The sequence below is a fragment of the Miscanthus floridulus genome, chromosome 2, assembly GCF_019320115.1.
Source record: "Miscanthus floridulus cultivar M001 chromosome 2, ASM1932011v1, whole genome shotgun sequence".
In the NCBI taxonomy this organism is placed as follows: domain Eukaryota; kingdom Viridiplantae; phylum Streptophyta; class Magnoliopsida; order Poales; family Poaceae; genus Miscanthus; species Miscanthus floridulus.
In genome coordinates, this window is record NC_089581.1 from 159490406 (window position 1) to 159543303 (window position 52898).

The following is a 52898-nucleotide window of genomic DNA, read 5'->3' on the forward strand; positions in this document are numbered from 1 at the left end:
ACACCACACCTAACCCACTAGACTCACCTAGGTTAGGCTACCCGTCCATACCCCCCTTAATAGTACGGTCAAAGGAAAAACAAAGTCCTAAACTACTCTAAGTGTCTGCTCAACACCAAACGGCACTTAGAACTAGTCCATCCTTAACCTTGTCGTCCATCATTTGAAAACCAAAACAATTTCCATCATAGGGGCATGACAACCATGATTGCCCAATCAATTTCCATTATCGTGGCCTAACTTAATTACCTCTGCGAAACACACGTTAGTCACAATAATCACATATTGTCATTAATCACCGAAACCTAATTAGGGGCCTAGATGCTTTTAAAGTTGTAGGAGCCTTTTCGTTTCGGTGATCAAGACACTTAGCGAGTGTGATCACATTTAGGTTCGATAGTCGTACTATTAAGAGGGGTGAAACTCATATCGAAATATGGTTATCAAAGTACCACTAGATGCTCTAACTCATTATATATGCATTTAGTATCTAGTGGAGTACTAACACCCTTGAAAATATTTGTGAAAATACGCTAACACAGTTGCACAAAGGTGATACACATTGTGTTTAGCACTTGAGAGCAAGGGTTTGAAACTTCACCAGTGGAGTGTGCGGACAGTCCGATGGTGCCACTGGCGCCCTATACAGAAAAGACAGGGTTTCACAGAGTGCACCGGACGCTAGTCATGTAGTGATCGGACTCTGGAGAGCAGCGTTCGATCAATTATAAAAGAAAGTGGTACTCTCGGCCTGAGACCGGACGTAGGCGATCGGACTCTGGCTGAACATTGTTCAATGTCCGGTCCTGCTAATGTGGCGGCGCATAGTAAAGACCGTGAGTGACTGAACGTTGAGTGAGTCTGGTCGGGCTTGACCGGACACGTCCGGTCGTGAATTTCCTTCTCTGAAACCTTACTGGAAGTGACCGGATGCTAGGATCCTGTGTCTGGTCCAACACTGTAGTGCGTCCGGTCACAACTTAAGTGTACTGATGATCGTTGAGATCAGACGATCAGCGTTTGAAGCAGGAGATATATGGCGAAAATCTGAGGACCAGACACTGGGGTCCTGCGTTTGATCAATTCGACCGACGCATCCGGTCGCCCCGATTTCTCACTGAACCGAGAGCCAACAGCTTTATTCATGGGGGCTCTCTATTTAAGCCCCATGGCCGACTCAAAGCTCACTCTCTTGACCATTTGCATTGACATAGCAACCTAGTGCGTGTCGGTGTTTTGGAACCGGGGTCCCTCAACCAACGAGTGAATTTGTGCTGCGTGCCCCTAATCCCGGATGGTGATGCAAAGAGACACAAGGTTTATACTGGTTCAGGCAATCGAGGCCCTACGTCCAGTCTGCGAGATCGATCTTGTATTCCTTGCACCGGAGTGCTCGTAGTAGGGGATTACAAGCTAGGTGAGAGAGGGAGCTAGCCCCAGGTCTCGGCGAGGGTGGTGCGAACTGCTTGGGACGTTGCTCCCAAGCAGCGTGGAAGTGTGTGGTTCTATCGGTGTGTTCCTCTTCTTCCTCCTTCTCCCCCTAGAAATGGTACCGGCTACCTCCTTTTATACCCACAAGGAGGAAGCCAGAAGTACATGAGGAGGCTACTATTTGCTGACGTATTCTGCTCCCGGAGCAGCGCGGCGTCGTGGGAGTTCCCGTCGGTGTCTAGTCGGTATGGTCTCCAGGCCGGCGACATGCTGCGCTCCTGTTCATTTGTTGACTTGGTGAAGTGCCGAGACCTGGCGGCTGCTGTAGTCGGTTGTGCCGAGACCCGCCGCGCTGAGGCCGAGACCCGCTGTGCCGAGGCCGAGACCCGCTGTGCCGAGGCCTGCTGTGCCGAGGCCTTTGCAGGCGGCAATGCGGGGTCTTGGCGGTCATCGTCGTTGTTGATTTAGGCGGAACAGTGCGGAACGTGCGTCTACAGGATATGGTACCCTGTATTGTCAGTAAGGGATGGTAAAAAGGCGATTTGACCGTTGTCCCGTCGCTCCTGTCGCGGCGTACTGCCGATCGTGGCTTACGTAGTGGGTGCAGCCGGGCGCATTAATTGGATGCGACGAGCGACTTTTGAGGCGGAGGCGACGAGGTTGCGGGGCGAGCCCAGCCTCGGACGAGGCGGAGCATGGCCAGCTCGCCCGAGGCCCTACCGGGAGTCTCGGGCGAGGCGGAACTCGGTCGGTTCGCTGGTCCCGAGGTCACAGGAACCCAGCTCTGACTCCCCACGTCGTGTTTGTCCTTGGTGCAGGAGTTTAGGCAGCACAGTAGCCGGTAACCCCTGCACGATCCCGTCGTGGGTGGCAGGGCGCTGACGTGCTGGCCTGCTACTTCGCTGTACTGTGCCGTCGTGTGGTTGTCGGGGTGGTTGAGTGCCTTGATTAGATGTGATGTCCAGCTGGAATAGTCTAGCCAAAGCGGTGGTCGCGGGGCTGGTGGCGAGCCGGCCTCGCGCGAATCGGAGAACCGCAGACCTCGGCGAGGAGGCCTCGGGCGAATCGGAGAATCGGTACTTCTTCTGAGGCCTCAGCGAGGAGGCCTCGAGCGAAGGGCCTCGGCGAAGGGGCCTCGGGCGAATCGGGGATTTTTGGCTGGGACCTCGTCTGCCTTATTGGATCTCGTTTTAGGGTCTAAGCAGTTTTTTGGATCTTGCTTAGGGTACCCCTCCTCACGGTATCCGACAGTGCGCTTAGCCAAAGTCCTCACACTCATCTCCATCATTGATTCATCATTTTTGTGAGATTGAGAATGAATCCAAGTGCATTGCTTGAGTGTCTGTATCTAAAGGCACTTGGTGCTCGTGTTTCGCTGTGGGATTCGCTTGTTACTTTTGTGGTTGTCGCCACCTAGACGGCTTGGAGCAGCGATGATCGTCGAGCGGAGGTTGATGATTGTCTTTGGCTCCGATCGTGATGATTGTGAGGGGTTCTTGATCTTTCCCCGACGGAGAGCCAAAATGTACTCTAGTAAATTGCTCGTGACTTATGTGATCCTCATCTTGTATTAGTTGTGCGGCACCCTATTAAGGGTTTGGTGTGTGATGCCAATTAGCGCGTAAAGCTCTAAGTGAGTGAATCGCCACAATGAGGACTAACTTGTCGGCAAGCAAGTGAACCTCGGTAAAAAATCATTGTCATCATTTGATTCCGAGGTGATTGGTCTTTATTGGTATTCATTCTTATGATTGATTGGTTAATTCCTCGACTCGGCGGTATAACCATCTTGCTCTCTCTCTTTTCATTACCGGAAACTAGTTGTCAAAGCTCTTTAGTGTAGCTAGTCGTAAGGCTTGTTAGTTTGGTTAGTGTGTCTCTTTAATTAGCCTTTGAGAGTACACTAACTTAGTGTAGTGACATAGTCATTATGTGGATAGAGACTATATAAACTAGAATTGTGGTAGGTGGCTTGTATTTTTTAGTATGTTAGCGCAACACTCGCTTCGTCTCATATTTGTTTAACCGGTTTACTAAGTGTTGTTATAGAAATTTTTTGTAAGCTATTCACCCCCTCTAGCCATTAGGACTTTTTATGAGGGTTGGGGCTCAAGACACGAGGTTCACCGTAGCCGTCAGCCCCACCATGATTCCTAGCCCTAGTCCGATCTAGAAAAACGTGCGGTAAGCGATGATAAACACCATCGCCTTTGCCACCGCCACCCGACCAGGTCTACACTGCTGCTATTTCGTCGCTCACGTCATGGGTGCGACTAAAAACTCGAGGCGAGATATATCAGTGAGTTCTTTATCTAAACTAAATACAGTAGTACTATCCTCTACTGGAGCAGTAGGTCTCATGATCGCGGATGCGGACGTGGCTTCGAAGGATACACGGCACGCTACGATTGTCGGCGCACTTGGAGCCGGGTACTAGCCCAGCTTAACACGTGTCCTTAACAAGATCATGCGATGTGCATGTTACATCACCGTGTCAATCCTGTGTTGGAGAGTCCAGTGGACTAGCACCACTTTCTATTCATGTGTTAAGTGCCGCGCCATGAGCTGTTAGAAATTTATAGAGTTCGTCCCATGAGATTTGCCAACGGAGGTCACATTTATGCATCCACAGCCTGGCATTCCGCAGCCAGTCCCCCATGGAAAATCAAACAAAAAAACGAACCAAACTGGAAGCCGAAATCAAGGGGTCTTTGGTGCCTCCATCGGATGTTTGGCATATGTATGGAGTATTAAATATAGATTAATTACTAAACTAATTGTATAGTTTACGACTAATTTACAAGACGAATCTTTTAAATCTAATTAGTCCATGATTTAATAATGTGGTGCTACCGTAAACATGTGCTAATGACGGATTAATTATGCTTAATAAATTTATCTCGTAGAGTATTGACGGATTCTATAATTTATTTTTTTATTAGTATCCGAACACCCTAGTCCGTACATGTGGAACCTGTCCCTCCTGAGTCCTGACTCCAAAGTCCAGAAGCAGAGAAGCCCCGCCCCGGCGCCCAGATGCGCTGAGCGTCCATCCCGAGGCCGACAGGATTAGGCTGAGTTTGATTCTTTAGTTGCTATTAAAATTCATGTCTAATAAAGAATATTAAAAATAGATTAATTATAAAACTAATTGCATAGATGGAGGCTAATTTGCGAGATGATTTTTTAAGCTTAGTTAATCTGTCATTAACACATGTTTACTGTAGCACGACGTTGTCAAATCATTAACTAATTATGCTTCAAAGATTCGTTTCACAAATTAGTCGTAAGTTATGTAATTAGTTTCGTAATTAGTCTATATTTAATACTCCATACATGTGTCCAAACACTCGATGTGATAGGAATTTTAGGAGCGCCTAAAGAACCAAACAGAGCCTTAATGGCGCTGCAGTGGGTTAGGGTCTTGATTAAATTCACGATGTAAAGTTTTAGAGTATCACATCGAGTGTTATATGGGGATGTCGTATGTGCTATTCGGATACTAATAAAAAAATAAATTACAAAATCCGTCAGTAATCCGTGAGACAAATTTATTAAGCCTAGCTAATCCGGCATTATCACATGTGTTACTATAGCGTCGTATTGTCAAATCATGGACTAATTAGGTTTAAAAGATTCATCTCATAAACTAATCGTAAACTATATAATTAGTTATTTTTTAGTTTATATTTAATACTTTGTACATATATTTAAATATTCAATGAGATAGGAAGCTCCATGGACGAAGGCCGGGTCCCCCGTGCGCCTCCTCACTGACGTACTACTCCAGTGACATCAGGTCACAAACGAGTTGGTTTGGCGGGCCACCGCAGTCGGTGCTGTCGTGCCACTCTCGCACTGCCGCGACCGCATTCCCTGCGCCTGCGCGTGCGCGGGCGGCCGGGCAGGCGACGGGGTCACGGCGACGCGCGTCGATCCGGCCGCCGTCCCTGCCAAAGTGCCAAGCAATCGGGGAAGACCGACCATCCAGTGATGGCCTGATGGGCGATCTCAAATCTCACCTCTCGCCCGCTCTCTCGCTTTCCTTCCAGTTGCCACGGGTGGGAGACCGCGACCTGCCTGCCGCTCGCGTCGGCGTCACCGCTCGCCACCCGCCCTCTCCTAGTCCCAAAACGACAGCGTCGTCGTGTTCGGCCGCTCGCCACAGCCCACATGGCCCGCGCCGCGCGTGCGTGACACGGCAGCGCACGGTCGGCGTCCGGCGAGAATTGGCTGATCCGCCGGATCCCCTCGCCGGTTTGCTGCCGGAAAACGCCCCGGCGCGCGGCTGGCCGGCTGCTCCGGAAGTGGAAGTAGAAGTAAGTAGGAGTACAACAGAAGCACCTGCAAATTTGTAAACAAACGTTTATGAGTCTGATGGTTGGGTCTCCTACGTAGGACAAGCTGGTCATGCACGCAAGGATATTTTTTCTACCATCAGGTTATTCAGGTCAGCAGACAAGAGTGCTGCTGTACGATCGAGACGGAGATATTTTTATATACCGTTACAGGTAGCGCTACTAGGAATTGACAAGCATTTGTTGGGCTGAAATCGTCCTGCGTAGCCTCAGCCTGCACGACACACACCGGTCAGCGTCGTCAGCTGCATACAAATCGAACCAACACGATCGACGTCCTTGATACTATACTCGTCAGTGTCTATCCTCGTCTTATCCTTTCGGTAACTATGTCTGCCGAAAGCACTGTTTTATAGCAGTTGGACATTTAGGAATTCTACCCCCTCCGTCTAAAAAAGTGCTCTGTTAGATTCTAATCAAAATCAAACTATTTTACCGTTTAATCAAATTATAGAAAACAGTGTCAACAATTATGATTAAAAACAGTAATATAATAAAAAGAATATATTTTAGGATAAATCTATTCTAATAGAACTTAATTGATATAATAAATAATAGTATGACTTAGCACTTTTTTTTTGCGATCGTGCCTTAGCACGTTTTTCATTAAGCAGAAGTAGAGTTTGTTACACCCTAAGCTGGCCCCGATACTCCCATAATTACCAAGACCAGCGACTAGAAAACACGTGTGGTTGTGATTTACACCGTAGTATTTTGCGACACGTATGACTTAGCACTGTAAGGCCTTATTTAGATCCCACCTGAATTATAGTCATCCATGGTATGAATGAGATTATAATAGATTGTGGATTGTAATTAGCTTGTTCGGCTGCCACTGCAGCTCCATAACTACGGACTACTGTAGCATGAACTAGAGAAGCCATAGCCACAGCCCGAAGAAGCTGCAGCGAGCACACCCAATTGTTCTTTTTGGGTGGGGGTGTTCTTATTCGTTGGAGTACAAATAACCAATAGTGTCCTTGCAACGTCGAGGGACGAGTTGGCCTTTTTAGCATCCATAATGTCCAATATGCAGGTGTCAAGTGGATTACATGATTATTACAATCCGATGCTTGAATTATAAAAGTAAACTACTCAATAACCTCTCTTATTTTGATCACTATTAGATTATTTTAGCTGATTATTGTAATCTAACTATGATCCAAATAAGGCCTAAAAGTGATTTTTTGGGACAGAGGGAGGTCGTGGTACGGTTGTACTATTTTTGAAAATTTTAGTGATTATTACTACGACTAATTAACTGTAGGTAATAGTACCGAGGGCACTTCTCACCGTAACTATCAGATTTCCACTATTAGGAGCTGCTTATATGAACATCCTATAATACTAGGGAACAAGAAACAATACGAAGTACTTACAATATGAAAGGTTTATGAAGCATTAGAGAAAAAATATAGGATTTTTTGAGTTAATTGTTCATCAGCAAGAGAGAGAGAGAGAGAGAGAGAGAGAGAGAGAGAGGGAGAGAAGGAAAAAATGCTTTAGAACTATCAATAACTTCTTGCTACATTTCTCCATAATGTGCATGTAAACTAGTATTTGACTATATAGGCCACATGCTATGTATGTGCACCTTTTCTTTTTGCCAATGTACAAGTACTATAGGCCATGTTTAGTTACTCTCAAATTCTAAAATTTGATATTATGTAAAAAGAAGATTACTCGTCACATTAAATTTGCGGTACATGCATGGAGTACTAAATGTTGACGAAATCAAAAACTAATTGCACAGTTTGGTTGTACTTTACGAGACGAACGTTTTAAGCCTAATTAGTCAACGATTGGACAATTATTACCAAATAAAAACAAAACGACATTGTAGCGCTACAGTGTCCGAGAAACCCGGCGGCGCTGAATCGGTGCGCATCTAAACATGGCCACAATTGATATTCGGAAAAGAAAAAAAAAACTATTCCAATTGATGATACCGTCATAGAAAACCTGCCAGACTCGCCATCAACTCAGATCGAATGAAACTTAAATAAAAAGGACTCTTATCATAGACGACTATCCTGCACCTGTCCCAGTGCGCGCATTGAATTCGTGATTCGATTGGCAGCACGCAATACAATTCAGAAGTACGGCAACTAATAGTAACACACGCTTTTTATTTCCCCCATTTGACCTTGAGAGAATACAGTCCAGCAGCAGTATTTTTATCTTTCGCGCAGGCCATCTAATCCCCCGTTGAAACCCACGTAATAACCACGTGCAATCCTCATGGATCCCAACGAAGCACTTCCCTTTTACTTTCGCAGTGAGTAGAGCACACTCGATTTCTCTTTCCACTTCTGGGGCTATTTTCGTCCTTTTTGCGGCCTTTTGCGATGTGAATGGGAGTTACGGACCCATCGGCCATCGCCGATGGCACCCTGTCCTGCCTCTCCAATCGCTCGCTTTTCACCCTTTGCCTCTCCAACCTCCACCAAGGAATTCTTCGCCCAATGCGTTTAGAGAGAATTCCTTATTTAATACTAGAAAAATGAGTCGTTCCTTTCTTGGCCTAAATTTTCTTCGTTTCCTATTTGACACTCACTTCAACTTTCATCCCTAATTTGACACTACCGTCAAATCCGTTAGCTAACGGTGTTAACTGGCTGTTAAAAAGACGTTTTTGCCCCTAGAAAAAAAAGCGGCGAAGCAAATTTGAGAGAGAAAAAACCTGCGCCCGCCTCTGATGCATGCGCCCAGCTGAAAAAAAGGCGCAGGTTTTTTTTCCTCTCAAATTTGCTTCGCCATTTTTTTTTCTAGGGGCAAAAACGTCTTTTTAATAGCCAGTTAACACCGTTAGCTAACGAATTTGACGGTAGTGTCAAATTAGGGATGAAAGTTGAAGTGAGTGTCAAATAGGGAACGAAGAAAATTTCAGGGCCAAAAAAGGAACGACTCATTTTCCCAGTGTCAAATAAGGAATTCTCTCATGCGGTTATCGTCCCCGTCACCCCGCCCCATCGCACCACGTCACCGAATCTCGACCTGTTCGCTGGATTGTATTTGGTTTATAAGCTAGGACTTATTAGTTAATGAACAGTATTTTTTTTCTCATACCGAACCAGTCAATAGCACTTTCAGGCATAGCTTATCAATCAACAAACAATGTTTTTTCTCTTATACCAAACCAGCCGATAATATTTTAGTCATGGCTTATAAATCAAATAAGCCCAAACCAACAGGGACCACATTTCCCATTCCTCCCACGTAGGCCACAGCATCGCGTCATCTGCGCTCCGCCTCCTTCTCGCCGGCTTCCTGTGATCCTGTCGCTGTCACCGTCTCGTTGTTTGCTACCGCCGCTGCCGCACCGGCTGGCCTGGCTTCGCTAAAACAGCAGCCGCGCCCGCGATACGCTGACCGGCGACGGCGGCCGGCAAGACTGGCCGTTCGTCCGGTCCTCCCCCCTCCACCTCCGCGCAACGGCGCAAGGGACGGGACGGGGCCGGCCTCGGCCTCGTGCTTTTTGTGCGTGGTTGGAGTGGTTGAGCCGATGGCGACGATCCCGCGCGGCGTGGCGCCATGACGGCAGCCATTTTAATACGCGCTCCAGCTGAAGAAACCTGACAAGCTAACCAGATTTTAGGTGGTTACCCGTGTCGCCTCCCACCCCTCGCCCTTCGCCGCGACGCCTCTTTTTCCGCCCGCCCAGGTCCGGCCCGGCCCCGACCTGGCCCCAGGATATAGTTCCCGCTCTCGTCGCTTGCGCTTGTATCTTCCTCCTCGTCTCAGGCCTCCCCCGCCGCGCCCGCGCCTTTCGGTTCGGGTTCAGCGAATCAGCCACAAAGCCAGTGGGTGGCCGGAGAGGCCTTACCCAGCAGCGAGTTCCTGGTAACGGAACTCGCTCGCGCGCTCGCTTTCCAGTTTCCAGTCCAGGGCTCAGGCGACGACCGCCGCCTCGGCAGTTTTCTATTCCAGCGTCGCGGTTCAAGGTCAGACATTGGTTGCAGGCTCGCAGCCAGTTGCCCGGCGCCGGATCGTCTTGTGACAGCAGCAAGTCCACGGCGGTTAGTGGTTGAGCAAACCAGTGGCCTGGCTTGGCTACTTACCAGCTTGCTGTGCCATGGACAACTGCGGTTCCTGCTGATCTCGGGAGCTCCGAGCCGGCTCTCGGCCATCGGTTGTGGGCGCGTCATGGCGGCGGACCACGGGGAGGGCGTCGGCCGCTGCATACTGGTGGGGCTGCACATGGACGCCGTCGGCAGGGACCTGCTCCGGTGGGCGCTCCACCACGAGTCCAGGCGGGGCGACCGCATCGTCGCCGTGCACATTTACCGCAAGTCCGGTTGGTATCTGCCATGAACAAACTTGGCAGATCGTTTCAGTTCCAATCCCGGTGAAGTGGTTGGGAATTATTAGCGTTTTTTCTTCTCTTGATTGACATTTTCTTGTTTCTCGTTGCAGACAAGACGAACACACTGAAGCTGATCAGGACGCTGGACGACTACCTGGCGGAGTACGAGGCCCTCTGCAACCAGAAACAGGTGAGCAAGGATGGGCAGGAATGAGAGCAGTGGGCCGGTGCCGACTGCTACGGGAGTTGTGTGCCATGTTGCTGCCGATTCAATTCACATGCTGCCATTGCATGATCTGTGTCAGGTCGTTCTCGTCGGCCGGGTGACGCCGGGGATCTCGATCCAGAAGGAGCTCGTGAAGGAGGCCAAGCTCTGCGCCGCCATGGTCGTTGTGCTTGGCGCCAATAAGAAGTACTCCTTCGGGTAAGCACGCTGGCAGCAACCTTTGTATGATCTAACTGTTTGTTTCGTCACCATTCCTTAGCAGCTCCTTTTTTTTCATTTTGGTTGCGGTTGCGCAGAGGGTCGTCCTGCCTGGCCAAGTACTGCGCCAAGAAGCTGCCGCCGACAACCACCGTCGTCGCCATCCAGGACGGCAAGGCCGTCTTCGTCCGGGAGGCGCCCAAGCCGCCACTTGGTAATCAAGTCCCCTTAACTAAGTGTGGTTATTAGTTATGGAGGCTTTGGTTAGCGAGTCGCTAATCGTTTGGTGGCGAGCTGGTGTGCAGGAGCAGAGCCCAAGCCGGTGCTCCGCACGGTGCTGCACCCGAGCGTGGGGCTGGAGCCCAAGGTGATCATCCCGAACCCGAACCGGAGCGCGCAGTTCATGGACTTCGACGCCCGGAGCTGCGGCCACGGCGCCGCGGCCGCGGCGGCAACCAAGTCCTTCGACGACGCCACCGAAGGCGACGGCAGCGTGACGCTCGAGCAGAGGCTCGGGTGGCCGCTGCTCCGCCGCGCGCACGCCGCCGCCGCCGCAGCTGCCCCTGTACAAACGCCCAGCGCCAAGAATCAGGAGCCGCGGAAGCAGTCGGTGGTGCACTGGGTGATGAGCCTGCCCCGGCGATCCGCGCCGTCGGAGTCCGACGAGCCGCATGCCGGGGCGGGACTCGAGTCGGAGCTCAAGGCAATGCTTGCTGGCAGTGGCGCCCGGTGCCGGTGGTTCCGCTACGAGGAGCTCTACGACTCCACCAACCACTTCTCCGCAGGTTCTTTCTTCGTTTCCTGATCGTCAATCTCGCGCCTTTCAGGTTTCAGCTCACACGATTCGTCGTCACCAAGACACCAACCCCTTTCTTGGCTTGTCGCAGAGAACCTGATTGGGAACGGAGGGAACAGCAGGGTGTACAGGGGCAGCCTCGCCTGCGGGCAGCAGGTGGCGATCAAGCTGTCCAAGGCGTCGGCGCAGGCGTCCAAGGACTTCCTCCGGGAGGTGGACATCATCACCAAGCTGCAGGACCACCGGATCGTCCCCTTGATCGGCGTGTGCGTGGAAGGCCGCAACCTCATCTCCGTCTACAGCTACCTCCCCAGGGGCAGCCTCGAGGACAACCTACACGGTACCAGCACATGTCGACAGTTACATGTTCAGTTGTGTTCATGCGAAGTCACCGAACCCAATTCGCCCCAGTACGGTGGATTTGCTTCTAAGGAACCGGGAATTCTGCAGACAACGATTCGTACAAGAGACTTGAGAGGTGTGGGAGCAGTTGAGTTCTTCACTCTGACGTCTGATGATGCTGTGGTCTGCAGGAGAAAGGTCAAAGCCAGCGCTGTCATGGGAGAACCGGTACAGGGCGGCTCTGGGGATCGCGGAGGCCCTGAGCTACCTGCACTCCGGCAGCTCGCGGCCGGTGATCCACCGGGACGTCAAGTCGTCCAACATCCTCCTCGCGGAAGAGTTCGAGCCTCAGGTAGTTACGAACGCACCACCATGGATCCTAGTCGTAGCGAAGCTTTTCGTTTGGACTTGAACTCTGAACTCCCCGTTGCGGCAGCTATCCGATTTCGGGCTGGCCATCTGGGCGCCGACGAATCCAACCTCCCTGACGCACAGCGACGTCGTCGGCACATTCGGGTACCGCCTCCCTCCAAGCCTGTTTCTCGGCGGCGTTGTATTTGTACCCAAGCGTTCTGTGGTTCGTCCACACCAATTGATGTTTTTTTTTACTGCGCGATTGCAGGTATCTGGCGCCGGAGTACTTCATGTACGGGAAGGTGACCGACAGGGTGGACGTGTACGCGTTCGGCGTCGTCCTGTTGGAGCTCCTGTCCGGCCGGAAGCCCATCAGCAGGGACGGGTCGTCACCCAAGGGCCAAGAGAGTCTGGTCATGTGGGTAAGAGCGCCATCCTATCCTACCGATCAACCATCTCATGTCTAGTAAGTGGTAATTCAGCACGCAGAGGAGAGAGTAACAATTGTCTTGGCGTGACAGGCAACTCCGGTGCTAAGCAGCGGCGACATCTCTGACCTGCTGGACCCGAGGCTGGACGTGAAGCACGACGAGGTGGAGGTGAGGCGGATGGCCTCTGCGGCATCGCTCTGTCTCCGGAGGTCGGCTCGACTCAGGCCGCCGATATCGCAGGTCAGCCAGCTTCCAACCAGCTTTAGCTCGTGCAATCTGCATTTCACTGAGCAGTTTATTGTGCCGTGCAGATACTGAGCATACTACGAGGAGAAAGCACGGCGAGCATCGCCGACCAGGGCGCAACGGAGCCGGACTGCCTGGACGACGAGGCTTACCCGGCGGCGAACGTGAGGTCCCACCTGGACCTCGCGCTTCTTGACGTGGAAGACTCCGAGTCCATCTCTAGCACGGAGCACAGCAGCGGCCTCAGCCCGTTGGAGGAGTACCTGCGAGAACGTTGGAGCCGATCGTCCAGCTTCGACTGATTCGCGCCTGCGATTTTGTGGTCATGTATTTTCATTTTTTTTTCTTTCTTCACCCTCCCCCCGGTACTTCACATGTCTGTTGTATGGTTTGGTTACCGGGACCGTGTACAGTATACAATCAAAAATCACCAGAGACACATTTTCGGCGGCAAAAGGCCTCTTGACAAAGTTTCGACAGGGAAAAGGGTACTTTTCGAGCCCCACTAACAAAAAAAATGGTGAACACTTGTCAGTTGCTGCAATTAATCCATATATATTGCTGATAAGGGAGATTATGGATAGAACAAATACTGCGTGTCATACAACAATAACAAAGTGAAAACAAACTTTTGCAGTTCAACTGCTTACATGGGCAGACCCGGTGCCGGAGGCTACCACATGAGTGGGGTCAGCCTTTCCTCCGCAAAATCTGCGGAGAGACTGCTTTGAAACCACGACCTGGTGACTCAGTGAGACAGCTCTCACCACTGCACCAGGCCTGCCCTTCCAGTTCAACTACTTACATAAATGAGAGAAATAATTAACCAACATTACATTAAAGTTTAGCCAGAACTCTATTGGCCTCAAAAAAACACTATTGGAACAAAGCTGGAAAACTGCGGCAGGGAGCCATTATCTCCCACATCCACATAGCTCTCTCCCAACATCTCATCTAATTCTCTTTATCTACCTCAACAGATGTTTAAAATGGTGCGACATATGGCAGTTGGTAGATATGAAGGTCCGGCAAAAAAGTCGCCCTGGGTTGCAAAGAAGGCCGCTGCACCATTGGATGGATCGGCTCTACACCATCAGTTGCTTTGCATTGAGCCATGCTAGCATCAGTTTTCCTTGTACTGCTGGACAGCCAATCTTTATCACCAAGTTCTGAACCTTCATTCTCTATCAATACTGGATTCCAGGTGACAAACAGATCTCTGAATTTTTTTTCTTTCTTCTCAGCTTTTCGAATTTTCTTCCGATCTGACCGGGAGAGCTTAGTATCCTGCACTTGAACTGCTTCCGCATTCCTACCGGAGAAGCAAGGCTCTTCTTTTGGCGAAGAGGTGATGGGCTCCTGCTGCTTGAGAACAGGCAAGTCCTTGGGCTTTTGCAGAACAGGAGGCTGCGGAGCTTCTGGCAGGCAAACAGCAGATCCCGTTTCCTTCTGTAACACCTTTGCTAACTGAGGATAAACTTTCTGCGACACCATGGAAGCTGGATGAACTCTCTGGCCCACACTTCCCAAAAACTTCGGAGGTAGGTCCGATCTTCCAACTGGCGCCTTAACAGATACCGCAGGATCAACCGGATGTGTGACCTTCCCTGCAGGCTGTGGGACAACTCTCCGCATGGTCTGTGATGGGGTTTCTGTAATCAAACATTTTTGTACTGCTTGGGAGTCACCATTTACCCTCTGCTGAGCAGAGGTAGATCTCACATTCACCTTATGATGGATTGAATTTTGTTTGCCCAACAAGGATGGGCCTGATCCCATTTGTTGGACCAATGGTTGCTCAAGAAACCTTGACTGGGATTCTTGATTACTTTTTATCTTGATGCGAAGGATGTTCCCTGTAAAATGACAAGTCAGGATGAATAAAATCTTGAAACAAGTGATTGATTTTTTTCTAATAAAAAAAATCAAAATAACAAGAGAATAGTCTCACCGTTCTTAGCTTGGCTAGGACTGGGCAGAACAACCTTTCGTCTCTTGCTGCTGTCCTGTGAGCTCTCAGGAGAGTCACGAATCGTCTGTACAAAACAAGGAGCTCCATGCTCTTCTGAGAGTCCACTCTTCTCCAACTGCTCAACTGATTCTTTGGATTCTCTTTTGGGATCCTGCCCAGCTTTGATGACATCTTCAAGCTTTCTCTTCTTATGGCTGTGCTTTGAATGTTTGGACGTCTCACCCTGCTGGGGAGCTTTCTTGTCACTCCTTTTCTCTTTCTTCTTTTCGGCCTTTTCCCTTTCTTTCTGGAGCTTCAGCCACCAGAGCAATCGTCAGTTCTGATTTAGAACGGACGACAGGAAATGCAATGCAGCATTTTGACAATATCATGTATTATGATATTTACAAGGACACAAGAAATGAATGTAGCATTTGCGTACAGTTCAGAAAGTAATGCTTCACAAAGATTACTCAATTATCATTGACTCATAATTAAACAGTTAGCAACAGAATTGTATTCGTTTACAATCATGTTGAACACATTACTTTCTTGACAACAGTTTAAGACCTGCAACACCGCACGCTCTATAGAACAAAAAAAAACTAACAATGAACACAATAAATGGTGTTAGATGCTATTGATATACAGAACCAAAGTAATTCTGAACTCCTTTGGTCAACAAAACAGTGACACATATTACATCAAAAAAATAAGAGAACACATATGCATGTACTGACCCGCAGGAGCACAGGAGCAAAATAAGAAAAACGCCAAAAACAGTACAAAAAATGAAATGCAATTCCCAATTCAAATCAATTTGGCTTTGCAACAATACAAAAGGGCGTTTGAATGCTAATGCTACAAAATTGCCACCTTACCCTTGTTACACAAGCTTAGCCAAAATATGATATACTGTACTAAATTCAGTTAAATACGAATTGACACTCGACAGACACCATTTTCAAACAATTTTGGGCAACACAAATATTCGGCAAGTCTCTGAAGCACTCGATGGCTCATATTCTAACCATCAAGCAACAATAGACGAACAACTAATTTGGGCATTAATAATCTGCCAGGACATCTCCACTCACGCCCACGTAATTTTAGGCCGACTAAATGTGCAAATCCAACACAGTGTTGAATCGAATTTGTTGTTCTCGCATTCTTTCAATGTCCCCGATAACCATGCAATCAGTATTCGAAAACCGGACTTAACCAATCTCAACTAGCGGCCATCCCCAACTTAAAATTTTCAATCGATCTGAAAGACCTCGTGCAACTAAGCTACACAGGATTCAGGCACTTCCCTCCGCCGCAAGGGTTAGCTTTCCCGGTACGTGCGATACCCACATCACACACGCACAACCCACAGATCCGAGCAAAACCAATAGGAAGAACAAACGATCTGACACGTGCGTGTGTAAATCCGATGGTTCAACAAACCTTAGCGGTCGACTCCGCCTCGGCCACGGCCACTGGGTTTCGCACGTACCCCGGCGGCGGGTAGGGGAAGCACCTCGACATGGTCGACGGTCGACCGCGCTCTACCCCGCCGAGAGATCACAAGGATTGGCGGCAAAGCCGGCCTAATCAGCCGCGAATCGCTCGAAATCGATCGATTCGCGGCAAGGAACCCACCGGAAATTTTCGGGCGCGGCGGGATTCGGTTTTGGCGTGGCGGCTAGGGTTTCGCTACGGGGAGGGGAAAAATTTTCTAGGGCTGCGGTAGGAGAAGGAAACCAGAGAATCTCTTCCAGGGGAGGGGTGTAGGCCGCTATTTAAAGCCGGGGGCGAGGAGGCCGAGTCGTGCGGGGAACTAGCGCGTCCGTCTGGGTTACGTGTTATTTTCCGGAACGGAGTCGCTGACAGCTTGGCACAGGCCCGTGGTGGGACGTTATGTCAGTGGAACAGATCTAAGCGCGGTTGCTGTGGATGGCGACGCGCTGCACCTCCGCGTCGCGGGTGGAGCTAGGTTAACAGATTGTGGGTCCCGCTTGCAGGCGGAGCCGGGCTTGAGTATTCCGCGGGCCCACGGCGCGGAACCGACCTAGAAGCGTCGGCAACCCGCAATCACGGACCGGCACGTGGGTCGCGTTGCCTGCCCGAGCCCGGCGAGGCGCGTCCGCCGCGACGGTCTGCGGTGCGGAATGAACCACATCGCGATTCGCTTGGCGGCGCAGTAGCACGCTAGTGCCATACAAAAATGGTAGTAACAAAAAGATCATAAGCATGAGATGACTGATGAGATGAGATGCTCTCGTATATCAATTCAATTCACAGCTACAGTACATTACCTGTACAATTTCCCTCTTCTTAGTAGAAAGCAAAAACTAGGACTGATGAGCACCCGGCACTAGCAGAGCTAATTGTAAGGTGTGCACGACAAAAATAGCATGACTTACTTGCCCACAAAACAGGAAAGAAATGTGTCATAAGATGTAATTACAGGACTCTGATTTTAGGTGTCATCAATAGCTGTGTAAGCTTAATATGTTGCCACAAAAGAAACAAGTGCACGACAGAAATAGCATAAGACCTACTTGACCTCAAATGGGAAACAAATGTGTCGTAAGTTGTTATCACAGGCCTCTGAATTTTTTGTTTCCTTTTGTTCTACTTACTTACCTACCTGCATACATCCATACTGTGTTCGCTTCGAAATCATAAGGCAATGTTCCAGTTAGTCATCGAGTGCGTAATTATATCCTATTGTTGGCCCCCTCAAGAATACAATGCAATCTGACCTACCACGATGTTTCGGGACGACGGTATCACATCGGCGGCATACGGGGAGTGAACGTTATATACGCATTGACAGGGCAACGCAGGGTACTCAAATTTGAAAGGGACTCGTTTGCGTTTACCTTCTGTGTAACTTTACCTTCATGCTTACCTCTTACTACTTGCTACCTTCCTTCCTTGGTTTTACAGTTGAACGCCGCTGGCACTGTATAGACTCTCATCGATGTCTTCAGCGTGTCTGGTATTGTTCACTACGGCACGGCAGGGAGTTCTAATGACTCCATGTCTTTTGGCGACGTCAGTGTTCCCAAGCTTGTTGCTTACACGGGTGCCTGGACATGGAAGGTACCCCTCCAACTGGAATCAGCTTCTTTAACCCACCTCAAGATCCAATGCTGCAATTGCAAATATAGATGCAAAAAATTCACAATAGGAATATAATATAATTTATAAAATGCAACCTCCAAGTATCTGTGCACGATTCAGCAAACTCACCCCCCCTTAGCATGATCTCTGGTATTCTGATTATCACAGAAGTTCAAATCACCGAAAGAGTCATCAGCAGAACTAAGCTTTGGAGAATATAACTGTTGATGCAAAAGTGGATCTGCAAACACAAAGGGCTAATACCCGAATCGATATCCAAAGCGTGCCAGTCGATTTGACCTGCTAATCGACAAGGATGAAGATACGAACACTTTGGTCCTGACAACAGCGATACGCCCGGAAGTCACGGCCAAGAGGTGTTCACGCGGAACTCGAGAATCGCCGAAGGTCGTACTGAAACGATGCAGCTCGCCGAATCAATGAGAACTCGTAAAAAGGAAAAAAAATATGCAAATTGACGAAGTCGCCGAAAAGTAAGTAGATGCAAATAGGAGTAAAAATTGGTTTTGATGTTGATTGATATATCTATTACATTGCCCCTTACTCCATATTTATACCCTGATCTAAAGAGACACAACCAAACACAATTAGGACACCAATCCCATATCTAAGGAAACACGTGACTCTTACATGAATCATACTCTAACTAATATAGAAAAGGAAATCAACTTCTACCTATTTCCCTGTCCGCCTCAATTACGATGGAAATCTCACCGTTCTCCTTCCCATCGGCATACTCCCTATTTCATCGGCAGTAGTCTCCAAGTTTTCCTTCATCGGCATACTCCCTGTTTCATCGGCAGTAACCTTCAAGCCTCCCTTCATCGGCATACTCCCTGTTTCATCGGCAGTAGTCTTCAAGCCTCCCTTCATCGGCATCGACAACAACACCTCCAACCTCATCGGCAACGCCCGAGTCCAAATCAACCTTTCCATCGACCATCACCAGCTATCGGCAACCATCTTTACAAGCTGGCTTTCATCGGCTATCCAAGTATTCAATAACTTTCCCCTTGCCGATTAGTCCACTCCGATTATCTTGACACGTGCAAAAAACGGTGTCAACACATGCCCCCCAATTTCGAAGTATAATACCATTAATGCTCCGAAATTTACTCCAGATAACGCTTGTCTTCGTCCGATTACCGTAACTCATTCTCCAAACCAAAACTTGATTTGTTATCAAATCCAATCAAATCTAATCTTGATTCACGCACTTCAGTAAATATCGCACAATCACCAACCACTCTTGCCTTGATTATGGTTAAGATACCGAAACAATAACCTATCGGCAAGATCTTAACATGATAATGCTGCCATTTTCAGAATTAAAATATCCTGTATCGAAATCCCTTCCAAGTCATGATTACTTGTCATCAACTCATCTGCACAATCCCCTGATTGTCGCACGAACAGTTACCATATCCCTCTGAACCGCCTTGACCTATATGCGCGCGACATAGAGATAAGTCCAAAATACCCTTATTCCGAGCGGTTTATAAATAGATTTCTCCGGAACCCTCATTTTCTACCTTCAGCCTCCAATCTTTAGCATTTTCTCTCTCCGGCGGCGACTCCGACGAACAACCGCGCGACCTCAACCCACAAGAACCCTTCTCCGGTGCTAACCTCAAGTCTCCTCAAGACAATGGCCATCAACTTCGACGTCCCCGCGGTTCGCTCTACTTCCATTACCTTTTACTTTGATCTTTTTGCAAATTCATTCAGTTGGTGATTTTTCCTTTCTTCTGTTCTCTGGATTCTATAACTTTAGGAACTGCACAACAAATTAGTTATCCCAACCGATCAGCCGCACGTCCAATGCCTTGGACCAATGGGCAACCCAGATCCAACCGATCTAATCAATGCAGAAGTTAACAGAATCCCCTTCAGAGCCCAAAATTTCTCTCTGAATTTGTGGAAAGACACATTCCGATCTTGGCCCAAAACCACCAAAGGGTGGAAAGATTGGTACTTGAGGGTTAATAGATCGATGCAAGTATACTGGGCAGAACGAAGGTTAGACCAATGCATCAGGCTATCTATTGCCGATATGCAGAAAAATGAATCAATGATAATTGCAGCTGCTTATTTCTGGTCAGACACAACCAACGCTTTTATGTTTGGACATGGCCCAGCTACCCCTACCCTCGCCGATATCCACATGCTTACTGGCTTGGACATCTCAACTGCCGATGAAGGCTCCATTTATGGTAGAAAGCCTGAATATAGGGTGAATACCCGCAACATCGGCGGTTGGACAGGATATATTCAAGAATACCAGAAGACCGGGACACTTAGCCAGAGGGAACATGCCACATTCCTGAATATGTGGTTAGAAAAATTTATCTTCTGTGGTCGATCAGTAGGACCAACCAACACCTTCCTCCCTGCAGCTGAACTTTTGGCTAATGGCGTAAGGTTTCCTCTTGGCCGATACCTTCTGAGCTCCACTTATCATCTTCTTCATCAAGTGTCTCAGAAACTTTTGCTTGGCGAACCCATCGGCAACTTGGGAGGCCCATGGTGGTTTATCAACATGTGGCTGAATGCCCATATGCACAAACGTTTGCAATGGGACTTTTTTGCTCAACAATTCCCACGAGAAATTGCTGAAGACTATGTGCTTGGGGATGATGAATCGGCAACACGCTCACCCCTCAATTTTGGTGAAGCCATAATTGTCCTTCCTGGAACAGAAGCCAACGAAGACCAAATCGGTAGATTCTTTCAAAGTTTCTACAATGGTCTTTCTCGTGATCATAGGGCCTGGGTGCCTTATATTGACGAAGAAAACAGATTCCCCCTTCTTTTCAACTTTGCCGATGACACTCTGAATCAAGATAATGAGCTCATGATGGCTATCATCACTCCCAGAGCAATTCCAGTAAATACATTCGGCAGCGGGAAAAACACCAACATTACGTATGAATTTTACAACCCATCGGCAGTATTCCGCCAATTGGCCTTTGGGCAACTGCCCATCAAACTCTGCTTTGCCGATGTGATCAAACCTAGGGAAACAATCACCTGCGGAACAGATTGGAATAAGGTAGTACAAGTCTCCCCCGATGCCGATACTACAGATGTTGATATATCCACCTGGACACCAATATCTTTCATCACCGAGTCATATAAGCAATGGTGGCGAGAGTGGAAAGAACAACTGTTCGCAACTTCTGCTCACACATATCGGCACATGATCGACCCTGAATATGCCATTCCTGACGACGCGGTAAGTTTCCTCTAACTCCCTTCTGCTTTTCCCTTCATATATCAGTAACTGATTTTCTTGTAACAGGTTAACAACCCAGCACCATCGGTGAGCAAAAGTGGGAAACCCTTCAATCTCCGGCCTGTTTCCCCAACATCGCCGATCGGCTACAACGCTCCCACCTTAGCCGCTTTGACCCACCAGAAGATTCGTACCAAGACCATCACTTCCAAGTCCAAATTGGCTACATCCAGGGCTAATCCATCGGCTGCTGCTACAACCTTGGTCAAAGCATTTAAGGTAACAATCTTGTTTATTTTTACTTATGCCGATTACAAACTATATTAACCTTAATCATCAGGGAGTAAGAGCTGCTACTGGATCATCATCGGCAATTCCACCGATATCAAGCACCACTTCTTTCGATGAACCTTCAGAGGTAGCTTCTTGACTTTACATTTTACCGGTTAAATATCATCTCTTACACTTGTTTTGCAGCAACAATTGGGTACATCGGCAAACGTACCAGATGTCCAAGCTTCACAACCAACAAGTGTCGATGCCCCCCAGCCAATCGTTGCCGATGCCCAAGTAAAGCGCAAAGCTTTAACAGATACTGAAGCACAGCCAAAACGACAAAGGTCTATGCCGATCCCTACATCTGCCCCAATGTCATTGGCCATCATACCTCAAGAGCCCACCACCGATGAAGTCACAGAGGATATTCCATCGGCAAGCTCAGCCGATCCCCCACATGACATACTCCAGGTTGCTTCCTCCAGTCAAGCACAGGAAATTGCCTTGAAACAGGTAAACCGATCAACCTAGCTGATTCACAATACTCATACTTACCCCTAACTGATCTCCTTTTCTCTCTCTCAGGAACAAGACTCCCCGAACAGCCTATTTTCCTTTGCCATCGACATTTCTGACGAAGATGGAGAGGAGACAAGTTCTTCCCTTGCACTGGGAACAATATCGGCAGAGACTAAATCCAAGTTGGAAACCCTCCTGAACTTGCTACAACAAGGTACCGCCCAACTGGTAGATGACTCGGACCCCGCAAAGGCAATTTTCAAAACAATCCGTGGCCAGGTCCCTGCCGATGTTGAAGAAGTACTTTTCCCAGCAGCTCACTTAGAAAGCCGTCAACTGCAATATCAACGGGCTGCTCAGCGCATTGCCGATAGAGCAGCTCAGGCTCAACTCAAGGAAGAGATGCTACAACTGAAACAGATTGCCGATGAGAAGCACAAGGACATCGGCAACTTGCAGAATTCGGGTGCTGAACTTAAGCAGAAAATCTTAGATTTATCAGCAAGGAAGATGGCTCTATTGGCTGAATTGAAAGAAGTCGAGGCAGCCTTAACTCATGCCCAACAAGAAGAAAGCCAGCTACCCGATGCCATCAAAGCCCTTCAGCAAGAAAGAGACATCCAGGCTCGCAAAGCCTTGACCATGAAGAAAAAACTTAAGCCTGTGGAGGGTGTTGCCGATGACGATATCAAAGAAATGGAGGCGGCCGACCAGATTCGTCTGCGTGCGATATTAGCTATCCAATCCTTGTTGAACGTGTAATCTTATTTATTGTATCGGCACTTTATGAGACATTGGCATCCCTGCATAATTCTAGCCGATAGTACTGTTATCGGCACTTATACTTTTACGCATCCATCCAGATACTAGGGTAATATTTCTTTAAATATTTTCCATTTAACGCTCTGGGAAACACAACCCCTTCGAGGGTTTCTAAAATATATGCATTACCAGGAATAGACTGATTTATCCGATATGGACCCTCCCAATTAGGAGACCACTTTCCAAACTTTGAACTTTTAGTCCCAATCGGTAAAATCAATTTCCAGACCAGATCTCCATCGACAAACTCCTTTACTTTCACCTTCTTGTCATACCATCTGGCTACTCTTTTCTTATTTTCTTCGATACTAGCTAAAGCCCTTAACCGATGACCCGCCACATCTTCCAACTCATCCTTCATAAGAGTATTATAATCATCGGCTGTCAGCTGATTTTGAGAACGTATTCGTCTAGAGCCAACTTTAATTTCCCAAGGCAATACTGCATCGTGTCCATATACTAACTGATAAGGTGTTACTTTGATTGCACCATGACATGACATCCGGTATGACCACAAAGCTTCATTTAATACTGTATGCCACCTCCTAGGATTTTCTTCAATTTTGCGCTTAATGAGTTTGATGATCCCTTTGTTAGAAGCCTCAGCTTGACCATTAGCTTGAGCATAATATGGAGAAGAATTTAAAATTTTAATTCCCATACCTACAGCAAACTCATCAAATTCTCCTGATGTAAACATAGTGCCCTGATCGGTAGTGATAGTCTGAGGAATACTAAATCGGTAAACAATATGCTCTTTCACAAAATCAATCATATTGACCGATGTCACCTTTTTTAAAGGAATTGCCTCAACCCACTTTGTGAAATAATCGGTAGCAACCAGAATAAATTTATGTCCTTTACTCGATGGCGGATAAATCTGACCAATGAGATCAATAGCCCATCCCCGGAACGGCCATGGTTTAATTATAGGATTCATAGCCGATGCAGGCGCTCTTTGAATATTACCAAACTTTTGACACCCCTGGCATCCTTTAAAATATTTAAAACAATCTTCAAGAATAGTCGGCCAATAGTACCCATTCCTTCTGATCATCCATTTCATCTTGAAAGCCGATTGATGTGCCCCACATACTCCTTCATGAATTTCACCCATCAAGCTTTTCGATTCATCATTGCTAACACATCTAAGTAAAACTCCATCTATAGTTCGATAATATAATTCATCATCGAGGAGCACATATTTGGTAGCTTGGAACCTTATACGTCTCTCAACCTTTCTATATGGATCCTTTAAATAATCGACAATCTCTTTCCTCCAGTCATCGGTATCAACTGCCGATGTTAGCACTTCCTGAATAGGCTGATACCCTGAAGCATGCTGAGCTAGTCGATTAGCTTCCTCATTATGCAATCGAGAGATATGTTCAAGACGAAAACCCCTAAATCCTTTCAACAACTGCAAACATCTCTCATAATGCGAAATCAAAGCTTCACTTCGGCATTCATAAATTCCAGCCAATTGATTTATAACTAGCATAGAATCACCAAAGATTTCAACAACATCGGCACGTATCTCCTTCAACAATTCTAACCCTTTTATCAAGGCTTGGTATTCAGCTTGATTGTTTGTTGCTGTAGCAACAATCGGCAATGAAAACTCATATTTCCTTCCTTGAGGTGAAATTAACACAATGCCGATACCTGCTCCTTCACCACATGTGGACCCATCAAAGAAAATTGTCCAGGGAGCAATCTCCAGAGAGTCCACTGTATTACAATGCTGAGTGACAAAATCAGCCATCACCTGCCCTTTAACTGCCTTAGTTGATTCGTAACGTAGTTCAAATTCTGATAATGCTAAAATCCATTTGCCGATTCTACCGCTTAATATCGGCATCGACAACATATACTTGACCACATCGTCTTTGCATACGACCGTACATTCGGCAGATAACAAATAATGCCTTAATTTGACACAAGAAAAGTATAAACACAGACATAATTTTTCAATGGCCGAATACCTCGTCTCAGCATCCACTAATCTTCTGCTCAAATAATAAATAACACGTTCTTTCCCTTCAAATTCTTGAATAAGAGCTGAACCGATAACTGTATCATCAGTTGACAAATATAACCTGAAAGGCTTCCCATGTTGAGGTGGAACTAGCACTGGAGGATTTGATAAATATTTCTTAATTTCATCAAGGGCTAATTGCTGTTCAACTCCCCATACAAATTCCTGATCAGCTTTCAATTTAAGTAGTGGGCTGAAAGCCTTGATCTTACCCGACAGATTAGATATGAATCTTCTAATGAAATTAATCTTACCGATCAAAGATTGCAATTCAGTCTTATTGGCAGGAGCAATCACCTTGTTAATTGCATCAATAGACTTCCTACTGATTTCAATGCCCCGCTGATGTACCATAAAACCCAAGAATTGTCCTGCCGATACACCAAATGCACATTTGTTAGGATTCATCTTCAATCCATGCTTCCTTGTGCACTCCAGTATCTTTCGCAGATCGGCTAAATGTGCTATGATATCTCCAGATTTAATCACTACATCATCAATGTAGATCTCCACTAATGTGCCGATGTATTCATGAAAAATAAAGTTCATAGCTCTTTGATAAGTAGCACCGGCATTTTTCAAACCAAACGTCATGACTATCCACTCGAATAACCCCACATGACCTGGACATCTGAAAGCAGTCTTGGGAATATCTTCCTCAGCCATGAATATTTGATTGTAACCTGCATTACCGTCCATGAAGCTGATAATTTGATGTCCAGCCGCAGCATCAATCAACAAATCAGCAATCGGCATTAGATAGCCATCCATCGGTGTGGCTTTGTTGAGATTCCTGAAATCAATACAGACACGAAGTTTTCCATTTTTCTTATAAACAGGAACCACATTAGAGATCCACTCTGCGTATCGACATTGCCGAATAAACTTTGCTTCAATTAATTTAGTTATCTCGGCCTTAATGTCAGGAAGTACATTAGGGTTGCATCGGCGCGCTGGCTGCTGATGTGGCCGAAATCCAGATTTGATAGGTAACCGATGTTCAACTATCGATCGGTCTAATCCAGGCATCTCAGTATAATCCCAAGCAAAACAATCTTTATATTCTTTTAACAAATCTGTTATTTGCTGCTTACACTTGGAATCTAACTTAGCACTAATAAAAGTAGGTCTTGACCTATCACCATCACCAATATCTACTTCTACTAAATCATCTGCCGATGTGAACCCTTGACCTAATTTTCCATCATCGGCAAACCTATCCATTAAAACTCCTCTTCAGAACCGACTGCTTGGATCGGTGGAATTTCATAGTCAGCAACCCTAAGGAACTCTTTTTCCCAAGCTTCTCCCGATATGCATTTAGTTCGCTCATAAGTATCTGATTCTGCCGATGCGATGATATAAGAAGAATCACCAGGGACGACCTCAATCTTATCCCCAATCCACTGTACGAGGCATTGATGCATTGTAGAAGGAACACAACAATTAGCATGAATCCAATCCCTCCCTAGAAGCAGATTATATGCACCCTTGCCGTTGATAACAAAGAACGTCGTTGGCAAGGTTTTGCTGCCGATAGTCAATTCAACGCACACTGCCCCTTTAGCTGGTGACACATTGCCTTCAAAATCTTTCAACATCATATCGGTTTTGGTCAAGTCTTGATCTCCCTTACCAAGCTTCCGATACATCACGTAAGGCATAATATTAATCGCAGCCCCTCCATCAATAAGTACCTTAGACACAGGCTGCCCATCAACTCTGCCCTTCACAAATAAAGCCTTAAGATGCTGTCTCTCGTCATCGGTAGGTTTCTCAAAAACAGCCATCATTGGATCTAGTGTTAACTGAGCTACTTGATCAGAAAGAACAACTTCTTCCTCATTATCAGATAGTGCCAAAAACTCCATCGGCAACATGAATACCATATTAACATCTGCCGATGGACCCTTATTTTTGTGTTTTACCTGCCACTGCTGATGACCAGGCCTTTCATTGGAGGAATTTTCCTCTTGGTATAAATCCTCCTGACGCTCACGTTGCATCCTCCTTCTCTGCGTCTTTGTCAGACCCTCTGGGCACCATCGAGGAAACTTGGTTTTCCAAACCGGCTGATAACAAGTCCTAGTTGGTTCTACACGACGTATATTAGGGTCCCTGTAGAATATTTCCTCATCGGGAACTCTTGCGTTTGCCATCTCCTCAAGCTCCTCTTGATTCCTTGGAAAACATCCAGCGTGTTTACCAAGCCTCTCATGTACACTAAGTCTGCCCCCCAGCCGATCATGCACCGATGCTCTGCCTATGATCGGCTCATTGATAGACAAACCCTGATTACCAAATTGAAACCTCCTTTCTGAGCGATTGACTCCGTAATAACCATTACACTCAGGGCAATTTTCAACAGTTGGCAATTTAATACCTTCTTCCCAGCAATGGATGAAAAACGGACATCTCCAATGATCTTTATGTCAATTCCATTCTTCCTGACGTTTCTCTTCTTGCTGTTGTCGATATCGGTCATTACGTTGACGCCAACCCTCCTGCTGCCTCCGATGAGTAATCACAATGCCAGGTCGAGGAGGATTTTTGGAACTACTGCTTTCTCCTAGCAAACCCTTACTTTTTGCATCATCGGTAGTTATCCGATATTGGGGGTCCACTGACGCATTTTTCTCAGCAGCCTCTGATGTCAATACCTTGGTCTTCCCTTTAGCATCCAACATATTTGCTGGAAAAGGGTGTTGATCAATTTTCATCGGCTTCTGGGCCTTGGAAGTACCAAACTTAATTCTCCCAGATTCAATAGCCGATTGTAATTGTTGCCTGAATACCTTGCACTCATTTGTACTGTGTGAAGTTGCATTGTGCCATTTGCAGTACAAGATCTTCTTCAACTCTTCTGCCGATGGGATCACATGATTAGGTGACAGCTTAATTTGGCCCTCTTGAAGCAGAAGATCAAATATTTTATCGGCCTTGGTGATATCAAAGGTAAACTTTTCTGGCTCTTTTTGACCAAAGGGACATGATATCGGCTTTTTATTCTTAACCCACTCAGCTAAGCCGATAACCGGTTCTTCATCAGAGTCAGAATCTCCTACTTCTTCAACAAATGATACCTTTTTACTCCAATTCTTTTTAGGTTCAAAAACCCTAGTATCTTGATCAGAGATCCTTTGCACGAGATGACTGAGGCTTTTAAACTCCTGAGAAGCATATCTGTCTTTAAGATGTGGTAATAACCCTTGGAAAGCCAGATCGGCAAGCTGCCGATCATCCAGCACCAGGCTATAGCACTTATTTTTTACATCTCGTAGCCTTTGCACAAAGCTCTCTACCGATTCATCATTACGCTGTCTCAATTTTACTAAATCGGTAAGCTTCTTTTCATGGATTCCAGCAAAGAAATACTTATGGAATTGTTTTTCTAGATCAACCCAAGTAATAATAGAATTTGGTGGTAATGAAATGAACCATGTAAATGCTGATCCAGACAAAGATGATGAGAATAATCGAACTCTTAATTCATCTCTGTTAGCTGCTTCTCCACATTGAATAATGAAGCGATTGACATGTTCCATTGTTGATGTATCATCTTGCCCAGAGAATTTAGTGAAATCCGGTACCTTGTACCGATTTGGGAGAGGAATTAAATCGTATGCAGGAGGGTATGGAGTCCGATAAGAATAAGTATTGACCTTGGGCTTTATCCCAAACTGATCCTTCATAATTTCTGCTATCTTATCGGCCCAAAAAGTATCAGTCTCCTGCTGACGAACCGGTTGAACTTCTACAGGTGCCTGCTGATATCCCTCCACATATCTTTGTGGCCCACGATCTCCAGCAATCGGCATATTTGCCGTTACTTGTGGTCCATTAGCCTGTTGGAAAGGATTCATCGGCTGGGCTGCCGATGCTTGATTCTGGAAACCAGCTTGCATATGACCTTGTTGAATCCCTGCAACCTGCTGATTTCGCTGAACTGCATGTTGAACAGGTAACTGTCCTGACCAATCATTATTAGAACTCATCGGTACAAAACTTACCGATGGCTGGTAATTTGCTGATATTGTTGGATAATTAAAACCGGTTTGAGGCATGAACTGAACCCCAGTTTGACTCATAGCAGGGGCTTTCTGCTGCATCGGCAGTAAGCTCGCCGATGGACTTGAATTGAATGTTTGAACCATAGGCATCTGGAAACCTCCTGAAGTTGGTTGCACAGAAGTAGTTGCGGCATATTGAGGCACTTGAGCCATCGGCGAAACGGCCGATGGTATAGGCGCTCTTCCTACTGCATCAAACCCTTGAGGTAATCTAGGATTGAAAGCAGATGACTCCGGAGGCATGCCATATCCCCACCAATTAGTAGGAATCTGGCTATTCTGAGACACAGGGCCTGACATAGCTGATGCCGATAGATCTGTATTAAGCTGAACTCGCCCTCCTGGTAGTACCTGATCTGATTGTATCGGTGTAGATTGAATATTAGGTGAGCCTGCCAATACTGGAGGGGAGGTAACTTCTGTACCCACAACGGCCGAAGGAGCCGATGGAGTTTTGACAGATGCCGGCTCTGGTTGATGATAGGCAGGCCCAACGTAATGTGGTGCCGCTTGTCCTTCTTTGAGAGTTCGAACCACAGCATTATGAACAGTATTGGACAGCACATTGGAATGATTAATCAAAGCATGATTTACTGCAGAATTAACCATCTCTTGAAGTTTACCAGGATTGGAGTCAAAAGTAACCTGCCGAGGCAACGGCAAATCTTGCTTCTGGATGACTTGTCCACTCTTGTTCAAGCTAAACGATCTCAGACAAAGCTGCTTGTATTCTTCTACAGCCTTTTCCATAGCCTGCCTCTGTTCTTCCTTGAGATCTTCTTCTGATACTGCGATAATGTTCCCTGAATCGATCTCGGGATTGAACATATTGATTGATTGGTCCCACCAGGCGTGCCAAAAGATGTGTTGATGCAAAAGTGGATCTGCAAACACAAAGGGCTAATACCCGAATCGATATCCAAAGCGTGCCAGTCGATTTGACCTGCTAATCGACAAGGATGAAGATACGAACACTTTGGTCCTGACAACAGCGATACGCCCGGAAGTCACGGCCAAGAGGTGTTCACGCGGAACTCGAGAATCGCCGAAGGTCGTACTGAAACGATGCAGCTCGCCGAATCAATGAGAACTCGTAAAAAGGAAAAAAAATATGCAAATTGACGAAGTCGCCGAAAAGTAAGTAGATGCAAATAGGAGTAAAAATTGGTTTTGATGTTGATTGATATATCTATTACATTGCCCCTTACTCCATATTTATACCCTGATCTAAAGAGACACAACCAAACACAATTAGGACACCAATCCCATATCTAAGGAAACACGTGACTCTTACATGAATCATACTCTAACTAATATAGAAAAGGAAATCAACTTCTACCTATTTCCCTGTCCGCCTCAATTACGATGGAAATCTCACCGTTCTCCTTCCCATCGGCATACTCCCTATTTCATCGGCAGTAGTCTCCAAGTTTTCCTTCATCGGCATACTCCCTGTTTCATCGGCAGTAACCTTCAAGCCTCCCTTCATCGGCATACTCCCTGTTTCATCGGCAGTAGTCTTCAAGCCTCCCTTCATCGGCATCGACAACAACACCTCCAACCTCATCGGCAACGCCCGAGTCCAAATCAACCTTTCCATCGACCATCACCAGCTATCGGCAACCATCTTTACAAGCTGGCTTTCATCGGCTATCCAAGTATTCAATAACTTTCCCCTTGCCAATTAGTCCACTCCGATTATCTTGACACGTGCAAAAAACGGTGTCAACAATAACATCCCAAATGGAGGAGAGAATTTGCTAGGATCCCTGAAATACAGAAATGAGGAGCTATACTCAGTTGGCAAGCCTATGGAAGAAGTTTTCTGGCTACCTGTAGATTCAGCATGGTTCAGAATTGCAGAACAACTTAAGGTGAGTGCCACACAATATATCAGTAACATAATTGCATAGCAAATACATGTTTGTGCACAACTAATGTAACACCCCGGTGTTATGCCAGCATTTAGGCACTGCAAATCATGCATATTGTGCATCATCAAGCATCCTAAATATTCATGCCTAACTATCTAAATGATAACAAAAAACATGCTTCGAAACGTATGAAACATGCTCGTGAAACATGAATGTTGCATACACTTGTTTAGAGTTGTTTTTGCCCTAATTATGCTTGCTAGGTTAGTAAAACATGTTTGGCTATCATTGTAAATCATCTAAAATTATTTAGCACAATGTTTGGAGCAAAGTTTGTATTTAAATTAGTGCCAAATTTTGCTTTAAAAATAATTCTCCAAAAATTAGGGTTTTGAGTTAAAATTGACTTTAATTTTATAATTCAAAATCTAGCAAGAATTGGACTTTGGTCTTAAAAGCAAAGTTGTAGAGGATTTAATTCTAAGCAACTTTTATTTTTGGGCCATTTTCAAAAGAAGTCATTTTCTTGCTCAAAAGGGTATTTGAAAACTGCTATTTGAAATTTCCTTGAAAATAGAAAATTGAAAAATGTTTCTATCCTTTCACGGGCCGCTGCCTCGCTTCTCGGCCCACGGCCGAAGCCGGCTCGGCCTGCCTCCGCGCCCGCCGCTCGCCTCGGCCCAGCCTAGCTCGCGCGTCTGGCCTGCTCAGCGCTGCGTCGCGTCGTTCCTGCGCGCCGCGTCCCGACCGCGCCAGAGCGCGACCGCCGCGTGGCGACCATGCGCCGGCGACGCCCACCGCGCGGCAGCCACGACCTACCTCCGCCTCCACGCGCTCGCCTTCATCTGCTAAAGCCGCTGCGCACCCCGCTCCACTCTCCCGCTCTCTCAGACGCAACAGCAGCAGCAGCGCGCGCCGCTCTCGCCACCGAACGCCGCCGCTGCCTCGCCGGCGACATACCCCTCCTCCCATGCCTCCATTCTTCGATTCCCACCGCCATCAGCTTCGCCTAGCCTCCCTGCCTCGCTTGTGGCCGCCGTCGTCGAGGTAAGGGCCGAGCTTGGCCGCCTCCTTCCTCTCCGGCGAGCGTGCTGCCGCGGCCGTGTGGCTCGTCACGCCGTCGGGCCACCTCCACCCTCCCAGCCGGTGCGGCTCGGCGTGGTGTGCACACTGGCACCACCCGCGCCACCGGAAGGGCTCGTCGCCAGTGAGCATCGGCCGGCGGAGCTCCTCCCCTGCTCTCGGGTCGCTGACCCGTGGGGCCGCAGGGCCCAGCCGCAGTGGCTGGTGCAGGTTCCGGGTGCACAGCACCGGGTGCACCCAGCCTTTTTCGTCGGCTGGTTTTGAAATGAATTTAAGAAATGTTTTTTCAGATTTCTGTTAAATGCTTTGAAAAATGTTTGTGTACTCATTTTGGCTCCAAATTTGTTGAAACAAATTTTGCTAGGTTCCTTGTCACCAGATCTACATGATAAAAATATTGCATGTCATTTTTGAGATACTTTTCTGTAGAGCTTTAATTAATTCTTGATATTGCTGATATCTTGTAAAATGTGTAGTAAATCCTATATGTATCAGAAAAATATGATTCCAAGTTTGTTACTCTCCTTGTGTAATGTACTTCCTAGGAAAAATATGTGTCATGCATGTACTGTAGAAAAATTATGAGGTGTAGTTCAAGTGCCTTTAATGGCTGATTTTTGTTATTTTTGCTAGAGAGCAAAATTTGTATAAAACATGCATGTGATAATTTTTGTACATTGATTATTTGTTGTGTAGAACATAGAAAAAATATTTCATCTGTTATTTGACACTTTTCACAGTACAAAGTATTTTCATGTTCATAATCATGCCATAGCTTGTTATTTTTGTGTAGGCTAATCCACTCATTCAAATACCCTAAAAATCTGATGGTAGACTACTTAGGGTAGTACTGTGCTATGGTAATTTTCTAAGATTTTTCTAAGCAATAAAAATAGATGTTGCTATTCAAACCTATTATTAATTATGTTTTAATCAAGTGTTGCTTTATGTGTGATTAAGAAATTAGTGAAGCTTTGATGCATCCTTGAAGCATTTAATGAGATGTGTTGACTTAGCATATTAGTAGTAGAAGAGAATGCAGTAGATGACATGTGCTTGTAGTATATGTTCTTGGATGATGTTGACTACCTTGCATTCAAGCATATCCATTGTATTCATTTCATCCGATGCACTTTTGCATAAGCACTTACGCACATGCATCATATAGGATCGCAAACCGAGAACCCAGTCGTCATACCCGAGGAGCCCGAGGAGCAGCTCGAGGTGCAGCCGCAGGAAGTGCCCGAAGCCGATGAGGAGGACGTTGAGGAACTTCCGGAGAGCCCCGATCACCGCCCGAGCTCCTTCGAGAGAGGCAAGCCCCGGAGCATTTTCTCCCCGGTTTGCAATTATTAATTCAATGCTTTACTTTAATTGATGCATTACGTTCAGGAGTTGTTTGCAACCGTTGCTGCATTATACCTTGTCTACCTTTGTTATACTATATCATTATTACCCTGGTATCCGCAGTCGAGTCAATGCTTAGCTGGCTTAGACCGGTAGAAGTCGGGTGATTTCCTGTCACCTGCGAGCTATAGGTGGTTACCTGGATCTGCTTGGATAACTATGTAGTCATGGTATAACTAAGTGTTAAATGAAGTTGAGACCGGACGGAGACTTATAGAGTTTTGGACTGTAGTGCTTTCCGTCTGTGTCGATTAAGGATCGATCGTTGTTGGGCCTCGAGTCATGTTGAACGCATGCCTTACATTTAGCTGGCCGGATAAAGTACCTTCCGACCGCGAAGCTGGGAGATTATTCGGGCCGAGTAGATTGCCCGCAGCGCACTGTGTCGGAGCAGGTGTGGTAGGACACGGGGGCGAGATGATAAGACCAAAGTGCAGTCGGTCGGCCCCCGGGTACATGTGGTTCCTGGCAAACTCGAGATTCCTGGATAGTTGACTCGGTGATCAATACCTCACTTTAGCGGGTGAGTGAGGTTTGTGTAAGGAATAAATCACCAGCTGGTTAGGAATCGATTCGAATCACCATCGCTCCTGGATAGTGAGCACTTGACTTGAGTGACTTCATCGTAGTAATGTTGATGGAACACTTGGACAGTTATAATGAATATGACAATATGGAAGTTGTTAATGATCATTGGTTATCATTATTGGCTTAATCACATGTTTGCTCTAGTATAGGTGCAAATGTAGTCGACAGGTTAATAATAATTAACTTGACAATAATGCTTTTTGGAAAGGTTCTTGAAATGCTAAAAATGCTTCTTTTTGCAAATGAGTCAGCTACCCTACTATAAAGCCTTCATAATCCTTGGTGTCACTTATTTTCGGTTATGTCGGGTAAGTCTAGCTGAGTACCTTCTCGTACTCAGGGTTTTATTCCCACTTGTTGCAGATGGGCAGATGTATTACGGCTACTGTATCAACTGCCTTTATCCTGCGATGGGTGATGCTTAGGACCATAGACATGGTCATTCCTTATGTCTCGTCTGATGCTTTTGTTGGAGATGATCATTAGCTGGCACTATATTTGAACTCCGTGTGAGTGTGTGTGGTTTTGAACAATTGGCTTCCGCTACTTCTATTTGAACTCGTTTTGTAATAACTATGTTTAAACTCTGATGTATCTAAGATGCGAATTTTTATGTAATATGTGATGGTGACCGCTAAACTTATTACGATCTTGGCTGGGATGTGAGTTGGTTTGAAATCCTTCGTGATTTCACGGACTACCGGGTTATACGGGCTTAAGTTTGCTAAATCGTTTGCTCTGGCGGATGATTTTCTTACTTAATTTCGTATAATTGGTCGATTCTGTTACAACTAATCACAGACTACTATTTGTGAAATTTCTGCTCTGCAGGTCAAACTTGAAAGATGCAATGACACTTTCTGCTTACACAAGATGCAATGACACTTTCTGCTTACTGACAACTCCACAACTCCATACACATATCGCAAGATTTGATGTGCTTTTTGAAAAAACTTTTTGAACTAAACAAGGCCAAAACGAATTTGTCATGCGAGAGTGCAAGGCCTGTGCTCCAACGACTCAGGGCCTGCAGCCGAACATGGTGTCAAATACTGCTCCCTTTGTCCCAAAATAGAGGTCGATGCGTGTAGGTTAAATTTCTCATCTTTGACTAACTTTCAGCCTGTTTGTTTGTTGGTTTCTGCACTGATAAGCTCGGTTGGTGCTGGTTTATTGTGAAAGAAAAACACTATATCATAACTGATAAGCCCTGACTGAAACCAACAAGCGAACATGTTGTTTGTAGAAAATACGTGTAACATTTATATCTCCAAATAAGTTTATTATAAAAATATATTCAACGATCTATCTAATGATATTAATTATGTATTATAAATATTAATATTCTTTTACACATAAGTGGTCAAAGTTAAAAAATACTGACTTCTCAGAAAGCGAGAATGACTTCTATTTTGAGACGGAAGAAGTACCTCGCAAGCCAATCTGAGACCCTCATTTTTAAAATTTCTCTATCGCACAAAAGTTCAACCCGATTTAAAATACCTCGCAGACCAATTTGAAACCCTCATTTACAAAATTTCTCTATCGCACGAAAGTTCGACCGATTTATATAAAACTACTACTGTAGAACTCTAGTCTCAATAGAACTAGATATAGTATAATGGAGATGATAAAAATATAATGTGATGAAATAAGTTTCATATATAAAAATAAAACTTGTCTAAACTATTTCTAACACATGAAAGTCCTAAAAATTGAGACATAAAACCCCACTGAGATTGGACTTAGACCCTGAGAGGTCATGTGTCGTAATAGACGATTTAGGCAGCCATCAATTAATACAGCATTGCCAACACAACTAGGTAAATGCATGGAACTATGCCCAAATAAGTAGTATCCTAGAAAACTTGGGACAAACTGAACATCACTACGCTTTTATTTGTGCTGCAATTGGTAACATAGAAGTTGCAACCACCCAATCGATCCAATTCTCAAAACCATCAAAATCAACCGTTACAATAATGGTCGGAATCTCAACAGAAACCAAGCCACCAGGACGCAGAGGCATCTTGAGAATACATGAGTCACAAATATAAGACGCAGCACAATTCAAGTATGATCGACCTAACAGTGTTCAAACATAGTTTGGAAAGTAAAATCTAGTAAAGACACTATCACCAGTCCAAGCCTCTGAAAAATGTGTCCCCGAGGCCCATCACACTGAAAGGTCTTTGATAAATCAGATGAGAAGCTTCTCAATAGAGTCCTGCAATTCATTAAATTTGATTAGTCTACAAGAACACGATAAAAAGGACTATTAAACAGCTACAAATATTACAGAATCAAGATATGCACAAATATATATAAGATAAAATATCCAGTACAGAATATTAAGTACCTTGAGACCCTGTATCTGTAGTTTCAGCTGGCTACCCTCATTGCTGGTCACTGAGCAAGCAATGACAGGTCTTGTCACACCACAAGCACGGCCAAGAGCTTGTTTCGATGGAACAAATACATATGGCACGTTCTGCACATAGCATAGGGCAAATTTATTAGCCAATGGTGAATGTTTTTTTTGGGATAAGGTCCAATGGTGAATGTTGCCATATTCATTAAGTATGCTAACATAAGTGTTGTATACAGGTAGTTCGTGTCATCAACCAAGCAGGATAAAGGGAGCATAAAGAAGCATGTAGAACTAACTAAAAACACGAGCTTTATCAGCTAACAGGACTGCACTACCGAGCTGAATTATCACTACATGTCTGTTACTTAACAGAACAAAACCAGCTAGCATTAAATTTATAAGAAAATCAAGTCCTGGCATTGAGGGCCGCATCAATTCATACCCCCCCTCCATTTTTTAAAAGGCATGATTGATTTTGTTATGGCAGAATTTAACCAGCAATTACTCTATATTTGTATTATTGTGTTATCAAAAAGTATAGTCATAAGAAAAAGGTTTTGAATACAGATCTAATGATACCAACCTCGCGGCACAAAAATTACATACTAACAGAAAAAATGTTGGTTGAAGGCGACGCAAAATTGAGCATTATGTTTTCAAACGCAGAGGGTACCATTTACAGATAATTAACTAAAAAACACAGTTGAAGCAATTACTTTTGGACAGAGTAACACACACTGAGCATATATGACAACAATGTTGCAAGCATCCATGATATCTAGCATCAAAAGATTGGCTTCATTGCAATCAAAGCAAATAAGAAATCCTCTACAGCTTAAGCAGTTAACAAAGGACCGTTCATTCTCACTCACAAGTCACAATACAACAAAGGGCAAAAACAAAACAATAATCACACAGCACTAGTGTACGCGAAACAAAACAAAAGGGGAAAGGGCAAAAAAATCGGTACCTTATCCTCAGCTAGCAAGGGGAGGTGGAGCAGGATCTCGAGCGGCTCTGTGTCCGCCGCCATCACTACGAACTCGGATATCCCCCTGTTCAGTGTCTTCGTCGCTGCGCGCAAACACAAAAGACACAAATTGAATAAGAAAGCCCCAGAAGTAACGAAGTACAGGCCAGGAGACGTGCACAAGGGATTGGTCCGGTACCTTCGTTAGCTCCCTTCTTGAGCTGCTTGTAGTTGGCGGCCTGCTGGACGATATCGAGGATACCCATCGTCAGCTGCGCATCAGCCAGCGGGTACGCCTTCGGGTTCACCGCGGACTCCATCGCAGGGGCGGATCTAGTAAAGGGACATGGGTGTACACATGTACACCAGATAGTTTTTGCAAAGAGTTAGAATTTAAATAGTCATCAAATACCCAAATAGCTTGAGGTTAAGAGTTTGAAAACTCGGTTTCGCACAGCAGACAGGGAAGAGAAGGGGGTGGGAATACCTGGTGGGCGTTCTTCGCCGGAGAAGATATCGGCGAAGGGCGGCGGCGGCGGTAGCCCAGCAGGGTTATTCGGACCAGGCTTGGTGGCTGTCTGTGGCGTACTGGCGTTGTCGCGGCAGCGGCTGGAGTGTCGTGTGGTGGAGCCGGGAGGAGAGGCCGAGGCTGGTGGCGGTTAGGGTTACCACGCAGTATATATATATCCGGCTGGTTTAGTTGGGCCTTGTCGTTCCAAACTGAGACGGGCCTGTAGCCCTGCACGCATGTATCAGTGAGTCGGTTGGAGGTTTGGAGCATTTGGGATGAAAACGGATCGGATATGGACGGATATCACCGATATTATATTTGTTTTCATATTTTGATTAGGATTCGAATACGAATAGTGTCAACTATGTCAGATAGGATACGATTGGATATCGACATCATAAATATGCGATTTGAGTATTCGGATACAGATACGGTATCGGATGTTGGATATCCGGACTCGGATACGGACAGATCTCAACCCCTCTAAACGGATTCGGTTTCGAATACGGTCAGAAAATGTCCGTAGCGTTTTCATCCCGGGAGCACCGCGCAAGTTTTATGCTTCCTTGATCTCTGCTATTCTCCTGTTCATTTCCATTCCAGGATGAAAGCGTAACTGCGCTGAGCGATTCCAGAGGTTTGACCTCGTTCTAGGAAAGGATTATTCACTTTGCAATCCTATGTTCTAAAAGCTCTCGTATGAAAAAAAAATCGTTAGGAAGTGAATCTTATTTAAATCCTTCGTATCAGAGTAACAAAACTAGTACACAAAAATCAAAGTTTTATCCTCCATATAGTCCTGAGATGACCCAGGTGGGCATATTCGATAATCCGGGAGAAAGAAGTGCACAATCATTTGATGGCCATGAGGCAAACTGATCCTATACACGGCCACAGAAGCTTTGCTTGTAACGAAGTGCTTGTATGTGCTTTATGTACAAGGACACCACAATTACATGGAGTGCAGCCGTACAGGTTAGTACATCCGTTACGTTTTCTTACAACAGCACGAGCCCCTCTCTTCAGTTGGATACTCGTATCAGCAGCAAACAGATGCTTCAGTTGGGTACTCGTATCAGCAGCAAAAACAGCTCGCTTGGACAAAATAAAGCTCCCTCTTCAGCGAAATGCAGCATTGGCGGTTCCTTCCTAACCAACACAGCAAGTCGTGGAAGCCCTAGCATCCCCTGTTCTACATGATCGATGGAATCGAGTCATTCTTATCCGAGAAGAATGACAGATTTCGAAATGCATCGAGGCTATTTGCCATCAGGCGGCTCCAACTATTTGACTGTCCCCTATCAGTATGTCATCGGCTTGATATCTCACAGACGGTATGTCCAAGTCCAGTGGTCCAAGTGAATCAGGCTGCCAAGAAAAAAAAAAGTAAGTTCACCTAAGATAATGCCAGTACAAAAGAACATTATGATTTCTTCAAGTACCCAATATATGTCAGCTAAAGATTGATCCTTCAGCTCATTAGTTTCATCATTTCGAGGTGGTGATTCAGCATAAAACTCCTCTTCGTCTTTGGCATCATCATTATAAGGATTATCACCATCAGCCTCTCCTCCAGTCAAGTCCTAAAACATGAGATAACACATAAATAAACAAGGTCAACAACTCAAACGTATAAACTCATTTTGCTTCTAGGAGAACCCAAAAGATGTCAGCAGACCTGAAGAAAACATTGAAATCCTTCTGAATTTGAAGGATGAACTTCATTATCAGTATCAGGAGAGCTGCTAGGAGTGTTTGAGCCTTCTTGCTTCCTGGAGGCTGACAAATTAAAGCTGAACTCATCACATGTTTCTTCTGCTCCCCATATGGTTGAATGGGGAGTATGGGCTGGCTGCTCTGTTGCTTGATAACGAGAAGCATGAAGGGCAACAGCAGCATCAAACGAGTCATAACTGCATGGATTCTCAAGAAACAAAGGATTTTTTACACTAGTCCCTACGCAATCTAAATGGGCGCCTTTGGATGCTTCTGTCAGTAAGTGCCCAACACTGATATCTGTAAGGGTATCTGCCCACTCTACTTCAGATATTGCCACACAATTCATTCCCTGATCATCCTGAAGTATAAATGCATACTAAGTTATAATAATAGAAAGGAAGATCGCCCATAGAAACATTTAGTTGATGGAAGGATCCAAGAGACAGAAAATATAACCTCAGAAGCTTGGGTTACAGGAACCTGCACTTGCTTTTGGCTGCCAAACTGAGAGGGGGGCACATTAGCCGGCTGATCTGAAGCTCAGAGTTCTTGCCTGTACTAGATGGTGTCATATGCAATAACATTGAACTACAAGGATACTGCTCATGAGTGCAATTACTGAGCAAAGTGCCATCCTTTTGCACACAAGCCTTATCTCCTGATGCCGATTTGACTTGGATGACTTCCGGTATCATGCAATCCTCCAAATGGGTTAAAGATATTCCACTTACTCCTGCTCCAAGCTCAACAAGGGAAAACCAACCATACCTTAACAAGAAAATGTTGACACAACAATTAGCAATCTTTACACGCCTACAAGTGACCCATTAGGTTGTGACTTTCTATCAATCAGAGAAATTATATACCTTAAACGGAAAACAGAAGGGCTATTCACAGAAAGAAACACATCAGCTACTACAACAGTATCTCTTGTTGTCCACCTCTGATATGTAGCCAAATCCTCTTGATTAGCACAATACGGATGTTTGAGTTACCCCATTTTCGGTTTAGATGTTCTAGCACAGATGATATTTTCTTCCTAGAGCTTAATGTGAGCTCTAGATGAGGATTATGGTCATCCTGATAAGAGGAGAAAAAGCACCATGTAATGTTCAAATTGCTCACAGATTGGAGAACTGAACAGAATAACTGAGACCCAAACCAAATACAAAGGAAAGTTTGAGCAAAATGCAAAGGGACACTAATCATGTTATCTATTCATCATCTTTCATCTATAACATGCATGAATTCGACAAGAACCCAAGTGCTCGGTCAATAATTCACCAGTAACAACTGACATGTTAAAAATACAGTGACCGAGGGAAATTGTGATTCATATGCAGTTTGCTAGTAGCAAGAAACCATGCTTTACCTTCTCCAATGCCTTCCGAGTAGCTTCATTTATTGGAAATAACTGTAGCTTCAGCTTCACAGGTGCTTGTGAATCTTCTTCCTTCATATGATTTGTGCTAATGCCTGCAAATGCAGATTAAAAACATCAGGACAATAGAACTGTACCTGCTACTGTTAACTTCAACGAGTGTGTTGAACAAAGTTCAGCAAATACAAGAACTGAAATCCAGTTGCTAGAAGCCATACCATCAACAGTAGAAAGTCTGTCTGATGATGAAGTCAGTGTTCTTGCATCAACATTACATAACATGCCCGGGTTAACCGTGTTGCGCTCAAGCTCCTCAGCTGCATCAGCAACTAAAGAAACACCAGCCATGGCCGCTCTCTCCCATTTTTTATATGCAGCAGATGCAACAGTGACACCTAAAACACAGGTCACCAGCTATCCACATTAATGCAACAAAGGTTCACCACTAGAGAGCACCTCTACATGATTGTGTGACAAAAGATAAGCAAGGTTAGGGAATAACAAAAGAAAAGAGAAGATGCGCCCACCTGCCTTCCTCTTTTGTTTCACGGTTCTTGTGGCAGAGAGGTCGCCTTTAGTTCCTCCTGACTTGCTAGAAATAGGTTCTGCAACCCGCTTGAAAATTGTCCCTTTAGGAGATGCTACTCTGCTACCATTTTGAGCATATACTGACAGCAACTTTACAGGAGGAGTCTCATTCCCAGGAGCCTTGCTGACAATTGGAGATGGAGAAGGTAGGCACATATCCACTCGTGAACGCTTTCTCCTGGACTTACTGTCCTTTAGCAGTTGTTTTCCCTAGCAAACAAAAGGAGAGAAACATAGCATGACAAAGAAGAAACAAACTGGCACCAGTTTATAATGAGAAAAAAAAGCATGAGGACAAAGCAACTCACCAATGCTTCTACAAATGTTTTGAACCTCCGAGGCTTCAGGTTCAGCTTTGATGCACTGCAACTAAATTTCTCAAGCAGAGACCACCTGCATCAAAACCAGCTAATATTGAACTGCCAGCAGTCGAGCAAGCACATCCTTAAACGACGCTTTCTACAAAAGCTAAGTTACCTGTTTCACAAATTATTAAGAAAGAGTTTTCTAAAGGACGGAGGAGCCGTATGAAATGAAAAACTCATGTACAGTTTGGAATGGAATTTTTCAAAAAAAAAAAATTTTGAATGCATGGCCATAATGGATGTTGGCTTTATCCAACGAAAATAATGCAGAAGCATTGAAAAATTATTATGAAGCTAAACGACTAGAAATTGAATTTAGATCGTGTATGTAACACAAGAATAAGCCAAGCACATCAAAATCAATAGAAAGGTACACAACATATCAGTGAATATGACAGGATATCCACTACATAACGGAATTACGGAACTATAATGAATGGTAGTCACAGCCTTCAGATATCATAGATGGCTAGATACAATCTACCATCATGATCTGTAATAGAAACACAAGATGTCCAAATTCCTATAAATATCATGCTCCTATGGTGTATAAATAAAATCAACAATGAACTATATTTTCTCAGGCAATTTACAGATGATAAGATATATTCAATTACCAGCGAAGCATAGCAGCAATGGTATCCTTGGAGTTTTTTGCATCAAGTGAGAACCTAGGACCCAATAGCTTCTTCATGCGTCGAACAAGACGATAATAGTAATGCCTGACCTGTATGACACATAAAGCATTGAATCTTTTTACATTAGATTCATATACAACAGAATTAAAACTTTAATATAATAAGATAGGGCGATAGGCTAACGTTGCAAGAAAAGATTAAACATCTTTATAGTAATAAAATATAAACTCTAATCATCATAAAGACAGGAACTCCTTAGGACAACTCATACATAACTAAAATTCACAGTCTAATGCGTATCCGTTTCACCTAAAATATCTTGGTTGAAAAACAAATACCTGATCCTTGTTTTTACTCTGAACACGGTGCATAATCTTGTCAAAGTTCTGGGAAAAACAATATGGGATTACCCATCAATCAATTATTATGTGCTAATTAGATTGCAAATAGCAGAAGGGCATTGCATCCAGAATTTATGCCTCTTACTTTTCCTACTTGTCGCAGTGCATTGAAGAAATTCTCCTCCTCTTGGTGTGTCCACGCAGCCCATTGTCGAGTCTGCTTTTTCGCTATGAAAATCAGACACAGCGCAAAAACTATCAGGCAAAATCCAGAACTGTCCTAGACAGGGAGTCTGGAAAAAAAAATACAAAAATAGTTCAAAAAACGAACCAGGTTTCTTATTGGAATCGGAAGGCTCAGGGGCGGACCCAGTGAAGGACATGGGTGTACACATGTACACCCAATAACTTTTGCAAAAGAAAAAAACGAATTTAATAGGCATAATACATATATAAACTTGTAATTAGATCAGATCCGAATACAAATACACAAATATAAAAAGTTAAGGTTCAGTGGTCAGTTTCGCACAGCAGCAAGGGGAGAGAACGGATGCGCATACCTGGGTGTTGATCGCCGGCGAAGGACACGACGAAGACCCGAGCACGTACCGTAGGACGGCGGTGGACTTAGTAGCGCCGTAGCGGCATGAGAGCGCGCCCCGCGCACAAATATATATAAGATAAATATCCAGTACAGAATATTAAGTACCTTGAGACCCTGTATCTGTAGTTTCAGCTGGCTACCCTCATTGCTGGTCACTGAGCAAGCAATGACAGGTCTTGTCACACCACAAGCACGGCCAAGAGCTTGTTTCGATGGAACAAATACATATGGCACGTTCTGCACATAGCATAGGGCAAATTTATTAGCCAATGGTGAATGTTTTTTTGGGATAAGGTCCAATGGTGAATGTTGCCATATTCATTAAGTATGCTAACATAAGTGTTGTATACAGGTAGTTCGTGTCATCAACCAAGCAGGATAAAGGGAGCATAAAGAAGCATGTAGAACTAACTAAAAACACGAGCTTTATCAGCTAACAGGACTGCACTACCGAGCTGAATTATCACTACATGTCTGTTACTTAACAGAACAAAACCAGCTAGCATTAAATTTATAAGAAAATCAAGTCCTGGCATTGAGGGCCGCATCAATTCATACCCCCCCTCCATTTTTTAAAAGGCATGATTGATTTTGTTATGGCAGAATTTAACCAGCAATTACTCTATATTTGTATTATTGTGTTATCAAAAAGTATAGTCATAAGAAAAAGGTTTTGAATACAGATCTAATGATACCAACCTCGCGGCACAAAAATTACATACTAACAGAAAAAATGTTGGTTGAAGGCGACGCAAAATTGAGCATTATGTTTTCAAACGCAGAGGGTACCATTTACAGATAATTAACTAAAAAACACAGTTGAAGCAATTACTTTTGGACAGAGTAACACACACTGAGCATATATGACAACAATGTTGCAAGCATCCATGATATCTAGCATCAAAAGATTGGCTTCATTGCAATCAAAGCAAATAAGAAATCCTCTACAGCTTAAGCAGTTAACAAAGGACCGTTCATTCTCACTCACAAGTCACAATACAACAAAGGGCAAAAACAAAACAATAATCACACAGCACTAGTGTACGCGAAACAAAACAAAAGGGGAAAGGGCAAAAAAATCGGTACCTTATCCTCAGCTAGCAAGGGGAGGTGGAGCAGGATCTCGAGCGGCTCTGTGTCCGCCGCCATCACTACGAACTCGGATATCCCCCTGTTCAGTGTCTTCGTCGCTGCGCGCAAACACAAAAGACACAAATTGAATAAGAAAGCCCCAGAAGTAACGAAGTACAGGCCAGGAGACGTGCACAAGGGATTGGTCCGGTACCTTCGTTAGCTCCCTTCTTGAGCTGCTTGTAGTTGGCGGCCTGCTGGACGATATCGAGGATACCCATCGTCAGCTGCGCATCAGCCAGCGGGTACGCCTTCGGGTTCACCGCGGACTCCATCGCAGGGGCGGATCTAGTAAAGGGACATGGGTGTACACATGTACACCAGATAGTTTTTGCAAAGAGTTAGAATTTAAATAGTCATCAAATACCCAAATAGCTTGAGGTTAAGAGTTTGAAAACTCGGTTTCGCACAGCAGACAGGGAAGAGAAGGGGGTGGGAATACCTGGTGGGCGTTCTTCGCCGGAGAAGATATCGGCGAAGGGCGGCGGCGGCGGTAGCCCAGCAGGGTTATTCGGACCAGGCTTGGTGGCTGTCTGTGGCGTACTGGCGTTGTCGCGGCAGCGGCTGGAGTGTCGTGTGGTGGAGCCGGGAGGAGAGGCCGAGGCTGGTGGCGGTTAGGGTTACCACGCAGTATATATATATCCGGCTGGTTTAGTTGGGCCTTGTCGTTCCAAACTGAGACGGGCCTGTAGCCCTGCACGCATGTATCAGTGAGTCGGTTGGAGGTTTGGAGCATTTGGGATGAAAACGGATCGGATATGGACGGATATCACCGATATTATATTTGTTTTCATATTTTGATTAGGATTCGAATACGAATAGTGTCAACTATGTCAGATAGGATACGATTGGATATCGACATCATAAATATGCGATTTGAGTATTCGGATACAGATACGGTATCGGATGTTGGATATCCGGACTCGGATACGGACAGATCTCAACCCCTCTAAACGGATTCGGTTTCGAATACGGTCAGAAAATGTCCGTAGCGTTTTCATCCCGGGAGCACCGCGCAAGTTTTATGCTTCCTTGATCTCTGCTATTCTCCTGTTCATTTCCATTCCAGGATGAAAGCGTAACTGCGCTGAGCGATTCCAGAGGTTTGACCTCGTTCTAGGAAAGGATTATTCACTTTGCAATCCTATGTTCTAAAAGCTCTCGTATGAAAAAAAAATCGTTAGGAAGTGAATCTTATTTAAATCCTTCGTATCAGAGTAACAAAACTAGTACACAAAAATCAAAGTTTTATCCTCCATATAGTCCTGAGATGACCCAGGTGGGCATATTCGATAATCCGGGAGAAAGAAGTGCACAATCATTTGATGGCCATGAGGCAAACTGATCCTATACACGGCCACAGAAGCTTTGCTTGTAACGAAGTGCTTGTATGTGCTTTATGTACAAGGACACCACAATTACATGGAGTGCAGCCGTACAGGTTAGTACATCCGTTACGTTTTCTTACAACAGCACGAGCCCCTCTCTTCAGTTGGATACTCGTATCAGCAGCAAACAGATGCTTCAGTTGGGTACTCGTATCAGCAGCAAAAACAGCTCGCTTGGACAAAATAAAGCTCCCTCTTCAGCGAAATGCAGCATTGGCGGTTCCTTCCTAACCAACACAGCAAGTCGTGGAAGCCCTAGCATCCCCTGTTCTACATGATCGATGGAATCGAGTCATTCTTATCCGAGAAGAATGACAGATTTCGAAATGCATCGAGGCTATTTGCCATCAGGCGGCTCCAACTATTTGACTGTCCCCTATCAGTATGTCATCGGCTTGATATCTCACAGACGGTATGTCCAAGTCCAGTGGTCCAAGTGAATCAGGCTGCCAAGAAAAAAAAAAAGTAAGTTCACCTAAGATAATGCCAGTACAAAAGAACATTATGATTTCTTCAAGTACCCAATATATGTCAGCTAAAGATTGATCCTTCAGCTCATTAGTTTCATCATTTCGAGGTGGTGATTCAGCATAAAACTCCTCTTCGTCTTTGGCATCATCATTATAAGGATTATCACCATCAGCCTCTCCTCCAGTCAAGTCCTAAAACATGAGATAACACATAAATAAACAAGGTCAACAACTCAAACGTATAAACTCATTTTGCTTCTAGGAGAACCCAAAAGATGTCAGCAGACCTGAAGAAAACATTGAAATCCTTCTGAATTTGAAGGATGAACTTCATTATCAGTATCAGGAGAGCTGCTAGGAGTGTTTGAGCCTTCTTGCTTCCTGGAGGCTGACAAATTAAAGCTGAACTCATCACATGTTTCTTCTGCTCCCCATATGGTTGAATGGGGAGTATGGGCTGGCTGCTCTGTTGCTTGATAACGAGAAGCATGAAGGGCAACAGCAGCATCAAACGAGTCATAACTGCATGGATTCTCAAGAAACAAAGGATTTTTTACACTAGTCCCTACGCAATCTAAATGGGCGCCTTTGGATGCTTCTGTCAGTAAGTGCCCAACACTGATATCTGTAAGGGTATCTGCCCACTCTACTTCAGATATTGCCACACAATTCATTCCCTGATCATCCTGAAGTATAAATGCATACTAAGTTATAATAATAGAAAGGAAGATCGCCCATAGAAACATTTAGTTGATGGAAGGATCCAAGAGACAGAAAATATAACCTCAGAAGCTTGGGTTACAGGAACCTGCACTTGCTTTTGGCTGCCAAACTGAGAGGGGGGGCACATTAGCCGGCTGATCTGAAGCTCAGAGTTCTTGCCTGTACTAGATGGTGTCATATGCAATAACATTGAACTACAAGGATACTGCTCATGAGTGCAATTACTGAGCAAAGTGCCATCCTTTTGCACACAAGCCTTATCTCCTGATGCCGATTTGACTTGGATGACTTCCGGTATCATGCAATCCTCCAAATGGGTTAAAGATATTCCACTTACTCCTGCTCCAAGCTCAACAAGGGAAAACCAACCATACCTTAACAAGAAAATGTTGACACAACAATTAGCAATCTTTACACGCCTACAAGTGACCCATTAGGTTGTGACTTTCTATCAATCAGAGAAATTATATACCTTAAACGGAAAACAGAAGGGCTATTCACAGAAAGAAACACATCAGCTACTACAACAGTATCTCTTGTTGTCCACCTCTGATATGTAGCCAAATCCTCTTGATTAGCACAATACGGATGTTTGAGTTACCCCATTTTCGGTTTAGATGTTCTAGCACAGATGATATTTTCTTCCTAGAGCTTAATGTGAGCTCTAGATGAGGATTATGGTCATCCTGATAAGAGGAGAAAAAGCACCATGTAATGTTCAAATTGCTCACAGATTGGAGAACTGAACAGAATAACTGAGACCCAAACCAAATACAAAGGAAAGTTTGAGCAAAATGCAAAGGGACACTAATCATGTTATCTATTCATCATCTTTCATCTATAACATGCATGAATTCGACAAGAACCCAAGTGCTCGGTCAATAATTCACCAGTAACAACTGACATGTTAAAAATACAGTGACCGAGGGAAATTGTGATTCATATGCAGTTTGCTAGTAGCAAGAAACCATGCTTTACCTTCTCCAATGCCTTCCGAGTAGCTTCATTTATTGGAAATAACTGTAGCTTCAGCTTCACAGGTGCTTGTGAATCTTCTTCCTTCATATGATTTGTGCTAATGCCTGCAAATGCAGATTAAAAACATCAGGACAATAGAACTGTACCTGCTACTGTTAACTTCAACGAGTGTGTTGAACAAAGTTCAGCAAATACAAGAACTGAAATCCAGTTGCTAGAAGCCATACCATCAACAGTAGAAAGTCTGTCTGATGATGAAGTCAGTGTTCTTGCATCAACATTACATAACATGCCCGGGTTAACCGTGTTGCGCTCAAGCTCCTCAGCTGCATCAGCAACTAAAGAAACACCAGCCATGGCCGCTCTCTCCCATTTTTTATATGCAGCAGATGCAACAGTGACACCTAAAACACAGGTCACCAGCTATCCACATTAATGCAACAAAGGTTCACCACTAGAGAGCACCTCTACATGATTGTGTGACAAAAGATAAGCAAGGTTAGGGAATAACAAAAGAAAAGAGAAGATGCGCCCACCTGCCTTCCTCTTTTGTTTCACGGTTCTTGTGGCAGAGAGGTCGCCTTTAGTTCCTCCTGACTTGCTAGAAATAGGTTCTGCAACCCGCTTGAAAATTGTCCCTTTAGGAGATGCTACTCTGCTACCATTTTGAGCATATACTGACAGCAACTTTACAGGAGGAGTCTCATTCCCAGGAGCCTTGCTGACAATTGGAGATGGAGAAGGTAGGCACATATCCACTCGTGAACGCTTTCTCCTGGACTTACTGTCCTTTAGCAGTTGTTTTCCCTAGCAAACAAAAGGAGAGAAACATAGCATGACAAAGAAGAAACAAACTGGCACCAGTTTATAATGAGAAAAAAAAGCATGAGGACAAAGCAACTCACCAATGCTTCTACAAATGTTTTGAACCTCCGAGGCTTCAGGTTCAGCTTTGATGCACTGCAACTAAATTTCTCAAGCAGAGACCACCTGCATCAAAACCAGCTAATATTGAACTGCCAGCAGTCGAGCAAGCACATCCTTAAACGACGCTTTCTACAAAAGCTAAGTTACCTGTTTCACAAATTATTAAGAAAAGAGTTTTCTAAAGGACGGAGGAGCCGTATGAAATGAAAAACTCATGTACAGTTTGGAATGGAATTTTTCAAAAAAAAAAAATTTTGAATGCATGGCCATAATGGATGTTGGCTTTATCCAACGAAAATAATGCAGAAGCATTGAAAAATTATTATGAAGCTAAACGACTAGAAATTGAATTTAGATCGTGTATGTAACACAAGAATAAGCCAAGCACATCAAAATCAATAGAAAGGTACACAACATATCAGTGAATATGACAGGATATCCACTACATAACGGAATTACGGAACTATAATGAATGGTAGTCACAGCCTTCAGATATCATAGATGGCTAGATACAATCTACCATCATGATCTGTAATAGAAACACAAGATGTCCAAATTCCTATAAATATCATGCTCCTATGGTGTATAAATAAAATCAACAATGAACTATATTTTCTCAGGCAATTTACAGATGATAAGATATATTCAATTACCAGCGAAGCATAGCAGCAATGGTATCCTTGGAGTTTTTTGCATCAAGTGAGAACCTAGGACCCAATAGCTTCTTCATGCGTCGAACAAGACGATAATAGTAATGCCTGACCTGTATGACACATAAAGCATTGAATCTTTTTACATTAGATTCATATACAACAGAATTAAAACTTTAATATAATAAGATAGGGCGATAGGCTAACGTTGCAAGAAAAGATTAAACATCTTTATAGTAATAAAATATAAACTCTAATCATCATAAAGACAGGAACTCCTTAGGACAACTCATACATAACTAAAATTCACAGTCTAATGCGTATCCGTTTCACCTAAAATATCTTGGTTGAAAAACAAATACCTGATCCTTGTTTTTACTCTGAACACGGTGCATAATCTTGTCAAAGTTCTGGGAAAAACAATATGGGATTACCCATCAATCAATTATTATGTGCTAATTAGATTGCAAATAGCAGAAGGGCATTGCATCCAGAATTTATGCCTCTTACTTTTCCTACTTGTCGCAGTGCATTGAAGAAATTCTCCTCCTCTTGGTGTGTCCACGCAGCCCATTGTCGAGTCTGCTTTTTCGCTATGAAAATCAGACACAGCGCAAAAACTATCAGGCAAAATCCAGAACTGTCCTAGACAGGGAGTCTGGAAAAAAATACAAAAATAGTTCAAAAAACGAACCAGGTTTCTTATTGGAATCGGAAGGCTCAGGGGCGGACCCAGTGAAGGACATGGGTGTACACATGTACACCCAATAACTTTTGCAAAAGAAAAAAACGAATTTAATAGGCATAATACATATATAAACTTGTAATTAGATCAGATCCGAATACAAATACACAAATATAAAAAGTTAAGGTTCAGTGGTCAGTTTCGCACAGCAGCAAGGGGAGAGAACGGATGCGCATACCTGGGTGTTGATCGCCGGCGAAGGACACGACGAAGACCCGAGCACGTACCGTAGGACGGCGGTGGACTTAGTAGCGCCGTAGCGGCATGAGAGCGCGCCCCGCGCAAGGAAATGGGCTCGGGTTACGATGGAGTGGGTTAGACTGTCTGCGCCCATCGCTACCCAAAACCCGACCCATTTCACGTTGGATAGCGCTATAGCTGAAGGGTTTAATATTTATTTTTAGTCTTCTTCAACAATAAAATTTAAAAGAGAATATTTTCTATAAATAGGTCTTCAGAAAAGAGGATATTTAGATTTAGATTATATCTCTCTTAGGCACCTAAAATAAGTCTTCTATACAGGTACTCTGTTGGAGGCTATAAATATTGTATTGGAGATCCATTATGAGTTTAGGTCTCCTGTTGGAGACAGCCTTAGGCTATCTCCAACAAGAACATCTAAAATACAAGACTCATTCGTCCTTTGGGTAGCGTTATAGGCAAAAGGTTCGATACATATTCGGCATCTTCTCCAACAACAAGACACAAAAGAGAATCATTTCTGCAAATAGTTTTTCAGGAGAAAAGATGTCCATATTTAGGTCGTGCCTCTCAGGCAACCCAAAATAGGTCTCCCGTATATGTTATATGTTAGAGGCTGATTTTAAGTCTCTTGCTACCTATTTTAGGTTTAGTGTCCATATATGTTCCTTGTTACTTGTTAGAGACAGTCTTAGGGTCATGGATATCAGGTTCTAGTCCAATCCTTTGTTCGCATGGAGTTGAGTTTGGGTTTTGGGTTGGGTGGGACCCATAAGATTAATCTCTATTCCTCTACTGGTACTAAATAAAGGTGGGGCTTGCTAGCGCCTGAACGGACGGACGGGGCGCCGAACGCCCACGCCTACACATGTTTCCCGTGCGGTTTTACGAGTTCACGTCGCCCCGAACGTCACCAGCATCGAAAAAGAGAGGGAGGGGGCGGCAGATACCTAGCCGGCGCTGGGAGGAGGAGGAGACACCGAGAAAGACAGCAAAAAGCAAGAAGAGATGCAACACCCGATCTACTTTTGAAATATCCAGATACAACAATAGCAACATACATCTGAAGGCAGATGAAATACTTGAAACATGAATCTGAAACACTTGCAAAAACACATGAAAACCATTGTAAAAAATACGTAACATCTAGATAAAAACCGCTTGCAACGTATGTATGAAACATATGCAACATCCAAATAAACACACATTGTCTGAAAAAAACACCGATGAAACATTAGAAACAGAAGCTTACAATATACGTGTACAACTATTACAGCATGTGCAACATTCTGATCTACTTTTGCAATATATCTCTAAAATATTTGAAACACTTTAAATATACGCTTGCAACATACGCTTTCAGCGTAATATTTTCTTGTTGTTTTGGAATGGAGGCCGTCGATGCGTAGAGTTCACTGGTGTAGAGCTCGTCACTCCAATAGAGAAGGCTACGACAAGTTCGGTGGAGAAGACCGCGACCGTGATGGGTCCACGTTCTCTAGAAGGCCGCAGCAGATTACCAGCTCCACAGGATATACACCCTCGCTTCCCTCCCATGTGGCGGTGCGGGTCTCCGTTGTCGTGCTCGTCTCCCACGCGCCATGCGCCCTGCTCGCATGTGGGCCTCCAGAGCCACTGTTTCCTCCCATGCGCGTAGGCCTTGAAACTGTCGTCGCCTTGCTTGCGGGCCGGCAGTCTGTAGGCGAACGCGGGAAGTGCAGTGGTTGTTGGACATGCATGCCGCAAGAGTGCAGAAGGGCCGCAAGCGAGCAGCTAGACGCCACAGTGCAGTGGTTGCCTGAGGGTGGCCGCCAGATCCTTGACGCCACGGCACTGGGACAGAGATGTGCTGTTGTGCGTTAGGTGGATGTCGTTGCCTCTGCAGCTACATTGCTGACCCCATGCCACCGCCACCGAATCTTCGATTCACCACATCAGCTGCTACAGTGAAAGGTCCTAATATGGCTAGAGGAGGGTGAATAGCCTATTTAAAAATCTACAAACTAACTAGAGCAATTTGATTAGTATAACAGATAGCGAAATACAAACTTGCTCTAGCTCTACAAGGGTTGCAAGCCACATATCCAATAATTCTAGTTGCTATAATCTCTAGACACACAATTTTCTATGTCACTATTCACTAAGAGCTCTCACACTTGCTACACTAAAGAGCTCCACTAGATGAACTTAAAACAACAAAGCAAGCTCTCAATTCTAATTACATTAAAGAACTTGCTACAACTAGTTTGCAAGAATATAAATAAGTGAGTAGGGTGATTATACCGCCGTGTAGAGGAGTGAACCAATCACAAGATGAATACTAAATCAATCACCGAGAGAATACTAAAGGGCAAGAGACAACCAATTTTTCTCCCGAGGTTCACGTGCTTGCCGACACGCTAGTCCCTGTTGTGTCGACCAACACTTGATGGTTCGGTGGCTAAGAGGTGTTGCACGAACCTCGTCCATACAATTGGACACCGTAAGAACCTATGCACAAGTGAGGTAACT

The 52898-nt window shown here is 44.8% G+C and overlaps 4 protein-coding genes and 2 pseudogenes across 5 annotated transcripts; 1 reads left to right on the forward strand and 5 right to left on the reverse strand.

Annotated features, from left to right (window-relative positions):
• Positions 1 to 9000: 9000 nt before the first annotated feature.
• On the forward strand, positions 9001 to 13132 carry LOC136534817 (protein kinase STUNTED-like). The gene is made up of 11 exons (XM_066527184.1): positions 9001 to 10086; positions 10206 to 10285; positions 10401 to 10519; positions 10618 to 10733; positions 10825 to 11304; positions 11407 to 11655; positions 11849 to 12009; positions 12094 to 12173; positions 12280 to 12433; positions 12533 to 12682; positions 12754 to 13132. The coding sequence occupies exons 1-11, from the start codon at positions 9936 to 9938 to the stop codon at positions 12988 to 12990; spliced, it is 1977 nt and encodes a 658-aa protein (XP_066383281.1). The 5' UTR covers positions 9001 to 9935; the 3' UTR covers positions 12991 to 13132.
• A 371-nt stretch (positions 13133 to 13503) lies between these two features.
• On the reverse strand, positions 13504 to 16401 carry LOC136534826 (uncharacterized). 2 transcript variants are annotated; one of them, XM_066527199.1, is made up of 3 exons: positions 16089 to 16401; positions 14640 to 14946; positions 13504 to 14544 (listed from the first exon to the last, which is right to left on the reverse strand). In XM_066527199.1, exons 1-3 carry the CDS (start codon positions 16167 to 16169, stop codon positions 13673 to 13675), a joined length of 1260 nt encoding a protein of 419 aa, XP_066383296.1. In that variant the 5' UTR covers positions 16170 to 16401; the 3' UTR covers positions 13504 to 13672. The 2 variants fall into 2 exon arrangements, with proteins under 2 accessions (XP_066383296.1, XP_066383290.1); XM_066527193.1 differs by having other exon boundaries at positions 14640 to 14952.
• A 19153-nt stretch (positions 16402 to 35554) lies between these two features.
• On the reverse strand, positions 35555 to 37695 carry LOC136540324 (uncharacterized). Its single transcript, XM_066532325.1, has 5 exons — positions 37515 to 37695; positions 37227 to 37360; positions 37028 to 37131; positions 36046 to 36177; positions 35555 to 35913 (listed from the first exon to the last, which is right to left on the reverse strand). Exons 2-5 carry the CDS (start codon positions 37345 to 37347, stop codon positions 35887 to 35889), a joined length of 384 nt encoding a protein of 127 aa, XP_066388422.1. The 5' UTR covers positions 37348 to 37360; positions 37515 to 37695; the 3' UTR covers positions 35555 to 35886.
• Positions 37696 to 38213: 518 nt separating this feature from the next.
• LOC136540325 (TSL-kinase interacting protein 1-like) lies at positions 38214 to 43231 on the reverse strand (annotated as a pseudogene).
• Positions 43088 to 44932, reverse strand: LOC136537342 (uncharacterized). The gene is made up of 4 exons (XM_066529342.1): positions 44748 to 44932; positions 44460 to 44593; positions 44261 to 44364; positions 43088 to 43411 (listed from the first exon to the last, which is right to left on the reverse strand). Exons 2-4 carry the CDS (start codon positions 44578 to 44580, stop codon positions 43088 to 43090), a joined length of 549 nt encoding a protein of 182 aa, XP_066385439.1. The 5' UTR covers positions 44581 to 44593; positions 44748 to 44932.
• A 514-nt stretch (positions 44933 to 45446) lies between these two features.
• On the reverse strand, positions 45447 to 50467 carry LOC136540326 (TSL-kinase interacting protein 1-like; annotated as a pseudogene).
• Between the last annotated feature and the right edge of the window lie 2431 nt (positions 50468 to 52898).

Bases quoted from the DNA above. Each gene is read 5' to 3' on its own strand.
- LOC136540324 (XM_066532325.1), bottom strand. From the start codon at position 37,347: ATGGAGTCCGCGGTGAACCCGAAGGCGTACCCGCTGGCTGATGCGCAG. The intron at 37,132-37,226 runs GTACCGGACCAA...GTTTGCGCGCAG, and splicing joins CAAGAAGGGAGCTAACGAAG to CGACGAAGACACTGAACAGG. The intron at 36,178-37,027 runs GTACCGATTTTT...TGCTATGTGCAG, and splicing joins CCTTGCTAGCTGAGGATAAG to AACGTGCCATATGTATTTGT.
- LOC136537342 (XM_066529342.1), bottom strand. From the start codon at position 44,580: ATGGAGTCCGCGGTGAACCCGAAGGCGTACCCGCTGGCTGATGCGCAG. The intron at 44,365-44,459 runs GTACCGGACCAA...GTTTGCGCGCAG, and splicing joins CAAGAAGGGAGCTAACGAAG to CGACGAAGACACTGAACAGG. The intron at 43,412-44,260 runs GTACCGATTTTT...TGCTATGTGCAG, and splicing joins CCTTGCTAGCTGAGGATAAG to AACGTGCCATATGTATTTGT.
- LOC136534817 (XM_066527184.1), top strand. From the start codon at position 9,936: ATGGCGGCGGACCACGGGGAGGGCGTCGGCCGCTGCATACTGGTGGGG. The intron at 10,087-10,205 runs GTTGGTATCTGC...TTCTCGTTGCAG, and splicing joins GCACATTTACCGCAAGTCCG to ACAAGACGAACACACTGAAG. The intron at 11,656-11,848 runs GTACCAGCACAT...TGTGGTCTGCAG, and splicing joins CCTCGAGGACAACCTACACG to GAGAAAGGTCAAAGCCAGCG.
- LOC136534826 (XM_066527193.1), bottom strand. From the start codon at position 16,169: ATGTCGAGGTGCTTCCCCTACCCGCCGCCGGGGTACGTGCGAAACCCA. The intron at 14,953-16,088 runs GTTTGTTGAACC...TGGTGGCTGAAG, and splicing joins AGGCGGAGTCGACCGCTAAG to CTCCAGAAAGAAAGGGAAAA. The intron at 14,545-14,639 runs GTGAGACTATTC...GTCATTTTACAG, and splicing joins TCCTAGCCAAGCTAAGAACG to GGAACATCCTTCGCATCAAG.